The sequence below is a fragment of the Saccostrea cucullata genome, unplaced genomic scaffold (genome assembly GCF_032062105.1).
Source record: "Saccostrea cucullata isolate Sc308-1 unplaced genomic scaffold, CSIRO_AGI_Scuc_v1 ctg3496, whole genome shotgun sequence".
Classification (NCBI taxonomy): Eukaryota; Metazoa; Mollusca; class Bivalvia; order Ostreida; family Ostreidae; genus Saccostrea; species Saccostrea cuccullata.
The window spans coordinates 10,254-82,342 of NW_026925778.1; the positions used below are offsets into that span (position 1 = coordinate 10,254).

Sequence of the window (72,089 nt, forward strand, 5' to 3'; positions counted from 1 at the left end):
ATGATGGGCAAAATATTTATCAGAATCTAATTAAGTAATTTACTTCATTAATTAAATTCTGCAGTAATTTCAGACTGGTAATGAATTAAGTATACAAAATACATATATGAGGCTCATAGATCATATGGTCACCTGAAAATATGCTCAATTTGACGAATACATGTATAGTGATAATTATAGAATTATTTTGACTTTTTCCTTGGAAAGTCCAATATGAAGGAGTGTGTATTTAGAGGCAAACACCTTAGTGCGGGTAATACTGTCTCATGACAGCATCTAGTTTTTATTTAATTATAATTTGCCTAGGAATACTTTAATATACATGTGCGTCCAAAAGATTCTCAAATATCATGTCTGTTGAAGTATTTTAAAACGTTCAAATTATCTGTTCAGTTTCAAGATGCATTCGGACCTATGATATAATCACATAGGTAAGTTAGCTATTAGTTTAAAACTTATTGATCATACTTTTAAAAGATATAATACTAGAATTACATTAGGCAAATGATGTAGTCAGTCCTTACAGGGCGTAAAAAGAGTTCCTGATTCATTTGTACATGTAATCATGTTATGTCTGTTTTGTAAGTTTTTAACAATACTCGCAAACGCATTTAGCTTTCTACGTGCACGTACTATTGTAATTCTTAAAACATCAATAAAGTTGGAACCAAATTTTATGTATGGACATGTTATATTAAAATGTAATATTGCTATGTATTTTTAAAAATCTGATTTACCCTTATTTTCACTTGAGGCTTGATTAATAGATTTATAAAATTTAGATGCTCATAAGAAAAACAATAACTTTCTAAAATTGAAATAAATCCAAAAAACAAAATATAAGTAAAAAGTATAATATATATATATATAGTATATATACGTAGAAAAATAAGTTTAGAATAATCTTTTTTTTTTCGAGGTTTAAGTCATGATATGTAATGATGTGAAATGATGGTATTGTATCGCTACAAAGCTTCCTTTATACTGTAAAACGAGAATATTTGGCGCACTACTAATTTTAGCGCCTTTGGCACAAGAGCCCCTGAGCGCTAAAATTTATCGTGCGCTAAAGAATTTCTAAATATCATGTTTTGTGTGTGTTCAAAGCTTTTACATAAGTGCATGTAAACCGGAACGCGCGATTACGTAATGCCGAAGGGTCATTGGATTTTATATACACACTAGCACTGCACATGTACGGAAGACAGAAAGTTCTGCCAAATTATAATTTAATTAAACTATTGTTACCCCGGTAGTTGTTACCGGATAATTATCATTAGCACTTTCAAAGTTTGGCTTCTCGGCGTGTCAATCTATCGTCTCGAGGTAAACAATGCAATCAAGCATGGCGATTGAGCTTGCAGACAATACCTGATTAGGATTACCGTTTTATCTAAGTAATTTTCTGTCGATGCATGCAATGTTTTTATATGATTTAAATGAGTTAATATTCCATTTCTTTTAAATGAAAATAGAAATAAAATAAATTTTAACATTGTACCACGTCCATGTGATAGCGTTATACGTACCGCGGTAACGGTAACGAATGTTTACTGATATACGGGAGTACTAATATGTTTCTGTGCTTGACTAACCAAAAAGTAAAATACGGGTATCCAAAATATTACATTTATATATTTTACTGACAAATGCAAGCGCTAAAATTTATTTGCGCCAATGTACTCTCACTTGCGTTTGCGCTAAAATATGTATGCGCCAAATTTTCTCGTTTTACAGTATATGACTCTCTTTATTCATCCAATTTCAACATAACTTGATTAATGTCTATCAGTGATACCATCCATATTTAGAAAAAATATGTAGCAAAAAAAGAGAAACAAAATTTACTTTTGTAAACGCAGGAACTCTTCTGATGTTTCCACTAAACTGCAGCTGCACAACATCCCCTTCGGAAAAAGGATTCTCGTTATTTGTTTGTAATTCAATGCTTCCCTGACGAAAATCAATGTCATAAACCCCTAAAAATAAAAAAAAATCCTAAAGTTTACTCGTTCAAATAACAAGAGGCCCACGGGTCTTATAGCTCCCCTGAGCATCATGTAACAGGTTTCCAACAATTGAATTTGATTCATGTTTAAACTTGTGGTCATGACATTCACAATTGTGACAAAAATACCATTATAACTATAAACTTAGCATGCTTAGTTTGATTACTTAATACCCATAGGCAGAGTAAGGGAACAAAAAATTTATTTCAAATTATAAGTAATAATCAGCAATAACCAGGAGTGCCTCTACTCTAGAAGAACCTCTCATCCTAGCTGGGGCCACACATTTAACAATTTTGGAAAAAGCATCCTTGCTCATCATACATGTAAATGTTTGATTAATACCAAGGAGCAGCTTTCAAAGCATTAATTCATTGTCAATATGTAATTAGATCCCCCCCTCTATGGTACCCCTTAACCAGGGGCCTTGAAATTCACAATTCTAGAAAAGGCAACCTTGCTCATCATAACTGTATAGGTAGTTTATCTGCTTAATACCCAGGAGCAGATGCGAAGAAATTCAAAGAATTTATGCATTTTCACTATATAATTTATATAGCCCTGCCCTGACACCATAACCCCTGACCCTGGGCCATGAATTTCACAATTTTGAAAGAGGCACTCTTTCTCATCATATATATATATATATATATATATATATATATATATATATATATATATATATATATATATATATATATATATATATATATATATATATATATATATATATATATATATATATATATATAGTTAGTTAGTTAGTTAGTTAGTTTTTTTAGTACCCAGGAGTAGGGGAGAAGATTTTCAAAGAATCAATGCATTTTCATTTATGATTTATATAACCCTGGCCTTACACCAGAACCCCTGAATCTGGGGCCATGAAATTCACAATTTTTGAAGAAGCATCCCTCCTTCATCATAACTATGAATTAAGTTTTTTGTTTAATGACCAGTAGTAGAGAAGAAAATTTTCTACGAATTTATGCATTTTTACTATATAACCAGAACCCCCTGACCCTGGAGCCATGAAAATCACAATTTTCGGAATGGGCACCCTTCCTCATCATAATTATACATTAAGTTTGTTTGTTTAAGGTCAAGATCTAGCACAATGTAAATGAAAAATGCCTACAGATTTATCAAACTTGAGAAATAATTTTCTTTTAATGATGTTTTATAAGGTATGCTTGGTCAAATAAGGTGTCTCGGTGCATTATGTGTTGATAAACAAGATGAAAAATCATATTAATACTGTCATTTTGAATGAAAAATGAAGAAAACCAGTTATGAATATGGAACGTTTTTCAAGATCGGACAAAGGAAATGTATCCAGAATGCCTACAGTCTCTCACAAATTGGTACTCTGTATGTTTTCAGATTTTTCTTTAAAATGATATTAAATTTAATATAGGTACTGGGATTACTTTTCATATGATTTCAAATTGAATTCCATGAAAATACTAGTACTTTACTTTCTACATAATTCTATTAGAGCATGAGTGAATCAGGTGACCTAACAAGATATACAGCTCCACACATTTTTTAAACTCAGTTTTTCGCACAAATAAACGTCACATTGCTATAATTCAAAATTGAGTAACAAGGCATCAAAACATATTTAAAAGTGATTTATTACTACTTAATTTGATGTTAACCACTAACTTAGAACATTTAATTCCCACATAATAATTGGTAGGATTTTAATATGCTCTTGGATGATAAATTATGAAAGCTCACAAACGGTTTTTCATGGTTTCTCGTCAAACGCAGTCGTCTTTGTATCCGTTCTTTTTAAAGCAGTCCTTTGCCTTGCCTAGACGCAAAAACAGTACAGCTCATGTGACTTATGTATTTTCTGTGCATATGACTCTAAAGCGCAAGATGATAACAGTATTTTTCAGCTGTTCGATTGCTTTCCATGTTAAAGGGCGGCATTCTTTTAAGCTTACTTTCTGAAATTTAGCATGATAGATACATTCAACGCAAAATTTTTCAAAGTTTCAGTCTTTAAATGTAAAATTATTTTCTTTTCAATCGTAATATTTTGCTATTTTTAAAGAAAAACAATGCTTCATTATCCTATCTTTTGGCATGTTTTCTTTATACCAGATTGCCATCTTTCGGCGATCCATTTCGACAAAAACCAAGACGAATACTGATGATGTGTAAAGTACTTAGAACAATACTCATTTAAAAAAGTCAGTTTGGAAATTTCTATTTGATAGTATCAAAAACAAGCTCGATTGATTTAATTTGTAAATACCTATTGCAAAATCATATAGATAGAACATACCGGGTAATACCATTTATTAATAAAGTTCCCTTTAAAATATCGACGTTGAAACCTTACGATAATGATTCTTTAGAATATAAATCTTTGAAATTAGATATTTATTACATATAAGAATTACCCATGGTATGTCTCGTGCTGAAGTTCGATTATGTTAATAAGTTTTATAGCAAGGGTAATATGACCTTAATTTGTGCGAAAAACCATGTGAGTTTAAAAAGTGCCGTGAGCTGTACTTCAGCATGTTTAGGTGCTTAGAATAAGTTAAAATGGATATTCTTTGTGTATGTGGTCGTATAGAAAAAGTTTAATTAAGAAAAAATATTATTTAAAACTTCATTGGGAAATGAAGTGGGTCGGTCACGTAATCAAATTCGGCGAATGAAAAGCGATTACCCCTAGGATTCATCAGAGGACATTTATTCTGTTTTGAAGTGAAAATTTTGTAAAAGGCTACTGTCTTGTGACGGTCGGAAAAGGATGGATTAAAACACTGTTCGAGCCAGTTGATTTGAAATCAAATATAAAAAAATTTGATAAAAACATTAAATATACTATGTACATAAGGCACATTTATTAGGATATACATGTATACACATAGAGACACTAGCGACAACTTATACAGGTAAGTGTGCTTACTTAAACCACCTTTTCCCACACTTTCATTTTCAAAGCTTGTGAATATCCCACTTCCATTTGAAAATTGACACCGGTAGACAAAAAACAGATCTGGATCAATTGAACATCCATTCATTTTAAGAGCCATTCTCTGTAATGATTTGAAATTTTATATAGGAGCTGTGGCACGCATAGTCTCAGAATTTCTCCAAACTCTCTATGATAAAAGTCATTGATACCCTAAACTGAAATCAGGCAAAAATTGGTTGCTATGCTTTATAGTTACCATGGCAACATGTCTTAAAGTTCGAAAAATGGCATTTTTTAACATGTTTAGAGCCCCAATAGATAACATTTGCGGCAAAGCAAACAATTGGCAATGACTGTTTCCAAAAGTTGAAGGTCAGATGTCTCAAATGCATGATAAACATTTTTGGTAAATCATCTATTACATATGTTACTATGGTAACAAAATATTCCAAAGTCAAAAAAATATTCATTGAATTTTATAAAGTCATACACGTAAAAATAAAAAGCAATTATAGGATGAAATTTTACCAAATAATAGAAAAAAGAGCCTTGAAATATTAACCAAGGACAAAATATGATATTTCATTTTGGTTGGCAATGGTTGCCAAGGTTTTTATACCACAAAGAGCCTTCAAAGTAACACTCTGTATGTTTAAATCTGATCCTATCTTTTAAAAAAGCACATTTCCTCATAACTTATGATCCATTTTATAAGAAGTTTTCCCATTTGAAAAAATTCAGATTAGATTCTTTAAATAGAGCGTTGCTATGGAAACAAGCAGAAAACATATGCTTAAAAACCTGAAAAATATTTTCTTTCCTTGGATACGTACCCTCAAATGTAGATTCCCAAAACTTTTATGATTGATATTTATTAACAGCTAACTTGACTTTTAATTTTGACTATCATCCAATCTCTAAGTGGATGCAAGAAGTTGGCACACAGGGTTTAATATTGATATAAAGTTCACAAAATCGAACATTTTCCCTTCTTGGTAACCATAGCAACAGTGTTGTTTTATTCATCAAATTTTATCAATATATGATATTCAACTTCAGTTCTAACAGATAAGTACTATTCAAACTGAGTCCTTTGATTTGTTTCTTGATTAAATGGCAATTTAATTCTTAATGCTGCGAAAAATAATTCACTTTTTAGCACTGGTACTTTGTTTCCATGGTAACACTGCAAAGTAGCAATTATACCCAATTTTTCTTATGGTTTTAGTGTTGCAAGGTCCTAAGAATGCATAGTTGCCAGTCTTGAATTTTCATGTTTTTCCTCAGGACAGTAGCATAAACCCAATCTTAGTTACTGTTTTTGCATGGTTACACTGTGTTACCATGGCAACCATAAAAGTTATTTATAGAATAATATTGCTTATACTTATATGCTTAAAGTCAAACATTTTCATTGCTTTTCTTAAGGCGTTGATTGAGTTTGAGCATGTAACACCTACCATTAGTGAATACGGAGTGTTTTTCAGCATATTTCAGCATTTTAAGTGTATTCCAAATGTACCCTTGGTTACCACTTACTTAGAGATATATTCCAAACAGTTTTTTTTACAGTATAAGTGACATCAAGGTGTCATGTTTTTGTGAGAATGGTTTGTTTGTTTTTTCTAGTTTTTATTAAGCCACAGTCAAGATTTAAAGTGGCTGAAAATCTCGATTTTTCAAACTTTTCCGGCTGTTGCCATAGCAACCGAGACACATAGCAACGAAATTTTGTTTGATATTTGTTTCTGGTGTCAAGTACTAAGCATGGGTGAAGTCTCATCAAAATCGGTGACCATGCGTGGCAACGAAGTTTAAGCGCTTACAGAGAATGGCTATTAAATGTTGAAATAATTCTCAAACTGCATTCATGATGATAATTATCCGTTCGATTTTCACAAACACCGTCAGAAGTTGAATTGTTCCTTTCGATCGGATCAGTATTTAGCAGATAATATCCTGTGTTATTCAACATAACAATGTTTCTCCAGGTCGAGCTCTTTCGAATCTGGGCAAACATTACAGGAACACTGTCTCTGTGGTTAAAAAGTTTCTTGTCTATGAAGTAAGTACACGACCATCTAATAGTAACTGTAGCTTCATCTACCATGTTGCCTACGGATAAACGCCAATACGATCGCCCTGTAAAAATGTTTACACACTGATGAGTTGCCCTTATCTTCTGAAAAGCTACGATTAACGTATCAATTCCCATTCTTTATGTAATATGATTTCAAAATGCACAGTAAAATGCAAACTTTATTATCGTTCAATATATACGGTAAATGAAATGTATGTACCTACCTTGACAAGTAGACCAAAAGGAAATAATCAATATCAAAATGGTCATTGTGCAAAACACGAAGGTTAAAGAGTGAAATGGGAAGAATTTTTTTCAATATTTACACAAACTGAAAGTTATCTTCGTGATAATAACGGTTGTTTATGAGTACTAAAACACCGCGAAGCAAACCACTTCATGTGCAAATCTTTTAAAAAGTGTAAGCCAATGATAAGAAAATTGTCTTTTTTAAAGAGTTTCTTTTAAGTACTGAAAGTGATAGATAGTACAGATGCTGATCGGATAGAGACTTTGATCGTAAAGTGGAGCTGAAGAGCCCCACTCCTAGAAGTTTGGAGTGCCTGACTGAAGAGTCCGAGAACCTCTCTGACGAGTCTCCGGATAAGTGCCGTAGATTGTATTTTATAATGTACAATACATAATACTCATCTAAATATGGAACAAACAAATCAGATTTAAGTAAACAACTTATAAAATTAATAGGGACAAGTTCCTTGAAATTTATAAAATAAATTGTAATTTAAACATACACTGTAAACTTTAATAAGTTTCTTTCTATGTCCTTGTATTGTGCAAACGTTAATGTAATTGAGAAATAAAGTCTGCGTTGTTGTGAAGGTTATCTTGCATAATGCAGGACAATAAGGACTATACATATATATTAATTCTTCTTACAGTTCGAAAATAAAGCTGATTGTTTAATTCCTCTATAGAGAAACGAATTACGTTACCATGTCGCGATTTCGCCGTTCTATTTAACACCAGAGGGTCAATTAAATTGTTTCGATTTCATAAAATGAAGAAAATTTCAGCTTTCGTTGGATTAAACATATCCTTTCATAATAAAATAAACTTGTTTATGTAAACCTTAGTTTCTTAGCAAAATAAACGACAACACAGTTTTGAAAGTTCAGCAGGCTATATTAATTTATCCAATCATTATACATTTATAACAATCCCTCCAATCATGTCATACATATGATATGGCCCTGTAAAATCAGTGTACAAAACCTCAGCAATAAAAACAACAATCAAGAGTTCATATCATAATACAAAACACTAATCATAAATACTCTCTCACTGATTAATACGTATCTTAACGCATTAACTCAATATCGTAATAGTTTTAACACTCACGAATTTAATCGATAAAGTGATCTCCACCAAACCTATTTAAAAGTTTAGCGATAAAATAAAACCTTTATCTACATTCACATTTACAAATTACATTTAACAAACGACTTACGAAAATTATGGAATTTAGGCTCTTCAGAAAATATCTTGAATTTTACTATTAAAGTGCTGTGCTAAAAGAATTAGACATGACGTTTTTAACTACTGGAAATCTATAAAAGCAGAAATCACATCCTAAAACATTGCTTTTAATTCCAAGATAAAACCAAACAAAAAGTCGAACATACGATGACTGGAAATCCAAAAGTCTCAAAACTAAATTCACATTCTGCACAACCTGCCGGGACAAAAGTGACCAATACCCCAGAGAAATTCAAAATCTGTCTATGATCACCAGTCATGTGATAGGTCTACATCAATTGCTCAACGGAGTTTTGGCAGGAAAAAAATTAATTCCACAAAATTGTTAAATAAATCAACACAGACATTTTTAACAATTTTGTAATTTTATATATTTGTAAAACTTTTAAGTAACCTACCTATATTTCATAATTATAAGTGGATAAAAATAAAAAAAATAATTCTAAAGTCATATACACACAATTCTGAAATTGTAGCATGTATTGAATCATTTTTTATGAATGTAAAGTAACCAAATCAGTTGTCTATTTCATTGTTGCATCAGCTACTGTAAAACCACAGAGTGTAAAATGTTGTGGGGAGGTCCGTAGAACAGCCCAACTTAAAAAGGATATTTATCGACTCCTCTCTCAGGCAATATATATACATTGATTAGACTGCATAAGACGACACATCGATATGGTCTAAACAAGTTTTAGATTCCACAGCGAAATACGTATTTCAACTGTGCGTGCCAAAAACTCCAACATTCCTCCAATAATGAACAAGAGGCTCATGGGCCACATCGCTCACCTGAGCACTGTGGCGAAGAAAAAGTAGAAATTGGTTGAAAAGTTTAAATCCAAAAGTAGTCCCATGACCAATCATGGCTTTGCTATTCTTGAGAAGAAGATTTTTTAAAGAATTTTCCTACATATTTCTATGTAAAACTTTGGTCGGCCATTGTGATCCCGTCCTACCCCCTGGGGTCATGATTTGAACAAACTTGAATTTACACAACCTGAGGATGCTTCCATATAAATATGATCAATTATGGCTTTGCAATTTTTGAGAAGATTTTTTTTAAAAAATCCCATATATTTATATGTAAAACTTTGGCTGGCCGTTTTGGCCCCGCCCCTACCCCCGGGGGTCATGATTTGAACAAATTTGAATCTACACTACCTGAGGATGCTTCCATATAAGTTTCATTTTTCCTAGCATAGTAGTTCTTGAGAAGAAGATTTTTAAAACATGCCACCAAATTTTTATTAATTCCCAATTATCTCCCCTTAAATGAGGGCCTGGCCCTTCATTTGAACAAACTTAAATTCTCTTCACCCAAGGATGCTTTTGGGCAAGTTTGGTTGAAATTGGCCCAGCTGTTCTTGAAAAGAAGTCGAAAATGTGAAAAGTAGACAGACAGACAGACAGACGGACGGACAGACGGACTACAGACAAAATGTGATCAGAAAAGCTCACTTGAGCCTTCGGCTCAGGTGAGCTAAAAATGATACGGTTGGTCCATTTTGAAATATGCAATTTTTTGGACTTTCTCCTGTACTTATTTGCCATGAGTCTCTTTGGAGATCAGCAACTTCAATACAAGTACAGACATGTACTTGTCCAAAACGGCCAAGTTTAAGGATCTCCGTCCCTAACTGGGCCAAATTCTCTTCCCTTAAATACCCATCAAGTACTTAATACTCAGATATGAAATTAAAGCATATAAAGTTGAAAAAGAAATACCCGCGAAGAAGTTATCTAAGCAGTAGTTAATTAACAAAGGCTGCATCGAAGTCCAAGGAGAAAAGAGTTTTTATTTAAATAAAATCAAACAATAAGAATATCATGCATGACTGTATAAAATCCTAAAGAAAGTATATCTTAGTTAACGTAAAAGCAGACTACCGGTACTAATGCTGTCAACAGAAATCATGAAAACATTTGCATTGCACTCCCATCCCAGCTCCCTGCATTCCAGTATTGGATAATAATTGTTACCCATGTAGTTCGGCAAAGCCGCAATCCCATCCCGCAACAAGAAATTAATCTCCCCTCCCTACATTTTGACATCTCAAAATGTAAATATACTCTGGGGTTAATATATAGATTCTAATTTTATGAAAATATCACATATCATGACAAGTATACATGTATGAATGTTGTTAAGCCAAACTATTTGCAATAAGAAAAATTGCATCTACTTAGGGGACACAAAAAGTTTTGGTGTAAACAACATTTAAATAACATACATATTTAAGTTAACGTCTGAATTCTGTATGACAGGGAACGTTAAGTCAAACATAATTTAAATAATGAATTAAAATCGCGGAGAATATTTTTGCATTAAAGTTGATTAATTTGTTTAGTTTTGTGTGTGTGTTTAGTTTCTGTCTGTTTGTTTGATTGTTGTTTAACTTCCCTCTCCAGCATTTTTCGCTCCTATGGAAACGCCAACACTTGCCGGTGGAGAACTGCAAATTTTTTCCTTTGCTGGGCATTCAGGTCATTGAGCAGGGAGAGATCTTTCTCGGGCCCGCACCTACTGTGACACGGGACTTCGGTTTATAACCTCCATCCGAAGGACTGGTCTTCAAGTCCCACAGTGGAATCGTAAGGATTAACTCCTTGCTCTGCGACTGTGCATGGCGCAAACGCTCTAACCACTTCACCACGCGGGATTTCTGTACAGTTTATTGAGTTCTGTATAGTTTTGTTGACTTCTGAATATTTTTTTTGATTTCTGAATAGTTTTGGTGTTTCCTCTATAGTTTTGGTGATTTCTCGACGGAGACCAATTAGAACCCTTCAGTGTGACTAGTGAATTAAGTGAATGAATTTTGTGTGTGAATAAGAATAAGAAAGGAATTTCCAAAAATATTAAAGAGATTAAGGAGGCTGGGGGTCAACAAATTAACCATCAGATATAACTTTTTTTAACATTGTTTTTAATATATGATATCTTAAGCTGTAAACTATATATATCATTTGGCATAGCAAAATTTCATATTTTAATTTTAAAATGGGATCATTTTTGTATATATTTATGTGAAGCTCTTCTTCTAAAGGAGATCAAAACAGTCTGAAAATGGCCACAACACCCAGTCCCTTTAAAGTTGAACTTTTTCTAATTTTTAATAATAAAAATTTGTGTATTTTTCTAGTAAAATATCCAAATATTAAACCGATGTGTCAGACTCTATGGTATCTTTATTTCAAGCTAGTGTTTGTCACTTCTCGCTTTAAGCTCTTATATTATACAAATATGGACTCAATGAAGGTCAATATGCATTTATAATGACCCAGGATGACAGATATTGACCGAAGATACATGGAGTATATCGACCGCGGGCGCTAGCCCGAGGTCGATATACTCCATGTATCTTCGGTCAATATCTGTCATCCTGGGTCATTATAAATGCATATTGACCTACATTGAGTCCATATTTATTATATTATATAAAAAGTAATTTCACATATTTTTAGTACAATGTATATCTCCCTTATGTTTAGAGAGATAGTATTAACCATAAATAAGTTGAATGTAAATGTTTCAGAATTCATTGAAATGTTAATCAGAGGAAATTGTTTCGGTAATAAATTTAACCCATATCATAATAATAACGCAAGATATTTATCTCCGAGTAACACAGAGTACCCCCTCCCCCAGATTGAGAATCGCACTCGTTTACACATGCAAAAGAAATGCACTGACATAATATGAATACCTATGTCTTCTACGATAAGATACAATCATACATGGCATGCTTGTCTATATTTTCTTTAGTCTCCGTAATCGCGTAAACAGCGTCAAAACTCTGCTCGCCGAGTGGAAAAGTCGAAATCAACCATGAAATGGTATGTACTAAAATGGTATGTGCTAAGTATTCCCGAAAAATGTTCACAGATATCCTTGTAATTGTTTTGTATTCTCAGTCTCAAAGTTCGTCACTATAACTTTTAAATTTTCCTCACCTACAACTTGCGAACTTCCATGTTTGTCTAAAGCGAAAGTGAAAACGAGGCAGCTCGTGCGAGTCATTATTCGCTTTCAGCGGTCGTTATTAAAAAATAAATACTTCGTATTGACCAATCAGATTATCGAATTTCACAAAGTTATATAATATACACATATATTCGTATTATATATAATATATATTTGTAAATAAAATTCTTTCTGAAAGGATTTAAATCTCTAGATCCTTCAATAAGACGCATTGATTTCAAAGGGTGGATCAAATGATGTTTCCCAAATAGATATCATAATGGCCATTTTCTTTCAGAATTTTAATATTAAAAAACACAACGTAGTAAATATATTTGTTTTATTAAAAATCCTCAAAGAGCAACAACTACTGGTGAGCAAATGAATACTACTACAGCAAATGAATGAAATCGTTCGTAGACTTTGCAACATTTTATATATTGTTATTTTATGAACTATAAAACAAACAAAAAAATTAATTATTTAAAAATCTAAATTGTAAAGCTAAGCGAGATTGATGAAAACGGAAAAAAGCAGATGAATAAAAAAAAAAGAAGGCACAAAGTTCTAAACTGTCACAAACATTTTTTTATCACATCTGTTTAAATATATTTTTTGTCAACACTGTCCGCAATGTTTCTTTAAAATGTCTTTCTTTTATATTTTGGTCAAATTTAGTTCGTCATAATCCTGTTCTTTCTCTTTTACTTGCAGTTCCTCATATTTGCATCTGAAGAAAGATTTTTTTAATCATGACAAAAACTAAACAATTTTTAGTCCTATCATGTTTTGAAAATATTGTGCGTGAAATGTATAAATATTGTATTGACTTATACAAGCAATGATATCAAAACTATCTCTACATTTCCTTTATGGATGCCTTTTTGAATGTATTATACATGTGTATTTAAATTTATTTGAAAGGAAATTCTTTTTGCATACCATTATGAGATGTGAGGCTTGAATTATTTCCTCATTAATTTAAAGTGTTACTTACGATTCGTACTCAGTTTTTCCTGTCGATGCTTCTTTTGCATTTTCGTATTTCAAAACTTCATTTTCGTAAAAACCTTGTCTTTCAAAACCAACATCGATCGCTTTTTTATTATCGTTTTTTCTGGAGCATAAAAATTTGCAATATTGAAAACTAATCACTAAGATAACATTATGTAAATATACCTTTATGTTTGGAAAGAGTAACATATCATGAGTGTTAACAAATGGTTGTAATGTAAACATAATTGTAAACAACCTAAAATCTGTTTAAAATGTCACAATAATTAAATTTTACGAAAAATTAAAAAAGTCAACAAGAAGCATCTATTGAGACAGTTTCTCTACTCTTATATAAATATATATTATACTGGAGGAAAAAAAATCTCTTGACAAATAATGCACCCTTAATTTGGTCTACGATTTGTTGAAATTAAATCAAATCCCAAAGTTAATATTCAATCTCTTTCTTACGTGTTAATTCAAAAGTTCTAAATATACATGTATACGTGCATACAGCAACTATAAAGAAATACATGGAACTGACCATAATTTGATTTTGTGAAAACTTTTTTTTAACTCAACAAGGTGTTCATTATGTACTCCACACGTTATTCTTTCCTTTAAATTAAAATTTTAACAATGTTCATGGAAGTTATGTATCAATTTAACATTGGGCATACTAAACTATCGAGTGATATATCTGTTGTACTGTGTCTTGAAACAAATACCTTTGAGTAAGGAGAAAATATTTCAAACAGATATCATATGGCAGTAATAATTATCAATGAGATAATATAGCTGTCGTTTTAATTTTGAAAACATTGAAGGTATTAACAAAATACAAACCCTCTCTCCTTTGAAAGTGCTGTGGATAAAAGAGAAAAAATACCCATTTGATAGTTACTTTAACAAATTAATTTACAAAATAAAATTTTACTGGAATTGTTAATTTTTTTTCTCAAATGTTCTCATAAACAGAAAACTGTCAAACAACATTGAATTAGAAGATCTACTCTACTTAAAGTTCGTAGAACAATCCAAATTCCTTACAGTTGTTTATTTTCTTCCCTTTTCTCTGTATTTCTTCAGTTTCCTTATTTTTTCTAAAATCATGAATTATTATATATATATGTTATTTTGTCCCCATCATTTTACAATCAAACAAAAATCAATTCTTCATTTTTAAGTCAAAACTGAATAAGCTTTATCCCTTCCATGCATGAAATTTTATTCCGAAATTACTTACTGTTTTATCTTGATTATAAAACCTAAAAAAAAAATATCCACTTTTAGAATCATACCCATTAATTTTTAAAATGTTGTTAATGAACACAACTATGGTTATTGGGAACAAGAGGCCCAGGGGCCACAGCGCTCACCTGAGCACATCAGCTAGGAAAAAGCACATATCAGATCAGAACTGAAAGTTGTCTGAGGAGTGGGGGCTTGAATTTAACCCCCCCCCCCAGGTGTTCATCATTTGAACAAACTAGAATCTACACTACCTGAGGATGATTCCATATAAATATCACTAATTATAGCTTTGAAATACTTGTAAAGAAGATTTAAAAGGTTTCCCTATATATCCTTATGTAAAACTTGGGTAGGCCATTTTGACCCCACCCTAGCCCCGGGGGTCATGATTTGAACAAAATTGAATCTATACAACCTGAAAGTGATTCCACATAAGTTTTATCTTTCCTGGCCCAGTGGTTCTTGAGAAGAAGATATTAAAAGATTTTTCCTATATATTCCTATGTAAAACTTTGATCGGCCATTTTGGCCCCACCCTAGCCCCGGGGGTCATGATTTGAACAAACTTGAATTTACACTACCTGAGGATGATTCCACATGAGTTTCATCTTTCCTGGCCCAGTGGTTCTTGAGAAGAAGATTTTAAAAGATTTTTCCTATATATTCCTATGTAAAATTTGGGTTGGCCATTTTTGCCCCACCCTAGCCCCGGGGGTCATGATTTGAGCAAATTAGAATATACACTACCTGAGGATGATTCCACATGAGTTTCATCTTTCCTAGCCCAGTGGTTCTTGAGAAGAAGATTTTTAAAGATTGTTCCCATATATTCCTATGTAAAATTTGGGTCGGCCATTTTGGCCCCACTCTAGCCCCGGGGGTCATGATTTGAACAAACTTGAATCTACACTACCTGAAGATGATTCCACATGAGTTTTATTTTTCCTGGCCTAGTGGTTCCTGAGGAGAAGATTTTTTTAAAATGCCATTAATTTTTCTCTAATTCATAATTATCTCCCCTTTGAAAAGGGCATGATCCTTCATTTGAACAAACTTGAATCCCCTTCACCCAAGGATACTGTGTGCCAAGTTTGGTTGAAATTGGCCCAGTGGTTCTGGAGAAGAAGAGGAAAATGTGAAAAGTTTACGACAACAACGACGACAAAAACGACGACAACGACAGATGACCGACAAATTTTGATCATAAAAGCTCACTTGAGCCTTCGGCTCAGGTTAGCTAAAAATCATTTAAAATGTAAAAATCTGTATGAACTAATAAATATGAAACACTACCAAATAATGTAGTTTCCTCTCTCCTATATGTCGTAATCACAAACAGAACAACTAATGCCAGTAGGATACATAGCAACACTGAGAAGGCAGCCAAGGCTGTTACAGTACTGGTTATATGGTTTTCAGTTGAGGTCAGTGACAATACTGTGGTACCAGCAGTAACAGTTCTCTGGTTCTCAGTAGCAATTGGATTTTTTTCTTTAAAGAAAAATTGATTTTGATTATGATTACTATTATATAGTTATAATACCACCATAAAAATGATGTATACTTTTAGTGAAATATACGGTAATCGTCCTACATTTAGATGTTTATTTCATTTAATGCCTTTCGCGGAATGCATCTCCCTCTAACTTAAGTAAACTGCTAAATGATTGTTTGTTGTTTAACTTCAATCTAAAAATGTTTTCACTCATATGAAGACGCCACCACTTGCCAGTGGAAAGCTACAAATTTTGAGTATACAGTACTCGGCACTGTGGTCCATTGAGCAGTGAGAGATTTTTTCGTTTCAGCATCTACTACAACATGGAGCTTGGTTTATACGATCTCATCCGAAGGACATGTCTCCACGTCCTATAGTGAGATTCGAACACCGCGATGTAAGGATCAACTCCTTACTCCACGCCTCTAGTGCAGACGCTTTATCACTGTGATCCTCGGGCGACATGTCTTTTTTAAACATATATTCATATAATTTAAAGCACATGGCACGGGCATGGGAAAATAGAAAGGCAATAACAAAAAAAAAAAACACTTTGAATACTGAATGCTCATTTGATATTGAAAGTCTTCAAATAAGTTGCATAAAAAAATTATACATAAAATGAATAACCCAGGGCAATTCATGCAGGCGCAACATATATGAGGTAGAGTACTTTTTATTTAGTAATATGCTATTATTTAGTAACTAAAAATTTATAAAATGCAAACTTAGTAGAGAGAAAAAATGAAAGCCCCCCCCCCCATTGAATAACATCACATCTTTGTGTAAATCAGAGCATGAACACAGTCGTAAAATCTGCAAATTCAATCAGACAAAAAGTTGGGTATTTTCATGATTTTCTCAAATATTTATATCCTCTTCATGTACCCAGGTGACAATGATTTGAAAAGAAAATATCTACCTGTACAACATAATGGAATGCCTGCCTGCATGTAAATATTATATGAAATATAACTTTTGCATTTTAAATTTTCACATTTTACTGATGCTGTGATTAATTCAGCACATTTCCGTTTTTTCTAGATACAGTCTCATGTAGAAACTATAACAAAGGATACCTTTTGAAATTGTTCAGTCTACAGTAAATTTCACCCTCGATTGACCAGGATTTCATCTATTTTAAAAAATATATTTACAGTGCACGGCACGGCAAAATAGATTGTTTTGCAAAAATTGGTATTTTATAAACTGTATGAATAATAATCTTTTACAAGCATTTAGATAAAAAAAAAATGCTTATATATTTTAAAAATATACCTTCTTTCTTCGATATTGTCACATTAACGAAACTCAGCCCAGTTCCACATGCGTTCAAGGAAGATTTAGAAACTTCACAACGGAAATGGACTGCTCTGTCGTATTGTGTCATATGGTAGATTATCCTGCTGAATTTTACCGATTCTACAGAATCGTTTCCAAAAGCTTTTATTTCCTCTTCTTGAAGAACTATTCTGTTCCAGATGACTTGGTCATTCTTTCTGACACACCAGTTCAATACCTAATAATAAACAGAAGTCTCTGTGGAGAATGTACATGAAGCTCTACTGGTTTATACTTAATAAAACAAAAGGAAGAGAAAAGTAGCAAGTGGACTTGAAATCTTTGTAACAGCAATAAACAACATCATTAAAGTACTCTCTTTTCATGGAGAGATTGTCATCAGACTAAAACTGTAAACGGAGAAGCCTTTTAGAAGACTTTTCTACAGAAAATTCTATTTTTACTTACTGTGGCAACACTATTTATTGAAATCAAAATCGATATTACAGAATGATGAATCTTATTGTAGGCTACTTATGTGCCAAAATGTACTAAAACCATACCAAAAAGTAAGGAGTTTTAAAACTATTATATATTATAATGTATTTTACAGTAATTTCTGTTTTCCGAAACCTTGGTGGCAACTGAGCATTGTTCATCAAAATCAAAATCCAATCAATAGAATTATGTATCTTAGTGTAGTCTACTTCAGTTCAAAGTTATATTGAAATCAGACCATATATGTAGGAAGGAGAGTATCTTGAATAAATTGTATACAGACAGATATTTATGGACGACCTTACTATTGCATAAGCTCTTCTGGTCTCTGACTAATAGAGCTATAAATCAACGGCTAGGAAATATGCAATGCAATTTTCTAAAAGAATCACTCTTGTATATTTTAATTATATTAATTCATCTCAATTATTAGAATTGGATTAAGAATGTACCTTTTCAAAAGCAAAATACTTTTAACATAATATAAGGAGAAAACATAAAAGATATAAAAATTACCGCCAATTTTGGTGCAGAGAATGTAGATGCCATACAAAGTAGTTGAATTGTTTTACCACTTCCTTGCATGGTGAAATTATGTGAATTAATGATGCCATCTTTGTCGTATATTATTATTGGTGATAATCTCCATTCATTGCCTGCTTTACAAAATGATTCGCATTTCAAACTATATATGATTGTTAAAGATACTCAAGGTAAAATTAAGAGAAATTTATTAACTAAATTGAGCCTAAAAATTACAAAATATAAAATTCGACAAAATTCACAATATTATCTTTAAGATTATTACAATTTGGAATTTTTCTATGTTTAAAACTATGTATGCTGTAAATAAAATTCAAAACCTTTGGTTTCGATGCTTGTGTTTATCAAAATTTTCGGAGTATTACTATATTCCCGACATTCAGTATCGTAAATAGAGCTTTTCATATCACACATGATTTCCAGATCTGTGTCATTTTGTGTAATGTGATAAAATATTAAAGAAAATTGAGTGCATCCATCTTGGCCGCTAGGTACTAAAGTCATAATGGGAGAATCTTGTAGGCTGATGGGCTTGAATGTCCCAGATTCTTTCTTGCACCATCTGACACCCTTTATAAACGATATTCATTATAATATTATATTTCCATTTCTATTTGGTTTCTCTGTGAAATCTTTTTATAGCTATGTGAGTTAATTTTTAAATGATCCAGAGACCAAATTGTAACTTTCGTTAAGAGAAAGATCAGGAGCTAAGAAGGCCTAATATGCATGGAAATCTCGTGCGTTTCTTTAAATGTGTTTTACTTTAGCTACAGAACTGAAGCTCTCCAAAAACAATATATTGACAGACCGGAAAGCTACAGTGCCACCCATAAAAAAATATTGTATATTTATTAGATCCTGTCATCTTTGCTTAAACGCAGTAGTAACTTGATTAAGATTATAAAAAAAATATTCATTTCAAATATGAGATACTATACACAGTCCACAGGAATAAAAAATATGGTGAACACAGTCAATCAAGGATTCTTACCTATTTTAGATTGTGAATTAGCAATTAAATATTGATATTATATACATGTTTTCTTTTCTGGGCTATTCATTAATTTACACCAGTATGAGACTATTCTGGAATAAATAAGCCAAGGCAGATAATAGGAATTAATCGTGCTGTTTCACCATAAGACATATAATCCGACTTAACTCAATATGAGTTAAGTCCCGTTATGGAGACAAATAGAGATAAAAGGTTCAGGGGAGATAACTCTCACTCAAGTGCACTGACTTCATTTAGCCACATCCATTACGCATGTGCATTTGCTCTTCTTTTCCATCTTCCGTCATCCATTGAAGCTCAGCATCGAGTTTAGTCTTAACAATATTCATCTTCATCTGGTGTTCCTTTGACCGTCCAACGTCGGAAATATGAACATAATCAGGGCAAATAGATCCTGGACTAAGCGCCCATCCATATTACCCGATGTGAGAATATTATCATAGCATATCTAAAGTATCAACATCCCCAACGACGATATTAACCACGTGTGCAGCAACCATCGCAGTAGATGAACTCTTGTTTGCGAACATAACCTCAGTGTATTAATACATTGGTGAAATCGAAACCAACTTTTCGTTGTTATTAAAACCAACGTTTACAAATGGTGCCCACATACATTGGACATTACCAATATGCAGTGATCAGGTGCCTGTTGGATCCGCCACGACATAGATCGGTGTCACATATCATCGGGTTCGGACTGCAAAATATTCCATCCATCATGGCTTCCCTGTAAACATGTGTCGGCATTGACATCACTTCGATCATCAGCACCATTGTTTGTGCCTCCATGTTTTACACTGGTTGAGAAATAATTTTGAAGAAAGAGTCACAGATCAGGGAGTGTGAGAGTTGAGGGTAAGCTATGACTGATTGAGAAGGGAACCATCCATATATCAGGTTCATATACCATAGATTTGGTAAGATTTGTGTTTAGTGAAGTTTGTGTATATTGTGATGTCAAAAATACCTGGACGGTAGATTTCCCGCTAACTTTGCATATACACTGAAGTTAATGTAAGTTATATATGGTATAAAAATGAAAAGTTTCGCTATATTGTAGTTTTCACACAATAAAACTATAGTCGGCCCCCTTAAATCAGCCTAAAATTGTAGGCCACACAACAGATTTAACATAAAATAGATAAACGAATAAATAAATTTCAAGGATTCCTTAGCGTGTTAGAAACTACCTAAACACTAACAAACTTGTCAGGAAATAGAAATTTCAATTAATTCAGGTTAAAATTGAAGGCCCAACCACTAATTTAACATTTCTTGTTCTAGTTAAAAATTCCACAAGCCAAGTTGAAGTTCAAGTTCAATTTATTCACTCAAACCGTATAAATGGTACATGAGATTCAGCAATATATGTACAATATATACAAATTTAAAAATAATATACAAGATACACGTGATATGGCGGAAATACATTCGTATGAAGTAACAAAAATAATTATGCCAAAACATATTCATCCCAGAGCACATTTGTAAAGAGTTAAAATTGGTTTGGCCAATTATTGTCAATTTCAAAAAGCCCACCTTTCAAATGCAGTATTGCTCAATGCCGTGGCATATGTCATTCAATTTTCATTAAACAGTAAAGTTTTATCAGGAAGTGTGGCATATAGCTGAAGATTTCACAATGAAGCTTTAGCCCATAATTTAAAAAATATGTTAATAATATAATAATAAATAAATAGACAATTAAACATATAATTAAAAAAAAAAATAATAAAAAAAAAATAAATAAATAAATATAAATAAATAAATAGACAGACAAATAAATATAATTAAGTTAATTGATTGATAAAAAAAATGCAAAAGCATAATTATACATAATTAAGCATAATTCCACATTTTGTCAAACCAAGAAACATCTTCATTATTTAAAATACTTCACAGCTACTTGTCAATTAGACCCAACATTCCACGTTCAGCTTTTTGCTTAATTTGGCGAGAAGCCTTCTCGTCATTCCATTACTTAAATGCTACAGAAATTTATTTCATTTCTTGGCTTTGACACTAAATCATTTAAGGGTAATACATTAGAATTGGGGGTGCTACACACTTGAATTTATCAGGCTTGTCTGAAGATTATATAAAGATTAAAGGGAGATGGAAGTCCATGCTGATGCATTTCAGACTTACATTCAATTTTAGTCAGTTAGACACTTGACAACACCTTTTTCCTGTTTTTTAATTTATATTAAGTTTACAGGCACTTAATCATGGTATGGTTTATTGGAAGTCCATGCATTTCAGACTTACATTCAATTTTAGTCAGTCTGACACTTGACAACACTTTTTACTGTTTTTAAAGTTATCTTAAGATTGCAGGCACTTCTGTCATGGTATGGATTATTGGATCATCTTAAATAGTATTATGCAAAAAACCACACATTCATCAATTTAGATAATGCGAATTGGACTTGGAACAATACAACATCCATATCAGATGGTTTGGTCAACAAGGAATGACCTGGAAAAAGGTCCAACCATTCAAATATTCAAAATCTAGCGTCCTAATACAACAACCCTCATGTCATAATGATTCATTGTGGTTAATAGTTTTGGTTCCATGTCCCTTTGCCATCTACAAAAGTTTATGAAATTGACTGTCTTGTTTTCAATTATGTTTAATACCAAGGTTAAAATTTATTGGGTCACAAATACTGCCAAGAAATTATTTCAGGCCCATGTCGCCACACAAGGCTTGCATTAGGATAAATAGCTCATTATACTGGATCATTACCACAAGGGGTGGGGGTATATTCACTACCCCAATATTCAACAGGGCTCATCAAAATTGTATCCAGAGGGTGTTCACCTTTCCCATATAGCACATCCTACCATTATCCTCTATACCATTCAGTGTGACATAATCAAAATAATTTGTAAAATTTGCAGTGCTACCTACCATTTCCACTTAGTTATTGATCATTACATATATTATTGATCTTTGCAACTATTGATCTATTGAACCATTGAACAGTTATTGATCATTACATATATTATTGATCTTTGCAACTATTGTTCTATTGAACTATTGAACAGTTATTGATCATTACATATATTATTGATCTTTGCAACTATTGATCTATTGAAAAGTTATCGATCATTACATATATTATTGATCTTCATATAAAATTTCCCTAGTTCTACGGTATACTGCATATATATTAAGCAGTAATTAATTTTGCATAACTATAATTAATAGCAGTTTTGTCATGGCATGGGCAAAATTGCCGCATGTGGCGGATGTCTTCACATGCCACGCTTTATTAGCTCCCATGTGAAGACATATGGCCGAATTTTGCTAGAAGCTCGCTGCTGATCCTGTTATCTTCCAGGGCCAGTGGCCAATAATTGAGCTTCCGTCATTGTGCCATTGCTATTGATTCTACGTCATATACTATTGATAAAGTCGACGTAGACCATTGTCTTTGTAATACATTGCTACCTGCTCATTGCAATTCATTTATCATTGAATATCATTGTATATCATTGAAAGTCATTGCATATTATTGCATAACATTGCATATCAATGCATATCATTGAATATCATTGTACCCATTGTGTATTAATTATTCAATATACACCTTTGTGTACATCATTGAATTGATACTTTATGTACATCATTGTAGAGATGCCTTGTGTACATCATTGTATACATTTTATTGATGATTGATTTGACTATTGATTGTATTGATGATTGATTTTGACTATTGATTGTATTGATGATTGATTATGACTATTGACTGTATTGATGATTGATTTGACTATTCATCAATAAAGTCATGACAAAAACTGCCAATCATTCTTTATCTATTTTGTCGACATAATTCGGGGTACTACTTTTCAAGTACAAAATATGTTTCAAAACTCTTAGAGATGAGTACGTTCAAAAATATCTAGGTTTTCAAAACTTCAGATTCCACAGCCATAGAGTAACACTGGTGAAACCATTTTATCGAACAAATCAAGTTAAAGCTGACATGAATTCTTAAAAACGCAACATTTTCATCTATGTACGACTTGTTTCATACCAACTATAGCCGTATTCCGCCATATTTCTTTCAGATACATTGTCTCTTTGTAACGTCGATATATACCCCAATGCGGTCGTTACACTTGAATGATTTTTTGGCTTGGGTATCGACTTGTGCACATCTCCGATGGTAAAGAACATGAGAACACATTAGGTGATCAAGACATTTCAAAACCACAACAAACAACATAATAATCATATTTCTGAATAATTATTGATTTGAATCAAAAGGAAAAAATGCAAGTTTGGAAGAGAAATTTAGACGCATGTGTACGTATTTTACAGTGCGCAAATTTATGCAGAATAAACTTGAAATAAAAAGCAGTAAAATCTGCAAACATATTTTGAAATTATATCATTTGAATGGAACAAAACAACCTACGTCTTTGATTTGCAGGTCCTAAAGATGCAATTGATGCATATTGAGAAAACGCCTCGAACGCTGTAAACATACCCATACCTGGAAATAAGGTTACTGCATCGGTTCGAAGATATGCTCAAGTCAAGTGATATACACCTTTATTCCCATTTATTGAAATATGCAACACAAAAAAGAAATAAACTCCATAAAAGCTCAATAGTAAACACACTGTCATTACTCCGTACAGTCGATACACTTAGTCCGTGCTGATCACATTTTGGTCAGGGAAAATATCACAAGTGGAAAGAGAAGTTATTTGGTATTTGCGCGGCTGAAAAGGGAGGGGGGGGTTAAAGTATTATAACTGCTGTTCATAAGCTATAATTGTGAATTGTCTATCTACATGTAGTTCTAATATACATTCTATACAAATTCATGTGTATAGTCTGCAGTTGGTTTGCATGGGAAAATTCATTTGTCAATTATAACTGATTGTTTTAGTACTAATCTCCAATCTAAACCAAGTAATTTTTATGTGTACATCTATACGTTCTTTAACACACACACACACGGAGAAAAGCCATCCCCTGTTCAGATTCACATTTAGGCATTTGATTTTTTTAGGCGCGGGGGGGGGGGGCACGCAAAAATAATTGACATGACCGTTATTTAAATATTCTTGGAACACAGACATTTCTGCCGAATTCAATTTTGAATTTTTTTTAATGGGTCACTCCGACCACAAAGTATGTGCATTTTGAGGAATGTAACTGTATTATGTTGTTACAGAGAGTCTTTCGAGATTTCAGTACTCCTGCTTGATAGTCTAGCTATTTTTTTGTATAAAAATAATTTCTTCAGAAGTATTTGAGAGATAATTTTAAGAGCTAGGGTAGGGATACTTGACACTGGTTGAATACGGATAATTTTTATTTACTCTTTTGTATTTTGAACTCTCTCTCTCTCTCTTTCCCTCTCCTATCCGTTAGGGCAATAATAGGTTTAAGATCCTATGCACTTTGTGCTGTACCATTTATTAAGCCTTAGAACTGATCAAGAATTTTTCTCAGGCGGGATGTCGAAACTTCATAAATTGAATAATAATTTTAATTTGGACAAGAAATTAACCCACACGCCCAAATTGAAATAGAAACTAGAGGTATTGTGAGCAATGAGCTCACTAAATGATACCCCGCCTCCCATATGATTATAATGGCAAAGTCCATATTTTGCTGTTGTCGCTAAACCCAAAATATGTGTCAAATCAAAAAGCAGGCACGTAGCACCGTAATTTAAAGTGTTAGCCAGGCAGAGAATTTTATTTTTTTTCATTACCTGAAAAAGTGGATAAGCAAAAAAACAAAACAAAACCACACCTTCAATTAACATTTCCTATAGTGTAAGTTAGGTCGCAGAAACCTAACACCCCTGAAAAGTAATATGTATTAAACCTAAGATTCTGTGAAAGTTTCATTAAAATTCACCAAGAGGTACAAGATGATTTGCAGATAAGAGATTGGTACCCCAACGCGTATGAGACAGACGCCCGGACAGACGGACGGACATAACGGTTACTATATACCCTCCCACTTTTCAAGCGGGGGATATAATAAACGTGAAATATACATCACAGGAATGGGAACATTGGGAACTTTCACAAATACATTCTCAAACGTACGTGTCGAACCTGGACCTGGACAACAGACAAAAAAAGAGAATTTGTAAAAAGCTAATCGTAGGTAGATTGTGGAATTCTCATGGGGAGTTTGCTCTCTCTTCCTATATGCTTTTTCTAATAATCATTAATTATTTATGTCTAGAAATTTAATTCACATTAAATTTTATTTTCATTATCATTGCACCACAGAATCAAACTCATTTATTATACCCCTCGCAATAAGTTGCGTGAGGTATAATGTTTTTCACCCGTCAGTCAGTCTTTTTTTCGTTTTTGATTAGCGCAACTTCTCATAAACCACTGCACAGAGTTTTGTCAAACTTTGCAGATATTTATAGGAGACAATGTGTGTGTAGATTTGCAAATCACCGGAAAATTCCGAATGCTTAATTTTTTCGGGAATTTCTGCACTTTTACATTTAGATTTTGGCCATATCTTGAATATAGAGATGAGCAATTTGTCAGCGCAATTCCTCATAAATCGCTGCACACAATTTCGTCAAACTTTGCAGATATTTAGGACACAATGTGTATAGATGAGCATATTTCATGTAATGGAAATTACGATTCCTTTATTTTTTTCTGGGAATTTCAGCACTTTGACTTTTGGGGGAGCGTGAGGTATGTGAACTTGCTCACTTTTTTTCTTTCATTGTGCATAAAATTATAAATAACTTTAAATCAAATTATATTAGGTCTAATAAAGCCTATACACAGTATTTATTTGATAATAATTAATCTGTTTCAGACGTTTTTCATAAATTATTTTTATGAGAGTGTTAATAAGCATGTTTTATTACCCCCCCCCCCCATCATAGGAAAATGTCTTCAAAAGTTGCGAATGATTCGTAATCATGCATGCTTTATTATAAATTTAATGGAGTTAAACCATGTGTAATTATAATTTTTATTTACTACATTTACAAACAAGAGCAATCTTTATTTTTGAAAAAAAAAATTCAATCAACCCCAATGAGCTTTCAACCTTTGATATTTTCCCATACCAAATAAAATGATCGGCATGTGCCACGTGTATCCAAGCATCTTTTACTTTTGAGTTAGCAATGGATTACATGACTTCTGAGATGCTTTTTTAGTATAGGATAATTCTTTCGACATGTGCACATCCCTGTAACGATAGCAGTATTCAGGTAAATGTTTTATCACTGCATTTGACGCGTTTTCTCGACCTGCACGGATTTTTGCTGTACATAAATGTATTCCGTGTTAATGTACTTTTTATATTGCAGCAAATGCATTCAAAAATAATTTAATTCTTTAAAGTTCTATTTTTTGTTGAATTTTTACTTTTCAAACATGTATTGGTCGTTTATGGACTTTTAAAAACTATACTATCGGAGATGTGTACATGTCGACAGCCAGACTAAAAAATCACTCAAGTGAAACAATTCGTCAAGGCTATATATAGCAGGTGCAGGTGGCCAAAAATCTTCGATCAAATATGGCGGAATCGAACAAATATGTCGGACAAGGGCGTACAGGAATGTAATAAGTCGTACAAAGATGAAAACTGATGCCTTTTTAAGAGTTCATGTCAGCTTTAACATGCGACAGGAATTATCGAAGTTCAATTGTCTAATTTTTCTGAGACCACTTTGCATTGCTTTTGGGGCTTTTTCACAAAGATGTTTCAGGTCAGCTTTATGTTTTCTAATACTGTTGTCAATAACGTTTTTGTTTTCTTCTGGCTTTTACAAGTTATGCATTCTTTTTTCTTCTACTATTTTCAAGAACGGGTTCATTCTGTAGAGATTAAACAATTTATGTGAGCAAGCTTAAAAAGCCATGTATGGAGATATACGAAAAATAAGACAATTTTTACCAGTTGATTGTTAGCTTGATTTGTTCGATAAAGATGTCACTCTGTTATTTTTGTATGGATGTGAGATATGGGGTTTTGAGAACATTGATATAATTGACGAAATAAGCAGGTCCAGTACAATCTCTTGATTTAGCTATATAGCTTTAAAAAGCTATATAGCTGTATTAAGCTATTCAAAATAGCTTTATTTAGCTATTTATATAAAGTTTTTCACAAAAAAGTTTTTTGCTGAAAATAAACAAGAAGTCCCATGTATTTGACTCTCCATATTTGTACTATGGGCTATCAAAACAACAACCAAAATCAAAGATAATTCTGACTTTGCAGCTTTTGAATACTTTTAAGCAAAAAGAGAATTTCTATTGTTAGACTAACTGTCCACTACCTTGGGTGCCTTGAGGCAAGGATATGTATGATTGCTTCTCATTGTGCTGAACTGTTACCAATCAATTATTTTGTTTAACATAATTGGTCTCCATTATAATATCATTGCAGAAGTAACTGTATTAATTGCTTTATATAGCCCCAAAACTTGTAGAACTTTGAGTACAAAGTCTCTCAAGGAGACGTAATTTTATGAGTGATTTTTACATGCATTGCTTTAAGAAGAGTTCAAAGTTGTATATCACCACTGCACCAAGGTGCGCTTTTATGTACATACTGAGAAAATTACACTTTTAAGAAAAAAATGGAGTAAAATAGCTAAATTAAGCTATACTGAATAGCTTAATAAAGCTATACAGCTATTTAAAACTATATAGCTAAATCAAGAGATTGTACTGGACCTGATAAGTTCATCTTAAATTTTTTTAATTCATTTTTAATTTAAAAAGTAGTCCTCGTGGATATATAGTCTATGGCGAAACGGGTCGCTTCACTTTGTATATAACGGTTTATGTACATGTAAGAATGCTATCCTTTTGGGCACAATTATTGGTAAGCCCTGAAAATAAGATTGTTTATGTTCCATATAAACATTTATTTAAACAGTTTGGTTCAGGAAGTCATTAGAACCCTTGGATTTAATGCATAAAGAATATACTTGATAGTTAAGGCTTCTCAATTATATGGAATGAACGAGGATTTTTAAATATTAAATGGCTAAAAGCTGTAAAGTTGAACAACGTCTTAAAGATCAGTATATACAGAAGTGGCGAAGTAATATGCGCGTTTCGTTTAAAGGTCTAATGTATAGTATCTTCAAAACAGAATTTTGATTTGAAAAATATTTAGACTAACTACCTATAAAATATAGAACAATTTTAATTGAATTAAGAACAGCAGATTATCGTCTCCCAGTAGAGACTCGGAAATGGTTTGGAATTCTCAAACATGATAGATTATGTATTCTGTGTAATAATGAACAAATTTCTGATGAATATCACTACATTTTAGTATGTCATTTTTTTTTCAGAATGCAGAAAAATTATCTACCTAGTAAATACTGTAATAGACCTTTTTTCAAACTGTCAAAATACCATCTGCTTTCTCGAAAGTATTAATTAAACTATGCAGTTATATAAACAGAGTATACGAAAAAGTCTGTCCTCCATAACTTTTTTTTGTTACCTCATAATATGAATGTATTTCACGTGTGTCTTGTACATTGTTTTTTGTATATATTGTACAAACATTGTAAAACCTCATGTACTATTTATTGGTTTGAGTGAATGAATTGAACTTGAACTTCTAGCTGTTGTGCACTCCAATATTAAAAAGTTCAGAACATCATTTTCTTTGACGCTAATTATGATACTTTTGCTTATTTAAAATTACAAAGTGAACTGATCTCAATAGACTGTTACAGTACTGGATATTTGGTGTTCAGTTGAGGTCAGTGACAATACTGTGGTACCAGCAGTAATAGATTTCTGGTTCTCAGTAGCAGGTGGAGTTTTTTCTTTAAAGAAAAAATGATTGTGATAATGATTACTATTATATCATTATATATAATACCACTATAAAAAATGATTGCTTTTAGCGAAATATACTGTAATCGTCCTACAATTAGATGTTTATTTCATTTAATGCCTTTCGCGAAAAGCATCTTCCTCTAACTCAAGTAAACTGCTAAATGATTGTTTGTTTGTTTTTTGTTTAACTTCAATCTAAAACTGTTTTCACTCATATGAAGACGCCACTGCTTGCCAGTGGAAAGCTACAATTTTTGAGTATACAGTACTTGGCACTGGGGTCCATTGAGCAGTGAAAGATTTTTTCGTTCCAGCATCTACTACAACATGGAGCTTGGTTTATACGATCTCATCCGAAGGACATGTCTCCACGTCCTATAGTGAGATTCGAACACCGCGATGTAAGATCAACTCCTTACTCCACGCCTCTAGTGCAGACGCTTTATCACTGTGTTCCTCCGTCGACATGTCTTTTTTTAACATATATTCATATAATTTAAAGCACATGGCACGGGCATGGGAAAATAGAAAGGCAATAACAAAAAAAAAACACTTTGAATACTGAATGCTCATTTGATATTGAAAGTCTTCAAATAAGTCGCATAAAAAATTATACATAAAATGAATAACTAAGCGCAACACGGCAGCCTCAACATATATGAGGTAGAGTACTTTTTATTTAGTAATATACTATTATATAGTAACTAATATTTATAAAATGCAAACTTAGTAGAGAGGAAAAATAAAAGCCCCCCCCCCCCCCGCCATTGAATAACATCACATCTTTGTGTAAATCAGAGCATGAACACATCGTAAAATCTGCAAATTCAATCAGACAAAAAGTTGGGTATTTTCATGATTTTCTCAAATATTTATATCCTCTTCATGTACCAAGGTGACAATGATGTGAAGAGAAAATATCGACCTGTACAACATAATGGAATGCCTGCATGTAAATTTTATATGAAATATAAATTTTGCATTTTAAATTTTCAAATTTTACTGATGCTGTGATTAATTCAGCACATTTCCGTTTTTTCTAGATACAGTCTCATGTAGAAACCATAACAAAGGATCCCTTTTGAGATTGTTCAGTCTACAGTAAATTTCACCCTCGATTGACCAGGATTTCATCTAGTTTTAAAAATACATTTACAGTGCACGGCACGGCAAAATAGATTGTTTTGCGAAAATTGGTATTTTATAAACTGTATGAATAATAATCTTTTACAAGCATTTAAGTAAAAAAAAAACGCTTATAGATTTTTAAAATATACCTTTTTTCTTCGATATTGTCACATTAACGAAACTCAGCCCAGATCCACATGCGTTCAAGGAAGATTTAGAAACTTCACAACGGAAATGGACTGCTCTGTCATATTGTTTTATATGGTAGATTATCCTGCTGAATTTTACTGATTCTCCGGAATTGTTTCCAGAAGCTTTTATTTCCTCTTCTTGAAGAACTATTTTGTTCCAGATGACTTGGTCATTCTTTCTGACACACCAGTTCAATACCTAATAATAAACAGAAGTCTCTGTCGAGAATGTACATGAAGCTCTACTGGTTTGTACTTAATAAAACAAAAGGAAGAGAAAAGTAGCAAGTGGACTTGAAATCTTTGTAACAGCAATAAACAACATCAGTAAAGTACTCCCTTTTCATGGAGAGATTGTCATCAGACTAAAACTGTAAACGGAGAAGCCTTTAAGAAGACTTTTACAGAAAATTCTATTTTTAGTAACTGTGGCAACACTATTTATTGAAATCAAAGTTGATATTACAGAATGATGAATCTTATTGTAGGCTACTTATGTGCCAAAATAAACTAAAATCATACCAAAAAGTAAGGAGTTTTAAAACTATTATATATTATAATGTATTTTACAGGAATTTCTGTTTTCCGAAACCTTGGTGACAACTGAGCATTGTTCATCAAAATCAAAATCCAATCAATAGAATTATGTATCTTTGTGTAGTCTACTTCAGTTCAAAGTTATATTGAAATCAGACCATATATGTAGGAAGGAGAGTATCTTGAATAAATTGTATACAGACAGATATTCATGGACGACCTTACTATTGCATAAGCTCTTCTGGTCTCTGACCAATAGAGCTATAAATCAACGGCTATGAAATATGCAATGCAATTTTCTTAAAGAATCACTCGTGTATATTTTTATTATATTAATTCATCTCAATTATTGGAATTAGATTAAGAATGTACCTTTTCAAAAGCAAAATACTTGTAACATAAAATAAGGAGAAAAATATAAAAGACATAAGAATTACCGCCAATTTTGTTGCAGAGAATGTAGATGCCATACAAAGTAGTTGAATTGTTTTACCACTTCCTTGCATGGTGAAATTATGTGAATTGATGATGCCATCTTTGTCGTATATTATTATTGGTGATAATCTCCATTCATTGCCTGATTTACAAAATGTTTCGCATTTCAAACTATATATGATTGTTAAAGATACTCAAGGTAAAATTAAGAGAAATTTATTAACTAAATTGAGCCTAAAAATTACAAAATATAAAATTCGACAAAATTCACAATATTATATTTAAGATTATTACAATTTGGAATTTTTCTATGTTTAAAACTATGTATGCTGTAAATAAAATTCAAAACCTTTGGTTTCGATGCTTGTGTTTATCAAAATTTTCGGAGTATTACTATATTCCCGACATTCAGTATCGTAAATAGAGCTTTTCATATCACACATGATTTCCAGATCTGTGTCATTTTGTGTAATGTGATAAAATATTAAAGAAAATTGAGTGCATCCATCTTGGCCGCTAGGTACTAAAGTCATAATGGGAGAATCTTGTAGGCTGATGGGCTTGAATGTCCCAGATTCTTTCTTGCACCATCTGACACCCTTTATAAACGATATTCATTATAATATTATATTTCCATTTCTATTTGGTTTCTCTGTGAAATCTTTTTATAGCTATGTGAGTTAATTTTTAAATGATCCAGAGACCAAATTGTAACTTTCGTTAAAAGAAAGATCAGGAGCTAAGAAGGCCTAATATGCATGTAAATTTCATGTTTTTGTCTAAATGTGTTTTACTTTAGCTACAGAACTGAAGCTCTCTGAAAACAATATATTGACAGACCGGAAAGCTACAGTGCCACCCATAAAAAAATATTGTATATTTATTAGATCCTGTCATCTTTGCTTAAACGCAGTAGTAACTTGATTAAGATTATAACAAAATTATTCATTCCAAATATGAGATACTATACACAGTCCACAGGAATCAAAAATATGGTGAACACAGTCAATCCAGGATTCTTACCTATTTCAGATTGTGAATTAGCAATTAAATATTGATATTATATACATGAAGTTTTCTTTTCAGGGCTATTCATTAATTTACACCAGTATGAGACTATTCTGGAATAAATAAGCCAAGGCAGATAATAGGAATTAATCGTACTGTTTCACCATAAGCCATATAATTCGGGGTACTACTTTTCAAGTACAAAATATGTTTCAAAACTTTTAGAGATGAGTACGTTCAAAAATATCTAGGTTTTCAAAACTTCAGATTTCACAGTCATAGATAACACCGGTGAAACCATTTTATCGAACAAATCAAGTTAACATGCGATAGGAAGTTCAATTGTCTAATTTTTCTGAGACCACTTTGCATTGCTTTTGGGGCTTTTTCACAAAGATGTTTCAGGTCAGCTTTATGTTTTCTAATACTATTGTCAATAACGTTTTTGTTTTCTTCTGGCTTTTACAAGTTATGCATTCTTTTAGCCGAGTGAAATTTTCTTCTACTATTTTCAAGAACGGGTTCATTCTGTAGAGCTTAAAACATTTGTGTGAGCAAGCTTAAAAAGCCATGTATGCAGGTATACGAAAAATAAGACATTTTTTACCAGTTGATTGTTAGCTTGATTTGTTCGATGAAGATGTCACTCCGTTACTTTTGTATGGATGTGAGATATGGGGTTTTGAGAACAATGATATAATGGAACGAAATAAGTTCATCTTAAATTTTTAAAATTCATTTTTAATTTAAAAAGTAGTCCTCGTGGATATATAGTTTATGGCGAAACGGGTCGCTTCACTTTGTATATAACGGTTTATGTACATGTAAGAATGCTATCCCTTTGGGCACAATTATTGGTAAGCCCTGAAAATAAGATTGTTTATGTTCCATATAAACATTTATTTAAACAGTTTGATTCAGGAGGTCATTAGAACCCTTGGATTTAATGCATTAAGAATATACTTGATAGTTAAGGCTTCTCAATTATATGGAATGAATGAGCATTTTTAAATATTAAATGGCTAAAAGCTGTAAAGTTGAACAACGTCTTAAAGATCAGTATATACAGAAGTGGCGAAGTAATATGCGCGTTTCGTTTAAAGATCTAATGTATAGTATCTTCAAAACAGAATTTTGATTTGAAAAATATTTAGACTAACTACCTATAAAATATAGAACAATTTTAATTGAATTAAGAACAGCAGATTATCGTCTCCAAGTAGAGACTCGGAAATGGTTTGGAATTCCCAAACATGATAGACTATGTATTCTGTGTAATAATGAACAAATTTCTGATGAATATCACAACATTTTAGTATGTCATTTTTTTCAGAATGCAGAAAAATTACCTACCTAGTAAATACTGTGATAGACCTTTTTTCAAACTTTCAAAATGCCATCTGCTTACTCGAAAGTATTAATCAAACTATGCAGTTATATAAACAGAGTATATGAAAAAGTCTGTCCTCCATAACTTTTTTTGTTACTTCATAATATGAATGTATTTCACGTGTGTCTTGTACATTGTTTTTTTGTATATATTGTACAAACATTGTAGAACCTCATGTACTATTTATTGGTTTGAGTGAATAAATTGAACTTGAACTTCTAGCTGTTGTGCACTCCAATATTAAAAAGTTCAGAACATCATTTTCTTTGACACTAATTATGATACTTTTGCTTATTTAAAATTACAAAGTGAACTGATCTCAATAATCAGTTGCTTCATCAAATAGCTTATCAATTTATGTTTTTATTTAAAAATCAATTGAACGTTATTTGTTTCTATAACATCAAATCTCTTTATTATAAACAATGTATTATTAAGTAATTAAAGACTCTGTTTTTTTATGATAATTTAAAATTAAAAAGATTTAATAAAGAGTTAATTAATAACATCAAATCTCTTTATCCTAAACAATGTATTATTAAGTAAAGACTCTATTTTTTATGATGATTAAAAATTAAAAAGATTTAATAATTCAAACTGATAAATAAATAAATGAATTCAATAAGACAGAACTATAAAAATTATATTTTGAATGAAATAAAAATATCTTTAAAAAAACAATATCTCTAAATTAAAATAAAATGAAATGAATTTTTCTGATATATCAAATATTGCTTATTCAGGTAAACATATCAGGTAAGTTTACCTGTATCCCTTTGAGGCCCCTTAATTGAGTGAGATAATTACTTGTTTTTGCGATTAGCCTTTCGGGGAACACATCCACGAGATTTACACGCATATTAAGCTCCCTTAGCTTCTGACCTATCGTTTTGCGAAATTTACATTCTGGTAGAATGATCAATATATCATGTAAATTTGCTTTCAACGAGTTTTCAGAGAAAAAAACCAACAGAGACGGAAATATTTATTTATATTTTAAAATACATATACGATGTAATGATTTTAAGTTATTATGTCTATTGATGTATTTTAAAACATCCTAATTGTCTGTTCAATTTCAAGATGCAATGTTTAAGACCTATGATCACACAATTGTCAGCTATTATTTAAACTGTATATTTAAACTTGAGGCACTCTAAGCAATCAGCTCACTAAATGAAACCCTGCCTGCCATATGTTTAATAGCAAAGTTCCTGTTTTGCTCTGAATGAAATTTAATGAGATCTATAGAGAATATTTGTCACAAAGTCCAGTTGTACACCTTTTAAAGTATTTTACTTTTAGATTGAACACATATTTGAGGGTAATTATCTCTTATCCACAACTCCTCCTATACCACTGAATGAAATTTAAGGAAAAGATATTTTCACATATATTTTGTTATTACATATTTTAATGCAGTCGTGTAGCTTTTGTTTCACTTTTTATCTGACACTTATTTCGGGTTTCCCTTCTCAAACAAACCACGCATTTTGCCATTATAATTACATGAGAGGCGGGGGTATCATTTAGCGAACTCAGTGCTCACAGTATCTCTAATTTTTATGATTTACCCTTATTCTCATCGGAGCTTTGATCAATACATTACGGAAATTTCCCTTCTCAAACAAACCACGCATTTTGCCATTATAATTACATGAGAGGCGGGGGTATCATTTAGCGAACTCAGTGCTCACAGTATCTCTAATTTTTATGATTTACCCTTATTCTCATCGGAGCTTTGATCAATACATTACGGAAATGTAATTGCACATAGGGAAAACAACAATTTTCTAAAATTGAAATAAACCCAAAAACGAAATATAAGTAAAAGGCATAAAATATATATACATTTCCGCGATTTTGAATAATGATATGTAATTATAATATTGTGTCGCTACAAATCATGCCTTATGACTCTCTATATTAACAGATTAATTGTATGTTTATGTAAACACCCATAATTTTTTTAAGATTAAGGAGGAAAAGAAGAAAGATTAGATTTTACTTTCGTTAACGCAGAAATACGTCTGATGTTTCCACTAAACTGCAACTGCACAACATCCCCTTCAGAAAATGGATTTTCGTGATTTGTTTGTAATTGTATGCTTCCCTGTCCAAATTCAAGGAAATAAAACCCTAAAAATAAAACAAGAGGTCCATGGGCCACATCGCTCACATTCATGAGCACTAAAAAGGAAAAGAAATACCAGAAATAATACTCGAAGTGAATGGAAAGCCAACGGATTCAAAATTCCAACTTTGTAATTCTTAAAATGTACACTTGTAAATCTGAACTTGTAAATTGTAAATCTTAATTTCATAATTTGTCAAATGGTCTTTCACAATTTGTTAATTGTAAATTATCCAACATAAATTGAAAAGTGCAAGTTTTGCCGATGCTCTCGTGTAATTGGTAGACTTACGATTTGTCAACTTGTGAAATGTACTTTCATGATTTGTAAATTATGCAAGGTTGCATATTAAGACGAAAGAGGGCGCTATATGGGGCAAGTCATTTCGCTCCAAAGATAAAAAGATCATTAACCAACTGAGTTTTGTGGTATGCATGCATATCATGCCTTCAAGTGGTATCTTAAGCTGTTTACAAATAAGATTTAAGTTTAACACAGAAAAGATCAGGGATCTAAACACACAATACTTTTTTCGTATAGACTGGTACATAAGGCTGGTGCGGATCTCGGGAATTTTTTCCAAAGGGGGACGAGGTGCACCTGTCAAATTATTCCAAACCAAAAATTCTTCGACAAGCAAAAAAAAAATAATAATAATATTAACCTATTTCGTGTTGGTGGTTGTGGTTTGTGTGTGTGTGTGTGTGTGGGGGGGGGGGGGGGTCCAAAGTCATTTCTATGTGCTTCAGTATATACATTTAATAACTGTACATTTGGGGGGTGGGGATCCGGATTCCAACCCCCCCCCCCCCCCCCCCGGAGAGGTGCCGCGGGAATAGACCCCGACAGCTTTTTTTCAGTATTATAAAGAAGCGTAAAGACTTGGCACGTTGTACAACGTATTGGAGAGGGGCTCCCCCTTCCCGTTTTTTCTCGAACATGTTTAACTATGAATCGAATTGTCTTGTGAAAAAGAAAGAACCATATACCATACCCATCCCCAGGGTTTTCAGATAAAAGTGTCAATTATTTTTCGGCGCCCCTTTCAAAAACGTTGCTACATGCATGATGACTAGATTTTTCACGTGTTCTGTTTTTGTGGCAGAAGGCAAGGAAGCCTTTTTTCTGAACTTCATTTTGTTTCATAGGGATGCATAAAATAAACTATATGTAATCCAACTGAGATGCTTGATACCTTCTGGGTTGTCTTCGGCTCTATAAAATCACCTGATTAATGTATACAAACTGATCAGTGAGTGGTGCAAAGAGAAGGACCCTCCCTTCCTAGTAGTATGTTACTCTTAAATCTGACGAAACATTATAAAATATATTAATGATTATTTATAAACACAAAATTAGTCATCTGTTTGGAAGAAAAAGAAAAACTACGTACTTAATATATGATCACTTCAAATAAATTTTAATTTAAATTTTCCGTATATACAAACTAATGTGTACTTTACAAAGACATGAATGGGTCTAGCTGTCAATACATGTATATTTTCAAAATGAGGAGAAAGCTTCATGTCCACTAAAAAAATTAATCCACAGGCCAAAAAAAATCGTGTGTGTGTGCGGGGGGGGGGGGGGGGGTGGACAATTCTTGTTGATAAGCTGTTTCAAATATTTATATGACTCTTCTACTTATTAACGAGAGGTCCATAACTCCTGAAAGGGGGGTCTGAGGTTATTTCTTGATTGATTTACTATATAAAGTTCATTAATGAAAATCTGAGGGGGTCGATCCTGGCCTCTATATCCCGGCCCCAACCCCCTCCTACTGAATCTGCCAGTAACACTACAGAAAAGGCTTTTAAAAAAATAATTTTACACTCGAAAAATATTCAGGATTGTTGGGAGTTTTTACTAGAGCATAGCCCTGTTAATACATTTTTATTTACAAACAGTCTTAAAGACACATAAAACTAGTTTATAAACATTTCATCAGCCTTTCTTGATATTTTTGCCAGGTAGGACGCATTCATCATCATCGTCATCCTTTACACCCTGTGGTTGCAGGGCAGCAACAAACTTCTTCCACTCTTGTCTATCCTGGGCCAGTCGCGTCAATAATCCTCAGGTATGGTGCATTGCTGGACGGATTGGTGATTAGTGATTAAATTGTTAAGCAACGAATAAACCTGCCACCCCTATAGCGCCCCCTTTCGTCTAAATAATGAAACCTTGCATAATTGACAAATCACGAAAGTATAATTTACATTTCACAAGTTGACAAATCGTAAGTCTGCGAATTACACGAACGCATCGGCAAAACTTGCATTTACATTTTTACACTTGTCAAATTACGCATGGATAGTTACAACTAACAAATTGTGAAAAAAAAACAATTTACAGATTATGAAATTAAGATTTACAATTTACAAATTCAGATTTACATGTGTACATTTTAAGAATTACAGAGTTGGAATTTTGAACCCGTTGGCTTTCCATAGAAGTGAGCGACAAAAATCGGCAGCGTTTTAAAACCGAAGATTTTTACAACGCTTGGATGTGTAACCCTCTGCTTTATTATTACGAATTTTTTTTCAAGCAGAAAGCTACAGTTCTGCAGCTAGGCCCCACCCTACCCCCAGGTTTCATGATTTGAACTCAAATCTACACGTTATGAAGATGCTTCCAAAAAAATATTACCAATCAAGGCTTTGCTATTATTGAGAAGATTTTTTAATGAGTTCTCCTCATGCGCAGATCTAGAGGGGGGATTGGGGGGGTCCCCGATCAGGACCCCCCTGGAATTTACTAGGTTAAAAAATGTATATACTAAAACAAGAAAAAAGTTACCATGGACCCCCTATGGAAAATTGGAAACGCAGACCCCCCCCCCCCTGGTAAACACAAATATGTGTGAAATGGGTATGAAAAGTTAAAGATTTGAAGCAATAGAAGTCACCACTACCACCCCCCACCTACCCACCCACCCCCACCCCCCGAAATAGGTTTTTGACGTTTGGGCGAGTTTTATTATCATTTTTTTTTTGCTTGTCAAGAAATTCTGGGATTGGATTTTTTTTTACTGAGGTGGACCCCCCCTGGAAAAAATTTCTGGATCCGCGCCTGCTCCTATATATTTACTTGATCGGATATTGTGGCCCCGCCCTACCCTTGGAGGTCATGATTTGAGCAAACATGAATCTACACTACCTGAGGATGTTTTCTCATAAGTTTCATCTTTCCTGGCACAGTGGTTCTTGAGAAGATGATTTTTAAAGATGCCACTAAATTTTCACTATTTCTGAATTATCTCTTCTTGAATGAGGATGTGGCCCTTCATTTGAACAAACTAAAATACCCTTCACCAAAGGATGCTTTGTGGCAAGTTTGGTTGAAATTCGCCTGGTGGTTCTTAAGAATAAGTAAAAATGTGAAAGGATTACAGGCGGACAGACAGACGGATGACGGACAAAATGTGATCAGAAAAGCTCATTTGAGCTTTCAGCTCAGGTGAGCTAAAAATAATATATTTTATCAAGTTTACGCCTTTAAATACAAAGATATACTTCAGCATGTTCAGTTACATATCTGGATCTAAAACGGACATTTTTTGGTAACTGTGTTAGTATAAAAGAAATAAATACTAGTTTCAAAATGTCAATTCAGAAAAAAGAACAGGTTTGAAGGCTTTAATGGGAAAGTGACGAGATCAAATTCGGAGAATGAAAAGTGGTTAGGCTTCGAATTCATCGGAGTATTCCGTTTCGAAGGGAATGTTTTTCAAAAGCAAGCTAGGCTACTGTTTTGTTATCTCATTTATATCAAGCAGTCTTGGAATTCTTGTATTTGTGAGAATTGACATTTGATGCTGCAGAGGTACATGTACAAAAACACGCCCGAAAGGATGTATTCGCTTTAACAAAAGAATTGACCTATAGGAGAGAACAATTTCCAGCAAAAAACGACATTTAAAAATCAATCTTTATTTGTTGTTTTCTACCGTATATATGTCTAAATTTTTCAAATTTGTATTTGATACCTGAAATTTATTATTTACAACTTTAAATAAACCTCCAAAGTTGACCGAAACACCAGTTTGTCCATAAAAGCATTGATTTTTGCATGAATTTTGGCCTTGAAGTCCTTCAGGGCAGGCCTGCCTTTAAATAAAATTGTGATATTTTGATAGGTTAGGATGTAAGGAATAAATTAAGAAAAGATTTTTTTAGGGGCACCCCTGCCCTGGGGTCGAAATTCACAAAAAAACCTATAAAAATAAGGAAACCTGATTTTCATCACCTGCTTGAAATTTATCCACTCCTTGTTATAGTCAGACTAGCTCAAATGATACTAGTGCTAATTGTAACGGGGACCGTTACAGATGTTCCCCAAACGCTCCCCAACTCCCTTTGGGTGCCATATTCCCTGGGAGCTTCATTAAATAAGACAAACTCGATGCATTTGAAACTTTAACAACGTTTATTAAGAAGTGTACAAAGTTCATTCAAATTTTAGCATTGCACGCGTGCGCATGTGAATGAATGTGCGTTATTACCATAACATCTTGTCTACACAATCTATATATTTTAATATACTAAACATTAAAGTATTTAATCCAAAAGTTTTAAAAAGATACGCTAATTCAAGTGTTTTTTTTATTTTGCTCATTTCACGTGCACATACGTGCTCGCACATGCATGCATGAGCATGGTGACCATACCTTCTTCTAGATGTCCGTTACATCTATCTTTGTTCTAAATCCCACCCCGTTTGGTTGAAAACCAAGGGAGTTATAGCTGTTTAAAGTTTCAGCCAATCAGATTGCAGCGCAAGTACATGCACGTGTATGCATGTGCATGGTGACCATATTTTCTTGTAGTAGTCAAGTATATCTATCTATGTTTCAAATCCCATCCTGTTTGGTTGAAAATCAAGGGAGTTATAGCTATTTAAAGTTTAAGCCAATCAGATTGCAGCGCACGTGCATGCACGTGTTTTCATGATAATTGCTATACATCATTTTGTAGGATATCCTAATGCATGGCTATTTTCAAAATTTCAAAGGATTTCGTCAAAAAATAAGAAAGATATTGAGACTTTAGTTTTAGCCAATCAGAGCAAAGTGCACGTGCATGCGCGTAAGATCTTGCTATTTTGACCATTTCATATTGTCTATGCTACTAATATATCCTTATATTATAAGTTTCAAAGCATTTCATCAAAAATTGAAAAAGTTACGCCTATATCAATTAAATCGATCATTTCACATGTTGCACGTGCACGCTCTTGCAAGCACGTGCGCGCAAAATGACCTTCATTCCGCAAATCTACATAACATGTCTACTGACCCTAAAAACATTTCACCTTGGTCGGATGTATAGTTTGCGAGATCATTCCCGGACAAAAAAGTACCCAGGAAGAAGAAGAAGAAGAAAAATAATAATAATAAGAAACAGAGTAAAAACAATATGTTCCCCAACTTCGTTTGGGGAACATAATAAGCGCTGACTTTTGCACCTTGGATACTTTCTTTTTAAAGTCGGGGGTTCGAATCCACCTGGTACAACACTTATAAAATTTTAAATTTCGCCTTTTCAAAGACTATTTAGATTTTTTATATAGATATGAGTATTTTCCCTTCAATTACCTATCCTTTATGCATGCCCATTCTTAATATATAAGAAACATTAAAAGAGATCTCAAATCGTAACAATCCAATGCAGAGTTCTCAGTCAGGCGGAACGAACCTCAGTATAAGCACACTTTCTTCGAGGACAAGAATAACTCACTCCGTGTTCCTCAATAAAGGTATTCTTGCAAGCATTGAGCTGCGATGAATTTCAATTGTATATATTCCTTATAATTAAATCACATGATTTTGGCTACATATTTCAGTAAATGCACTCCCTTGGATTTCATTTAGGCCTATATTTGCACACATTAATGGCATGTTTTATTATATCCACGGATAAATGGCCTAGACATGTAAACAGAATTTCAGAGACAGTAGACACTACCTTTATGAACCATGAGAAGTAAAGACAAATATCAGTTAGGACATATGGAGATTACAAACTCAGAAAATCAATGAAAGGGTTCCTCCTACCTCTACTAACTGAAATAAAAATTCAGGAAAAACAAATTATTATATGTATTTAGCCTAATGTCATTAATCGGAACGGAAATCGACAAGCTTTTTGTAGAGAAAAAAACCAAGCCCGGTCCTATAGGTCAGATCCCTATTTATAATGAAGTGATCCTTTGATGATAAAATTCATAGGAATTTCGGTAGGAAATGATTGGATTAAAACACTTATGAGCCAGTCAATTTGAAATCAAATATTATACATTTAATGACTGAGTTCGAGAGCAACGTTAACATGCGTTTTGTCGGACCAAGAACCAAACCGTCTGCCTGAGGCCGTTAGACATGTTTGTTTGAGAGTTAACAAAACGCATTTTGCCCGAGAACGTAGTCAATAAATGTTTTGTTATACCTTTCCGTATGATTTTTTTGTACTGTCGTCAGTGATGTTACCTCGGGTCCGTCACTTTTAATAAACACCAGCGATTGAAAATGAGATTAAGCTCCGCCCATTCTATGACATCTCATCCAGCGTTTAAATATCTTTTTTTTTTATGCTTGCTCAGCAAAATATTAGAAATTTTAGCCTTTTTCGTACGGATTTTTTTGTAAAGGAACAATTTTTAAAGGTATAACAAAAAAATGGACGAAAACATTAAATCTACAATTCAATTTAGGTATATATGATTTTTGTAGACATAGAGACACTAGCGACAAATTATACAATTAAGACAAAAGGAAGTATGCTTACCGAAATCACGTTTTATAACTGTATCTTTTTCTTGGCTGGTGAGTATCCCACTTCCATTTGAAAATTGACACCGGAAGACGGAATACAGATCTGGATCAATTGAACATCCACGTATTGTAAATAGTGAAATAATTCTCATATTGCAATAATAATAAGCCCCGCCCGACTGAATTTCACAGCCTCCGTCAGAAATAGAATAGTTCCCTTCGATTGAATCAGTATTTAGCATATAATATCCCGTTTTATTCAACATGGCCATGTTTCTCCAAATAGAGCTCTTGTTATGTCGAATCTGGGCATACATTACTGGAACAATGTCTATGTAGTTAACAAGTTCTTTCTTCATGAAGCAATAACACCTCAACTTGATAGAGTTTTTACCAACATAAGCTTCATCTACGAGAACATCCCAATGCGAAAACGCGTCCCAACGCCCTGTAAAAATAATGATTACACTATGATGAATTCATTCCTATCTATTAAAAAAGCTACAACTAGTGCTAATTGTAACGGGGACCGTTACAGTTGTTCCCCAAACGCTCCCCAACTTCCTTTTGGTGCCATATCCCCTGTAGGCTTCATTAAATAAGACAAACTCTATGCATTTGAGACTTTAACAACGTTTACACAGAAGTGTACCAAGTTCATTCAAATTTTAGCATTGCACATGTGCGCGTGTGAATGCATGTGCGTAATGACCATATCACATTGTCTACAGAATGTATATATTTTAATATACTAAATATTAAAGTATTTAATCCAAAAGTATTAAAAAATACGCCCATTCAAGTCTATTTTTTATTTTACTCATTTCACGTGCACGCACGGGCATACATGAGCATGGTGACTATACTTATTGTAGAAGTCCATTACATCTATCTATATTCTAAATCCCACCCCGTTTGGATGAAAACCAAGGGAGTTATAGCTGTTTAAGCACGTGTATGCATGTGCATGGTGACCATACCTTCTTGTAGAGGTCCATTATATCTATCTATGTTCCAAATCCCATCCTGTTTGGTTGAAAATCAAGGGAGTTATAGCTATTTAAATTTTAAGCCGATCAGATTGCAGCGCACGTGCATGCACGTGTTTTCATGATAATTGCTATATATCATGTTGTAGGATATCCTAATGTATGGCTATGTTCAAAATTTCAAGGGATTTCGTCAAATAACAAGAAAGATATAGAGACTTCAGTTTCAGCCAATCATAGCAAAGTGCACGTGTATGCGCGTGAGATCTTGCAATTTTGACCATGTCATATTGTCTATGCTACTAACATATCTTTATTTTATGAGTTTCAAAGCATTTCATCAAAAATGTAAAAAGTTACGCCAATTTAATGTTAATTGTTATTTATCATATTGTAGGACATCCAAAAGTATGCCAGTGTTTTAAATTTCGTAGCTTTTCTTCAAAAAACAGAAAAGATATTGCGATTTTTGTTTCAGTCAATCAGAGCGGAGCACACGTGCATGAATGTGCATGACGACCAAATCATCTTGTAGGATTTCATTATGTCTGTCTATGTTCTAATTCCCATCCTGTTTGGTTGAAAAACAAGGAAGTTATAGCCATGTTAAGTTTAAGCCAATCAGATTGCAGCGTACGTGCATGCGCATGTAGGACATCCTAGTGCATGACTATGTTTAAAATTTCAAAGCATTTCGTCAAAAATCAAAAAAAAAATTTGCGATTTTTGTTTCAGCCAATCACAGCAAAGCACACGTGCACGCACTTGCATGCATGTGCATGACGGCATACTTCCCTGTAAGAGTCCGTTATGTGTGTCTATGTTCTAAATCCCATACTGTTTGGTTGAAAAACAAGGGAGTTATAGCCATTTAAAGTTTAAGCCAATCAGATTGCTTTTGATCAAGAAATGTAAAAGTTTTAGCTATATTAAGTATATCAGTCAATTCACTCATTTCACGCGCACGCACGTGCATGCGTATGCGCGCAAAATGACCTTCGTTCCGCACACCTACACAACACATCTCTTAACCCTAAAATGGTTTTAGCTAAGTTGGGTGAACAGTTTCTGAGAACACTCGCGGACAAAAAAGTCCGGAGAAGAAATAAGAAGAAAAAAGAATAATAGTAAGAAACTAGATGAGATCTCGTTGCGAGCAACGAGTAGGTCTTCCGTTCGATTTTTGATAAGGTTATAAAACAACTTTAAATGAAAAAAAATGTTCTGATCAATTATTCAAAATACGTGAGAACACATTTAAGAGTGAAATCTATCGATTTCAAACAACTTCCGGTCTTTATAATTCACTTCCGGTGTGACCGGAAGTACTTAAAATGACCTATAACTCCTTTCTGAGTGTGAAGGAATCATCCCTGATAATTTCGAGGAAAAATACTCACTTTTTGGACTACTTCCGGTTTCGAAAAAATAACTTCCGGTGGACATAATATTACATGAGACACTCTATGTGCCTTCATAAGAAACATTTAAAAAAGAAAAAAATAAAATTTTGCATATTTTTAAACTACTTCCGGTGGACGACGGACGCAACGGCAACAAAAACTATATATCCTTCTCAAATCTAGGAGTCACAATCTATCATCCCTGAAAGTTTCAGGACCCAATCTCTAACCGTTTTCGAGAACACTCTCGGACAAAATGACACTTTAAAAACAGAAAAATGGCCATATCTCGCGACCGGAAGTGACGACGGCAAAATAAAAAAAAAACCGCATGAAGTTCAAATAGTTTCCCATCATTGCTGAAAGTTTCATGAAAAACTGTCGAGGCGTTCTCGAGAAATCGTCTGCACCAAATCGGTAAGAAAAAAAAGAATTAATAATAACTAGAAAAGAACCTCGTTGCGAGCAACGAGAGGTCTTCCGTCCGATTCTGAAAGAAAAACGTAAAATCGAAATGAAAAAGTGATAAAAAAATTTCGGACATATGCGGGATGGAACCCGGGTCGCCAGCGTGAAAATCCAACGCGCTAACCATTACGCCATTGGGGACAACCACTTCAAATTTTTCAATGCGAATATCTCGAGGTAGACATTTTCGATTCTAAATCAAATTACATATTTATCATTTTCAAATATGTTTCTATTATTCTTATTAAGATCAATGAAAAATATCAAAAAACAAAAAAGTTAAAAAAAATTGCCCTTTTTCAATCACTTCCTGTGACGACTGGAAGTGGCGACGACACACGAAATGTTCTTTTCACACATCTACAAACCAGCCTCTATCATATCTGAAAGTTTGAGAATCCTACGTTTTATAGTTTCTGAGAACATTCACGGAATAGATTTTTAGTGGAAAAAATGAAAATTTGCAATAATTTCTGACCGGAAGTGAATTTTCCAAATTTCTTTTCATATTTCAAAATGGCATGGTACAACACTTCATTCCTGAAAATTTGGCTGAAAATGATTGAGTAGTTTTTGAGATATCGCGATTTGAAAAGGTCAGAAAAATAAAAATGAAAAATAATAATAATAATAATAATAATAATAATAATAATAATAATAATAACTAGATGCGATCTCGTTGCAAGCAACGAGTAGGTCTTCCGTCCGATATCTGATGGAATAAGACCCGTGTTGGGATAATTCCACTGATAGGAGAAAAAATGTAAAAAAGGCACAAGAATTCTTCTAAATATGTTTAGAAATACAAAAAAATGTAGGATCTATCAATTCCAATCAACTTCCGGTTCTACTTCTTCACTTCCGGTGCGACCGTATGTGCTCAAAACTACTTTCAACTCTACATCAAGCATGCAGTAATCATCCCTGAAAGTTTCGATGGAAAATACTCATTTTTAGACAACTTCCGGTTTGAACGAACCGTACTTCCGTTGGAAATATTAAGATGCTACGCATTCTCTAAATCTCTATAATGATCAATTACATTCATTAGAAAATGAAAAAAAATCGCTATACATGTACATGTATTTAAATTACATGTACTTCCGGTTTACAACGGAAGTGTCGACGGAAAAAATGAACAAATTAAAAGTAACTAAAGGGCTAACCCCATTTCCTTCATATCAAATGAAAGGTCTAACTATATTGCACATTTTTATGCGCCTGGATCGATAGATCCGAGGCGTATATTGTTTTTGTCCTGTCTGTCTGTCTGTCTGTCTGTCTGTTTGTTTGTTTGTTTGTTTGTTTGTTTGTCCCCAAACTTTAACCTTTGCCATAGCTTTCGAACCATGAAGGTAGAAACTTCATATTTGGTATGCATACTTCACTAATTAGGTGCTTTCAAATGACACCAATATTAATGACCTTGTGACCTTGAATGTGACCTATATGCTAAAAATAGCTTTTCTGTCTGCAAACTTTAAACTTCGCCATAACTTTTGAACCATGAAAGATAGAGATTTCATATTTAGTTTGCATACTACACTAATAAAGTTCTTTCAAATGACACCAAGGTCGATGAACTGGTGACCTTGACTGTGACCTATATGCTAAAAATAGCTTTTTCGTACTTTTCACCATAACTTTTGAACCATAAAAGATAGAGACTTCATATTTTGTGTGCATACCCCACTAATCAAGGTCTTTCAAATGTTACCAAGGTCAATGACCTTGTGCCCTTGACTGATACCTATGCTAGTATGCTAGAAATAGCTTTTTCAATTTTTGTTGCCACCGAGCGCATGGTGTTTCACAAACACATCTTGTTTATTATATATGTCTTAACAAAATATTAACCAGTAAAAAGATATAAAAGAAAACGTATCAATTTTTGCGAGATGCGTATGAGCCTATTTTTGAGCCCAAGCGAGCGTCGATGCCTTTTTACCTGGAAAGCTCTATATGCAAAATGTCACATCTACTATCCTTCCTCTATCTTCACTGAAAATCTCAAGTCGATATCTTCAGTCGTTTAGGAGGAGATCTCTGGACAAGCCGACCCTCTAAAAATCATAAAATCGTCCATATCTCACGACCGGAAGTGACGTCATCAACGACGAAAATTTACGACAAGGTTCAGATAAATATCTATCAGACCTGAAAGTTTGGTGAAAATCGGGAGAGCCGTTTCCGAGAAATCGCGTGCACAAAATCGGTAAGAAAAATAATAATAGGGAAAAAGAAACCGAACGAAAACAATAAGGTCTTCCGTTGGAGACGGAAGACCTTAATAATAATAAGAAGAAACAGTAGAATCACTATAAGGTCTTCCGTGAAGACGGAAGACCTTAATAACAGTGGTAAAGAAACAACAGAATCAGTAGAAGGTCTTCCGTTGAAGACCTTAACAGAGTAAAAACAATATGTTCCCAAACTCCGTTTGGGGAACATAATAATAATAAGAAACAGAGTAAAAACAATATGTTCCCCAACTTCGTTTGGGGAACATAATTAACATTATCACTTTCTATTCTTTATGTAGTATTAAAAATGTTTAGTAAAATGTAAACTTTATTATCAAACAATGCATATAGCTAAAAAAAAATATGTACCTACCTTGACAAGCAGAACAAAAGAAAATGATCAATATCAAAATAACCATTGTGCAAAACAGGAAGACTGAAGTGTCTCTGTAGTCTTGAAAGAGGAAGAAATGTTTTTGTGATATTTACATAAGCTTTCGTTTATCTTCTTTTTTCATGATAACAAGAATTGTTTATCAGTACTTTAAGGCCGGTAAAGAAACTACCTGTATGTACAAATCTCTTGCCCTCTTTCTATCGCCCTTATACTTGTAGTAAAATTTACCTCCACGTATTGTTCCAGGTGAATACAAGGATTTATTTAATCTACATTGATCTAAAAATAGATCGGGAAATTCCAAATTGATACAGTTAACTCTTTTCATGTGAACAAAACATAAGCGAATATATATTTTCGGGTGAGGGTGGTTAGAGGGGATGCAGGGACCCCCTCCAACGCTTTTACCGAATAACTTTTTTAAAAACTTTTTTCAGCTGTCAGTTTTCCCTGATAATTAACTCCTTCCTTTCCAAATCTTTCCTATAAAAAAGACTGACGTTATATCTTTTTCATGGCAACTAAAATAGATCAAAACATTCCAAATTGATACGACTGGTAAAGTTTATTTACATTTAAATTCTGCTACTGTCTTGTATTTAGCTAGGACTTAATTAAATACAAACAAGTAATGAGCTGTATCATTTTATCAGTGAATGATATAATAAAACATTTATTGCTGTTTTTTTCGGTCAATACAATGATTTAGCAACCTAATTTTCGAAGTACAATATTCAAGGAGTCCGAAGGGCAAGGTGAATATTGTACTCCTCAGATTGGCTTAACCATTGTATTGACCTAAAAAAAACAACCCAGCAATAATTGTATATTGTCTACTTTCATAAATTAGTTTTCTTGTTCACATTCACAAAATTCAAATAATAAAGTATAATTAATGTTTTAATTATGAAATTATACCCACAGTAATATAAAATAGAGAAGGTACTATTTACACTGGACTCCTTAGATATCAGGCCTTTAATATCATATACCTACGTACTGTATGTCGCCAAGATATGTCATGATATCTTGTTTTGAGATATATTTAATTGCCTTAGCATCCCATTTTAGTAGTAGTAGTTTCTACGTACAACTGAATCATAACAAATAGTGAGAATTAATGTAGGTTTATTATTTATATTCACATTGTAGAAAAAAAAATTACAATGTTGCCATCACTAAACTTTTGTCCTACTTTGGTTTCAAACTCCGTCCAGGCAGAGCTAAATCTCTATTCCTTCAAATTGTTAACAAAAATATTTAAATATAGTATTTTTTCACTGTTCATTACATATTGGCAAGTCGATAACTTTTGTATTAATGTTTCCCCAGATTAAGTTGGGGCACACTACATTTTTTGGTTTGTTCTAGGCTAAAATAAGTTGATGGTTTGGTTTTGGTTTCTTACATTATCATACCCCTGTATAGTTTGTTTGTTTGTTTACATTTCCCCAGATTTGATTATCTTATCACTATATCATTAGGTTTATAATATAATGTTATTACACCCTAAATAGTTGGGGATTTTTTAGATTTTTAGATCTTTGTATATGTTTTGATGACTATACTACCCTTTATAGTAGGGTGTTGCATGGGCAGCGGAAAAGGTAAAAAAAAAAAAAGACGTTTATTAACATTTTGTGTCCCAATGTGACTAAGAATGATTTTTTTGTGGTTGCCGTGGGCATGTCTTTTAGCTTTGAATAAAACTTAAATATATCTATTATTTTGTCCTGTATGAACATAAATATAAATATAAGTATCTTTAAACTTTACTTATGTCTGTCGTGAGTTTTGTTTAAACCATGTTGATTAATATGAACTATATAATTTAAATACTGTTTACAGGGTTATTTTCGCCCTTTTACACTTGCTTACAATTTTGCCCCGTTTTTAATTCGCCCATTCGTAGTCCTGTTTAATAAGAATTTATGATGTGGTCTTTGAATTCGCCCGTTTTAAATTCGCCCCCTTGTGACAAGGGCGAAAGGGGCGAAAATTAAACGGGACGAAAATATCCCTATATACAATTATGAATGTATAATTAAGTCCACCATCGTGTGGAGGTTACTCTTAATACATTTTTTTATAATCTGCTCGATGTTATTAATAATCAAATAAGTATGATCATGCTTGTACATAGATACTGTTTTGAACAACCTGTGTTTGATCTGAAGAATTGGGCGTTAATGAAAACCTAACAACAAAACTATCGTGATGAACGTGATAATTTCATCTTTTCAAGCGTCAACTTTTCTTGCTTGTATAAGTAAGCAATATACCCTTATCATCAGTGGATGAAGTTTGTCTCTCGTTTAACTACGATATGCAAGAAAATACTCTATGCCCAAACAATTGCTAAAATGGGGCAAGGTAATGACAAATAAATTGATTAAATAAGGATATCAAGTCTTGTCTCAGTCATGATTTTGCAACAGCAATTTACGCATCGCACTGGTTACCGCGATTTTTCTGATTGTTCGATCATGACAAGGAGCAGATGGCGAGTGTGACAGATCGACATGGAATGCTAACTTCCCCCTGGCACCTAACCCTACCTTTGATGTTTTTAATTGTGCTTATTTATCTGCTCCATATTCGTATTGTTGCAATTGAATTTTGAACTTAATTACGGGATTTTTTTTTTTTGTTTATCTCTATATTCATTGAATTTGTTTCAAGGGTTTAGACGGAGCTGCGTTAACAAAATGGGTATTACAATTCCTTATCGAGTAAAATGGTAAAGACCATATTTTGCTATGTTTTTGTTATGGGAAACCTCAAGCATTTGTCCTCTGAAAACGTAAAACAGAGTACTAGTATAACAATGACACTGTATGACAAAGATCCTTTTAATTATATTTTAATCAGTATTATCGGTTATAGGTAGAGATTGTATCCGAAATATGATAGAAAGAATGGTAGTGTTCCTCTTTTACTTTCGGAAACCAAACTTACGTAAAACTGACATTGTGTGACTGATCGAATAGTAAAAGGAAATGCACAAAATCACTATACGCATAGAAATTGCAATTTGTATTGCATGAAAAATTACGGTTATTGGAAGGCTACCTCAAGTTTGACGTAAAGACGTACGTTCTATACATTCTCATCAATGTTATCCCCAGAGTTCAAGAGAATGTATAATAACAAAAATTCAGAGTTTGCAAATTAGATTACGGTAAAGTTTACGATTGCAAAATGGTGCATATCTTCTAAGGACCATCCTATGTCGTCATCATATCAATGTCTGCAAACATTCGAAGATTTTTTTTATGGTCAAAGATTGTGATGTCAAAGATGTAAGGTTTAATTTAGCATTTCTGTTTTAAGTAAAAGACATAATAAGTAATTCAAACATCTTTTTTTGTTGTACTATTCTTGTATCTACAAAATGAAAATGACAAGGTTTTTTTTTCTCAAAATTTTACAAACATTGTTTGATCGAATTTTATTTTATTTCTTCTATTATTCCTCCACCATGAGTCCTAAAACGAAAATAAAGCAAAAAATTGTGATACAAAAGATAAATTTTCAGAATATCAAATTTTTAATTGAAAGATAAGCAGACCAGACTAGATAATAAACCATATAAATGTTATGTAACCATGATTTTTTAAGAAATAACAATGACACAAAGTTAATAAACTTTAGACAAATAATAAAGTTCATATTACTGCAAAACGTGATTATATGGAAAATTCTTTTGTATCATAAGTCAAGTATAAGATTATCAGTTTTACACTACTCACATTTACTGGCGGCATAGTTTATTAGTACAGGTGTACCCTGAGGGACATTCGCTACAAGTAGAACCCGCAACATAAGGCCGATCTCCATTCATGTTCCCACTGTTGATAAAAAAGGCATAGCAATTACAAGGATCATTGTTTTTTACCTCAAAAACAACACCAAAACTCACAAACAAAACAAGAGGCTAATGGGCCACATCGCTCACCTGAGAAGCTTTGACCATCTGTTCTTTACCAGATTTCCCCCTTGTAATACATTATGTATCCCCACCCTACCCCACTGATCATAATTACGACATTTTGAAATCAACTACCCCAGGATCCTTCCATGTGCAAATAAGTTTCAGCTTTTCTGGCCCAGTGGTTCTTGAGAAGAAGGTTTTCAAAGATTTTTCCTATATATTTTTATGTAAAACTTTGATCCCCCCATTGTGGCTCCACCCTTCCCCTGGGGGTCATGATTTGAACAATTTAAAATCTACATTACCCAAGAATGCTTCCACATAAGTTTCAACTTTTCTGGCCCGGTGGTTCTTGAGAAGAAGATTTTCAAAGATTTTTCCAATATATTTCTATGTAAAACTTTGATTACCAATTGTGGCCCCACCCTTCCCCCGGGGGTCATGATTTAATTTAGAATCTACACTATACCAGGATGCTTCCACATAAGTTTCAGCTTTTCTGGCCCAGTGGTTCTTGAGAAGAAGATTTTTCTTATATATTTCTATGTAAAACTTTGATTCCCCATTGTGGCCTCGCTCTTTCCCCGGGGGTCATGATTTGAACAATTTAAAATCTACACTACCCAAGAATGCTTCCACATAAGTTTCAACTTTTCTGGCCCAGTGGTTCTTGAGAAGAAGATTTTCCAAGATTTTTCCTATATATTTCTATGTAAAACTTTGATTCCCCATTGTGGCCCCACCCTTCCCCCGGGGGTCATGATTTTTACAATTTAGAATCTACACTATCCCAGCATGCTTCCACACAAGTTTCAGCTTTTCTGGCCCAGTAGTTCTTGAGAAGAAGATTTTCTAAGATTTTTCCTATATATTTCTATGTAAAATTTTGATTCCCCATTGTGGCCCCGCCCTTCCCCCGGGGGTCATGATTTGAACAATTTAATATCTACACTACCCTAGGATGCTTTCACATAAGTTTCAGCTTTTCTTGCCCACTGGTTCTTGAGAAGAAGATTTTCTAAGATTTTTCCTATATATTTCTATGTAAAACTTTGATTCCCCATTGTGGCCCCGCCCTTCCCCCGGGGGTCATGATTTGAACAATTTAATATCTACACTACCCTAGGATGCTTTCACATAAGTTTCAGCTTTCCAGTAGTTCTTGAGAAGAAGATTTTCCAAGATTTTTCCATTATATTTCAATGTAAAACTTTGATTCCCCATTGTGGCCCCGCCCTTCCCCCGGGGGTCATGATTTGAACAATTTAATATCTACACTACCCTAGGATGCTTTCACATAAGTTTCAGCTTTTCTGGCCCAGTGGTTCTTGAGAAGAAGATTTTTTAATGACCCCACCCTATTTTTGTCTTTTCTTGATTATCTCCCCTTGCGAGGGGATATGTCCCTTCATTTTAACAATTTAAATTCCTCTTCACCCAAGGATGCTTTGTACCAAGTTTGGTCAAAATTAGCCCAGTGGTTCTTGAGAAGAAGTAGAAAATGTGAAAAGTTTACAGACGGACAGACAGACAGACAGACGGACGGACGGACGGACGGACGACGGACAAAATGTGATCAGAGAAGCTCACTTGAGCCTTCGGCTCAGGTGAGCTAAAAAGCTAAAAATTAAGCAAAGAAATGCAAAAATAACAATTTAAGGAAGGAAAACAATACCCAGACGAACAAACAAAAGAAGACAATCGAGAAAAATAAATAAACCAAAACATTGACAGCAAACGGTTGAATGATATATTTAAATAATAAAATGCTTTCTTTGATTGTTAGTACGAAAATTAATGTCGCAACTATTGCAGAGAAAATATGTATTTTTTTCTGCCATTGCTGCGACGTTAATTCCCGTACTAACAATAAAAAAAGCATGTTATTCTTTATATTTACATCTTTATTAAAAATCATTCAAAGTCAAATTAAATTTGTTAACTTTTGTTTTTAAAATGAATATGTCTTTGTATGTAGAACTGATCGAACAGCCAATATTGAAGAAAACTACACACATGCCTTGCTCAGTGTTGTTCATGCACTGATTAATGGCAATGGTCTTCGTAAGAAATAAAGAGGGAGGGGGGATATTCAGTGGTTGTAAATATACATGTATGAAGCGACACTCAGATTATCAACCTTTTTAAAAGATGTCGATAGCTACTCGTCTTAATTTAGGTATATTATCGCTAACATTACACTGTAACACATACAGATGGTAAATTGATTCATTTGGTTTCTCTTTTTTTCATCAATTTACTCTACTTATATTGAATACATTTTCACCATCCATACACAATTATACTGATAATTATTTATACCGTTCGCCGTAATTGCAGACGTAGTAGTAGGCAGAGTCCGACTTTCCCACCAGAGGGTTACACAAGGTTACAGCACATCCCACGTATTCTGTCTCCGCCCACGCTACCTACAAAAGTCAAGAAGTATTTTCTATAAATTCATAACAAACTAAAGGAAACAAATTATTTCTCACTTTTTCCCTAAAAATTATGTCATCTTACCTGAGTGTAATGACCGCAATCCACATTAAGAACACACGTATTGGCATAGAAGTCGTAATCATGCATTTCGTCATCCCAGCTAGTAACAACTTCAAAAGGAGTGTTTTCCTCTGCATAAGAAATATTTAATATATATTGAAATATTTATCAAAATTAATGTGCATATTCATTTAATGGATGTTAATATATAAGACTTCAGCCTTTGAAGTTTTGAATTTGAAATTAATGTAATTAGATGCAAGCATTTTTTAAAATAATGCTTTCTTGTTTAGTTTAAAATATGAAACAAAATTAAAGAATAATTAAAATTCTTGAAGATTCCATACTAGTATCAAAACGTAGATTTTCTCCCACTCTTTTAAAACTTGGTGCCTCGATATATTTATTTGGATTATGTCCATACACGCACTTCCTGGAATAGTTCAGAGCCACCGATGCCAACTCTGCACTCCATTTCTATTCAAGGTACACGTACATTGAAAAGTTTAAAACGAAGTTTGACAGAGACAAAAACTACATGTACCGGTATCTTGGTCTTTGGCTTATAAAATTTATAAAAAAAAAAATTTAAGTTTGAGGTTTAAATTTACTTTTTTTTCTTTTTTGAACAGTGTTGAACGCACGTCGTCTCAGTTTGAATGAAAAAAAAATTGTTTATTAGTGAACAAGAATTATGGATATGTAAAAATGTGCATTTTAAGAGAGAAAAAAAAACGCAAAAAATGTTAATCATAAATTTTGCTTACCAGTTCTCTCATGTTCGACGCCGTTGGCACCACAATCCGTCGCTTAGCGTTATGGGCCTTTTATACAAGAAAATGACAGAACAAACCATGATGAAAGTTAACATATTTGAACGTAGATCTAGATATTCAAAATGTCATTCAAATCGAATAAAATTTTCTCTAAATCAACGAGAAAATCTCTTTTAATGAAAAAGCTAACTATATCAGTAAAAGATGTATCTCTCTTAATCTGTGAAAGATATACTAGTAGTATACATGTATGAGTAGCTTTAAAGTAATTTGAGCTGCATTTTTGAAAATTTTTTTTTGCTGTTAAAATGTGTTATGATGATAAATTTGTATGAAACCTTTATGATCACTTGGACTAAAATTAAGCAGAAGAAAGACTTCTATATACAATCCAATAGTGTGTACACAGTTTTATATAAGTTATCATTATATTGTACCTGTCAGGATGACAACAATGTAATTTTAATTCAATCAAAGCTTATAGATAGTTCTTCCATCGCAAATATGAACAATTTTTACAGAAATCAATTAACACTTTTTCTTCTGTCAATGAAAAAGTTATTTACAATTTTGCAACAAAAAATTCCGACACCAAAAGTTGCAGTCCATATTGCTTTAAAATAAGAGGGTATCTTTAAATGTCAATGAAGGTTTGAAGTTACATATGTATATATCTATACTTACATCTAGGAAATCTTGTTCAAACTGCGTCAGGGCGGTTATCAGAACCCCATAGGACACTGCAAACACAATAATAGAACAACAAACGTTTGTCATTTTGCTTCTCAACCGTATTACTTTTGGTGTAAAAATGTCTCAAGATCATTTGCTACGCATTATATATATATATATATATATATATATATATATATATATATATATATATATATATATATATATATATATATATATATATATATGAATCAACTTAATTGATTTTTGATTGATAAAATAATTTGCATTGATATTTTGTTCACATTATATAGCTCTTTAAGAGAGACAGATTGATAAAAACAATCAATTTGCGATATAAAATTGATTACATTTTGCTCAAACAGGATATTTTTGCAGAATGAACAATCCCTTCCAATATCATTATTTCTTTAATCAGACTGAAAAGTGCATTTTTTTAATATACATAGTATACTTGTGCATCCTTTTCTTAATTTCTCCTGCCGTGATGAAGTTGTGTGATAAAATCTTTTATACGAAGAAGCAAATCAATTTAATACTGTTTTTCTTTTTTACAAAAACTATGTATTCTCCATTTTGAACAAAAGTGCATTTTTATATAATAATATTTGAAGGCAGATACAAAATATTGATGTTGTTCATTCAGTTTCATAAAGTACATTGTAGTACTCAGCTGATTACAAGACTGAAATGTTCATTTTATTGCATACTGAATAAGTAATAGAATACTAGTAATTTTCTTTTTGTAAGATCTCTCATGATGTGATACTTACATTTATTTGAAATAGTTTATCCGTCTGTGAAAGCTGTAAAGGGCTGTGCAATGCTCCTAGTGTGTTGATTTAAGCTAAAGCTTGTCACATCTTGCTTTTAGCTCCAACTGCTGGCTAACTGCTGGCTAGCAGAAATGCTAAAAGAGATACCATATATGATTTCTTTCTGCAAAAATAGCCTCTCCACAAGTCATTTGCCATACCTTATCGTTGAGGCAGAGCAGACGAAAACTGGCCATATTTCGACCCCAATATTAAATTACTTCTCAGGGGCGCATGGAGAGATGAGACTCTAGAGTCTTGGCCAGTAGCTCATCTAACAGAAGAACTCTGATCACAAACTTGGTTAGTAAGGACAGTTATATTGGTCCTGCAGACATAAACATGGTGGTTGGCCATGTGGCTAATCACCTTATTAAAAAAAATAACAATCAACGCTACTTTAGGAAAGATATTAAGACAAGCGAGATTCCTAAGTCGATTCATTGGGAAACAGACGTTGTGATTGTAATTAGACAAAAGGACCTAAATAGACTGAAAGGAACGCAGATGCCATCCATAACAACACCAAAAACATTAACAAGAAAGGATGATGAAATGTAAGAATATTGTTTCAAGTTGGAAAAGAGGTAAAAATATAAGATATGGTTCAATCTAGATTAACCTTTGTCATAATGAGTGAAATGCTTTGCCAAACTAAAGATATCCTCATGGAAAACTACCCAGCACTCTGGAGCTAAATAAATAGCATAGAGGGGTAGTGTTAAGCGTTTATACTCTACAGGATACGTCGTCTAAGACAGACTGAGTGAAATCATGGTAGACGTTTTCTCTCTCCTTCTGCTAGAATGACTATAATAGAATTGACGTAGATCAAGGAGATGAGGACACCTTCTTAGAACATAGAGAGTTCTTCTTAGAACATAGAGAGTTATTTATAACCTACAGAGAAAGATTTGTGAAGTGCCAAAACATAACAAGTTGGTAAGTAATATGCGATGTCTTTGCAAAAGTTTGGGAAAACCAAATGAAGGCTTTGCACGAGTCAAGGGAGGAAAGGGAGAAAGCACCATGAATGAGAAAAGATGAGATTAGCAGAAATGTGTCCTAAACAAGTTGGTGAATGCATGATAGATATGCTGTATGTGATGTCAGCAAATGCTGATCAGATCAACATTTTACGATAACGAAAATAAGGCTGAAACTCTGCAAAAACGCGAAACCATGAGCAAATAACGAGAAGAATTATGATGTCATAAGACTGAAGATCTCACAGTATGCAGAGGGTTCTAATCTAAAGTAAGAAACAGGTTTAAGCAATCGTCAGTCGAGGGAACACATTTAGTGAAAATTTTAAGTAGACCCCCGTGAAACAAAATCAGAAAAATAACTAAAGGAGATATTGGGAGCTATGGAGAAAAAGGATAAAGAAAGAGAAAGGAGGATGGAGTGAAGCAGGGACGTGTCCGGATTTCTATTTATTATTGAAGTAGACTGGATAATGAGATGTGCTAAACACTGAAAAAAAGAGACATACGCTGGAAATAATTATCCTTCTCAGAAGATCTGTACTATGTCGACAACCTTGATGTTCATCCGGAACACATCCGGGCCTTTCACAGAAAAACACGTGTTTCTGTGAAAGGCCCGAGGTGTTCTGGATGCCTTGATATCCTGCAGACTGAGCGTAATATGTCGTAAATGATCATTTATTTTCATTTTAGACGAAAAAAGTTTTATAGTGTATCGAAAATAATTAGATTTTTTTTAGAAGGTCTTCTTTAATAGGCAACATATGATATTTATAAGAATGAGAAAACCATTACAAAGCATGTGATCCTCATCACTCAAAAGAAGATACTAATTGACATTTAAAGGCAAGGAATGATCCTAATTCATAAAAGACAATTATTGTCATTTTTATGATTGTAAATTGTTATTTCTTTCGTAATATAAGGAATATTAGCAACATAGTTGATTCGAATTGTACTGCTGAAATATTGTCGACTCGGCTTTCATAAAAAATATCAATTATGCATTTGTATTATTCTGGTTTCCAAGCTTTATTTCTCCATGTGTGTTATTAACGGAAGTGAGAGAACTCCAAGGTCGAAAAACAAACTCTGCATTTGCAGTACACGAATGCATGTTTTGTGGATTTATAAAATTTACTTTTGAAATCCCCTGCATAGGTGCTTGCAAAAAATAACTTGGAATTAATCCACATAGAGAATTAAAACTAACAAATCATAACAATTAAGGTAAGCTTTTATCAACATTCTACAAACCATATGCGATCTTTTTGTTCTCGAAAAGAATTTATTTTGTATATTTTGAAATAATATGACCGCTTGTTCTCACGACAGAACAATTTTACAAAAAAAGGGATTCTGTCTTTTTAGCCATAACGTGTGTTTCACAATTATGACAATTTATATGACGTTAAATCTTTCGATGTGGGAATACAATATCAACTCTTTCTCTGGTGTAAAACGTGTTTTGAGCATTAATCTGGATGATGATCTGATTACTAAATACTAAGTTTAATATTTCAAAATTCGTTTCTCCTCAATAGTCAATGAAAACATTTATAAGCAGAGAGAGAGAGAGAGGTGGGAGCGATTATTTTTAATTGTAATGAGTTACACATAGCAAATTCAGTTTGTCCACAATGATTAATTAAACCTCGTTGAATGGTATGGGTATTTTTATTGTGAGAAACATGCTGTAAAACATAGGATGATTAATACATAGAGAAAAATACATACCCTTTTCCATATCACATCCTATATCAGCTTGAGACACCAATATCAGCCAGAGGGCCGAAGGCCCGAGGGCTGATATTGGTCGAGGGCTGATAAAGGATGTGATGTGGAAAAGGGTATGTATTAATATGTTTATTACATATTTAGTAATAAAATACAGCATGCATTAAGATGAGAAGAAAGTAAGTAAAAAATCATGCATGGACTTCTTACATACATGTACATGGTCTATTGTCTCATACGACTTGGGTTTGTTTCTACTTCTATTTCAATGCACCCGATCCGTAATTTGAAAATAATCTATTACATGTATTAAATTTTGTAAATTAAGATTAACCTTATTTTCAAAAAGTTAAAATTAAGAGAATATGAACCCACCAAAAATTGCGTATGATCACAAGTACTGTTTTTGTGGTTGAATTTACTAAGGGTGTGATATTGACGTCACAAAAGCCGTATCAGCCCTGCAGGGCTGATATGGATTTTCAGGGCTGATATAGGTTATCAGCACCGCAAATCCATATCAGCCCTGCAGGGCTGATACGGCTATTGTGACGTCAGCCATATCACATATGCAAAAAAACCTGTATTTATTACTAAGTGTGTAATAAAATTTTATAAGAATTACCTCTTCTAAATAACAATTTTAAGTCAATGATAAAAAAAAGTAAATTGATAATTACCTACATATACGAGGGTTGTTCGAAAAGTTCGTGGACTATTGTCATATCTTTTTTATTTAACGTCATATGCTATCCAAATTTGGTAGAAATATTTTAACAATAAATCCAAGTGATTTTTAAAATTTCAAATAAATTGTATTATCATTATTTAGTTCAAACCTCAAAATTCAGTAATTCACAAACAACACATCACAAAGGTATGATGATGTCTGTAGTCATATTCTCTGTAAAATGAAAAAAAAATCCCAACTTTTAAGTTAAGAACTCTTACATTGAGTTGTATTCCAAATAAAGGCTTAATATTTTGCTTCGTTGAAGAAAAATCGATTTGAGATAATAAGTAGTCCTCATTGAAAGCGACAAAAATGATGAAGATGTTGAACGTCACAGCGCAGCAGATAACGATGCAATTTTGTGTTATACTCGGGAAAAATCAGAAATAAACTTTTAAAATGTTAAAGGAATCAACCATTATGTGACAAGTAGGTTGTCCATGTGTTTTCAAATAGTGCAGTCGGTATTTGCTTGACAGAGAATCGGTATCAGACGAAGAAGGGGTTTATCTGGTAAAATATGACCAAAAACTTTAAAAATTTGGAAAAACATACATGTAGGTGCTTCAGAGTTGCAGCTCTTGTAAAAGCAGAGTTGAGTGGTAATTGAAATTAAAACATTAACAAAGGAAATTATACAACGAGAACAATTGTTAGAAAAATAAATAAAATTTATTATTAAACTTCACTATGTGAAATGTATAGGGATAGTATTTGAAAGAAATTCTTGACGCTATGTTTTTGACGTTACATAACCGTTAAGTATGCTCAGCGGTTACAAAATATATTGATTTTAAAATGAAGACAAGTAAATTGATTTCTATTAATTCAAATGAAACAAAACTCTACACAACAACAAAACAAATATGTTCACACATGAAAGTGGGCTTATTTTAGATTTTATGAAAGTAGTATAACGAAGATTGACATCGTCCAGGAACTTTTCGAAAAACCCTCGTATTGGTAAATTATTTTATTTATTTTATTCTACATGTACTTGCCTCTGGAGAACTTGAAGCATCCATCAGAACAGAGGCCTCAACAAAGATGGCCGGTGAGTATATTTTGTTAAGTAGATAATGCCTTCAATATCAGTGAAAGCATTGATAGAAAAATTGTTTTCAAAATAACACTATAGAATTATGTATGTACATCGATTATCCGCCATTAGCATCGTTTGACTTCAATATTTGAATCACCACAGAGTCTTACATATATCTTTTCACTTTTGTAAAAAATCACAAAAGACATTACAATTAATGGCCACCTCGCAACAAAACTTTATGATTAACGTGGTGATTTCAACTTACAGGTATCTATCGTCAACTTCTTTTTTTCATTATCACCTGCGTTTGGAATTTTTCTCCCTCTTGATTTTATACAAAATCTAGCACTGCTTTCGAGCAATTTCTAAAACAAGGCATTCCAAGCTTTTTACTATTATGTTGATTATGCAAGGAAATCAACAATCCACTTAAAAGTCGGTCAAGAATTAATTCTATGTTTCTCCAATGACCGTATATTAAGCAAATACAATTTGTTGTGAAGTCAAATGTTGAATGAGGTTTTCATACAAATTGTTTCGAACTGAATTGTGTAAGGAATTTTCCATTTCCCATGACACCTAGTATATACGGCGGATGAAACCGGGCGTCAGGGGATGATGGCTCCTCCGTGGCAACTGATCCCAATTCTGTTGTTGTATAAGAGGTTCATGTTGGTTTCAATTGACCTTCGACTTGATTACTGTTCGTATTTTTCTTCCTTTATTTACAATAAAAAATTAAGATGTTTTGTAAAGACAGTCAAGAGAACTACATACCAGTTATTCAGTGTCTCTTAACGTCTCATTGTAGGAGTGAAGTTCAAATTTTTGAATACTTTCTAAGTAGACAAACTCCATATTATTTATCTCATCGCGACACAGGTCAAATTAGTAATTCATAAATTTCATAATACACTATATAATCATAATAATGTCTGTATATACATTTACTGTACAATGGAGCAAAAATGAAAATCTAAACTTTTAAATTGAGAACTGTTACATTGATTAATTCCAAGTTATGGTTTAATATTTTGCTTCGTTGAAAAGAAATCCATTTGAAAAGAGAGGTAGTTTATTGTTTATTAATTATTGAATTGATCTGCAAATAACAACATTTTTATAAATCAAAATTGAAACACATTTCAATTTTGATCTGTTTGCCTTCTACAAAATTTGAATACAGCATGAATATTTTGATTTAAGCTTATGATGTTTCATGATCCCGGGGCCAGCTTTTTCGCCTCAAAGTGAGAAAAATGAATTTTAGATACTTTTAGCAATAATATATTTAACCTTTCATGTTGGCTTTTTGGGGTCTTTGAATAACAATATCTTTATAATTCTAGTTATTTTTGTCTCATTCTAATTTATCTATATGCATCGTTTAAAAAAGTAACACATTTTCACCATATTATCAATAGAGCCCCCCCCCCCAAGATCCCCTGTCCATGGGATCAAAAGTTTTAATTTTTTTTTTAAGAAGCACCCCTAACTGTTCATCATAACTATGCCGTTTGTTTACCTGTTCATCACTAATAGTCATACAAGATTTTTAAAAAAAGAATCAATTGCAATGTACTTGTATTTTCACTAAATTATGATTAGAGTTCCACCAACTGCACATCTGACCCATGTAGGGGCACTGAAACTGACAATTCTGGAAGAAACACTCTTGCTCATCATATCTACATTTAGTTTCTTTGTTTTTAACCAGCGTAGAAAAGAATACTTTCAAAGAAATTATGCTTTTTACTCCGGCATATAATCAAAAGTGCCTCTTCTGTTTTTCATTAGAGCCTCGGGCCATCCATTTCCCAATTTTGGAAAAGGTATATTCTTGTTTATGATAATCATGCACTTAGTTTATTAACATTATACCCAGGTAGAGAAAAGAATAATTAAGGTAGTCCGATCCTCAGGTCTATAAAATTAGCAGTCAAGTTATCAAAAATACTCATAAAAGTATCTCTGAATCCACAAAGTTATATAAATTTATCCACAGTATTTCTTTAAATTTAAAGATTAAAGTTAATCATATTATATAGGAAAAAATTGTCAAATCTCCGATGTTTTTGCAGAAAAATCAGCAATGCATTTTCTAATTGCAAATTGATCAACAAATATATTTTAGGTTAAAAAACGATAGGTATCCAGGCATTCAGAGAAATTGACATGATTTTTATACTTATTTGGAATTTTTTGTCCTCTATTTCCGTCATGTATTCTTTAATGCTTTTGCTATCTTTGCAAGACACCACAAATCACTTCTTATTTCATATCATGCTAATAAGCATTGGTATTTAAGGCTGGATTCAAGAAAATCTTATTTCTCTAAAACTGTATTAATTTTCTTTTTATAGGGTACAAATGTCAACTTTTATAAGATCTTTTCTAAGATTTCCAAAAACCTTGAATCTTATAAAGATGAGTAAAATGAAAATTGTTGCATGTAAAAAATTTCATTTTCAAGCTTCATTTTGATGCATTTCAAATTAAATTTAAATTTTTGGAGTTATCCTTCCTGACTGAGGATCGGATATCCTTAAAAAAAATTAATTGACTTTTACCTTATCAATAGAGCCCTATCCTAACACCAGAAACTCTTCTCTTGGGGCCATGAAATTCACAATCTTGGAAGAAGCAGCCTTGTTCACAATAACTACAGTAACTATAGTACCTACCAACAGTTTGACTGCTTGATGTTCAGGAGTGAGGAAGATGTTTAAAAATAATACTGATTTTGATGGTTTTAACCCCACCCCTCAGGCTCCGGGGGAGGGGGCAGGGTCAATGAAATTTACGATTTTGTTCCCCTTTATCAACTGATGCTATACGCCAAAATTAGTTGAATTGGTTAAGAGCTTTAAAGAAGCTGAAAATGTTCAAATGTTTATGAATGACTCAGGACTCATGACAAATGAAGAACTATCGACAAAAAATGGAGAGCATTAGGTCATCAGTGTGACTCAGGTAACATATAAAAAGGGGCAAGCAGCTTCAGAATGAAAATTTACACAGAATTGTAGGGGCCCCTTACAACCCCCCCCCCCTTGCGCACAGCATGTCTGGTATTTCTGCAGTACAACTTTCTAATTCTCTGTTTTTGTTCAAATGGAAATTTGATACATCCCTTAAACCTTTCTTTTTCATTAATATCATTACCATGAAAATTTTGCTTTTCTTTTAGTCAATTTTAAACTATCGGTGTTTATAAATCCACTTGAAGACATTTGATAGGACGAAGATTAACAAAGTCCACTAAGGTTATAGTGTACTAATTCTAGAATTAATCCTTCATGTCAACGACAATGATTTAGCACTTTTTTCCCAATAACTAGCGTTGCTTACTCTGCGGGAGCAAGGTAATGGATGTCATCTTCATTCCCTTACATTTCCTATTAAGGTTCAACACCGCAGTGTCAATTCCTATAAAATTTCGCTTTCTACTAAGGTTCAACACCCCATTGTCCATTAATTCTATACATTTTTGCTTTCTAATGATCATAATGATGTTTTAAAACATTTCTCAGTTATACTTATAGATGATCTAGAAATTATTGACATTGTAATATTTTCATTATTTTATACTTATAAAACAGCTCCTTTTTAAAAAAGATTGAGAGAGAGAGAGAGAGAGAGATTCATATATAAATGATATACAATTTTTTGTGTGTGTTTGGAAGACAAGTGTGATATTGCAGTGCACCTAAAGAGGTTTGTCCCGTACATATACATGTATGCTCTATTGATACATGCAGATTTAATGGAAAGCTAGGCCGGAATTAAAAATATCTTTGTTTCCCCTAACCCGACCCTAAATTCTCAAGTCGGGTCGGTAGGTAGGTAAACAATTTTTTTTTCTGACAGCAGCTTTGAAAATACATTCTAAAATTTAATGGAAAATTACCTTTATAAATAAGAAAAGTACAAAAGAAAGCGATGTGTGAACAAAATGCTAAGTATCGTACATATGCCGTTTAAAAGCAAAATTCATGATTAATTAACTCACAACTTTATTTAGTTGAACTTGTGAAATATCTCACGCCATTACATCTATATATATTGAATAAAATAGACAAGATTCTCAAATACGCAAAGACCAGACATACAATTATATTTTTTCAAATCTTCCATCAGCCTTCAGAGCTTATAGACGATCAATGTACTTTTTTGAGGGCCATGAGACTTGCAGTGGTTCTGGAAGCATTTTGCTTTGGAGTTAAGAAGTACACTGTAAGTGGCTATAATTTTAAATCGCAGGTTCAAATCCCAATGAGTAACGTTGAAAACAGTCCTTCAAAGGGGACCATAAAAAACATGTCCAGTGTCGCAGAAGATGCTGGCTCAAAAAAGATCCCCCACTGCTTAATGGCAAAAAAAGTGCTGAGTACGTCTAAAGTTGGAGCAATGGGGAAATGTTTAAATGTCGTCCTAACAAATCTCGAAGGGATTAAATGTAAACAAACAAGCAATCTTCAAGGGCCTAAAGAGAAATACACTGAACGTCTCAGGAAGCTGAACCATGATTTAAAAAGTATTTGGAAAGAGTATGTTAACGATATTTAAATGAACCAAACCGAAACTACAAATAATAAAAATGCTATATACAATGTCTTAGTCACGAAATTTAACCACTAAATAAAGGCATGAAGAAAGGACATCTGAATTATATTTATCAGGATGACTATGCAGACATATTTACAACAAGTCTTATGATTCCATAATGGCATATAGTAAACATAGGAACATAGATGAATTGGTTATTAGATCAAAACTCAAATTAAATAAAATGCAGTGACATTGAATGATGTATTCACTAGGTGGGCCCCTCATATACTCAAGAGGCGGGCCTTACCATGTATTACGCGTACGTACCTTAAATTCAAAGACAGTTTTGTTTGCTTGTTGTTTAACGTCCCTTTCGAAAATTTATTCACTCACATGGAGATGCCAAGACACCTCTGAAACAATCTAAATTAGTTATTGTAAATTTTATTGACGAATGTTGCAAGGGTGAAGAATTTCAATTACCTAAAAGCATAAGATTGAGACGTCGCCATTGCTTTATGAAGAGCTAATGCCCTGTAATCACATCTGGATGCCATTTTGATTCCCACAAATGCTTGAAAATCACAGTAGAAAAATGTCGGCCGTTCTGATAAAAACTGATTTTGAAGATATTGTTTTTTATAAAACTTGGTTAACAATAGAAAAATTATTTGAATCATCTTATTTAAAAAATCTTTTTAGTCGGCGCGATATAATTGGCTTTGTCGGGGTTAGGGGAAACAAAAGTATTTTCTTATTTTGGCCCTACCCATTTATTTTTCTTTCTGTTGACTGCTGATGTTAAAAATTATAAGAGACGGAATACTCCAAGTTTTCTAAGTATTGTTGGTTTTACAATTCTTTGATGCCAATAAACATCTGTAGTATTTTTTTTACAAAAGCAATCATTTTGAATAATAGCAATCAACCGGAATTACACTTGTAAAACGGTAAGTCAAACAAAATAAGAAAGAAGCAAGTGGGTATTGTCATTTGACATTAAAAAAAAAGAATGTTTTCAAGCTACATGTATATATTTTATTCCTAAAATATTTGAAAAAAAATACATTGTAATCCTCTACCATTATACTCATCTCAAAGACGTTGGGAGGGCAGCTCTTATGTAATACCGTCGGTGTCCCAGGTTAAGGTTTTTGGTGCGGACCTTTATGCCCTGCAATGATCACGCATGCATGGAAGATGCTTCTAGTATGTGTTTCATTGTATCAGTCAAGGTTTCAGATGCTGCAATATCAGAGAGGGAATGACAGGTTCACATTTTTGGAGCAGGCTAACATTTTAGGTGCAGATTAGAGTTTTTGGTGAAGGTCCCATTTCGAGGTAACTATAAGCCCTATGTTATCCAAAGGATGTATTCACTATGACAAAAGAATTGACCTATAGGAGAGAACAATTTCCCGGAAAAAGTGACATTTAAATATCTATCTTAATTTGTTGTTTTCTACCATACATATGTCTAAATTTTTCAAATTTATATTTTATACCTAAAATTTATTATTTTCAACAATACAATAAACCTCCAAAGTTGGCCAAAACGTACACCATTTTGTCCGTTAAAGCGTTGATTTTAGCATGAATTTTGACACAGAAGTCCTTCAGGGCAGGCCTGCCCCTAAATAAAATTGTGATATTTTGATAGGTTAGGATATAAGGAATAATTTAAGATAGGATTTTTTTAGGGGCACCCCTGCCCTAGGGTCGAAATTTACAAAAAACCTACAAAAAATAAGGAAACCTGATTTTGATAATCAGCTACAAATTTATACCTTCCATTCTTATAATCAGACTAGGCTCAGTTGATATATGCGCTAGTTTTACACCGTGGAAACTTTCTTTTTAAAGTCGGGGGATCGAATCCACCTGGTACCACAATTTTAAAGTTTTATTATCCCTCCATATTTATACCCTTCTTTGATTTCTTTAGGCTAAGTTAAAGCACACATATCTGTGACATGTTTGTGAAGGGAAACAAAATTTTAACAGTCACGCAAATGGCTTTGATGACAACCGGACTGTATCTTTCTCTTCTGCAAACTTTTTTGATCAGTTTGCAAAGATATCTGGTGATATGCAAGGGAAAATGGAATTTAATCATTTTTCGCCAAAACCGGAAGTACTTTGTGTGTTTTGGTGGTTGGCTCATGGTAGTGATCGTAAATTTGATTCGTTTTTCTCATTTCGCCGCCTTCTAGAGATTTTGATCTAAGACGAGATCGCTTCCTGTCATATGTTTATCATGGGCATTACCTAGCCCACATAATTCATAGGAGGATTTTAACACTGTCTCTCTTATCCTTAACCATAATCCTCTATCTGAAAACTGTTAGGCACGTTCTCAAATATCACAAGAGAGTACATGTAGCTCCAGTAAATGTACCCAATATCTCTTCACGTGTAAAGACGATGAACATTCACTTTTGTGTGTGAAATGGCTCAGACACCGTCCTGTTCTCATACCGGAGACAGGAATAAAAAAAAAAAAAAAAAAATCTTATTCTCTGAAAAGCGCTGAACATACTTGCAAAGAAGATTAAATTAAAAAAATATAAAGCAGGAAGACAATTTCAACGATTTATGTTAAGGAGAGTAAAGGAAACCCCAAATATGAAAGCAACCAACATGTACAGTCTACATTTAAACGGAAAAAAATTGTCAGCACTTTATATTTGGTCGGTCTTTTGATCGTCTTCCTTCTTTTGTTTACAGGACCTTTTATTATGACATTTTGGATAGACAATCTTTCTTCTAGATTCATGGGTATTGTGTTTTGTCTATATATTTTAAATTCAGTTTTAAATCCATTCATTTATGTGTGGAAGCTAGTTAATGTTCCGAGATGTCTTAAGAAATTGTGTTGTTTTTCTTTTTGATCAGCTCCTAAAGATGATAGATTATTGTTCAAATAAAATGTTGTATTAAAATCAATTACTAGTATATATTTCCAAAATAAATCTCGTTTATAATTAATTTGCTTACATTATACCACGGTATCTTGCGTATGGAAATTTCCACAAAAAAAGTCAAACATGTATATCCCATTAAGAGATTATACATGTAGGAGAATTATCGCAAGACAATATGTGGAAACAAGAAGTCCGACATTTTTTAAGAATATGGAGGAAAGAAAATCGGTTGCATTTTTATTTCAACATGAATATCATATCCTTTTTTTCGTTTGAACATAATACCTGTCCGAGGACATTGAACTGAGAACAATAATTATTTGTTTGTAATGCAAAACATTTCATTTTTAGGCAACATGGATATCGTAAAAGACACGGAATTCCAAACAAATGAAAGTTTAAACTATACCATTCAAAGTCCAAAACTAGAGAAATCACTGCCACCACTTTTTATCTCAGTAATATCGATTGGCATTTTGGCAATGTTCAGTAATGGCCGAGCGTTTATTCTTTTTGTTAAAAAAAAACGATGAGAAAGAATCCGTATTATTTCCTTGTGTTTATGCTGTCTGTAAGCGATTCAACAGGTTGGTCTTGGAGTCCTTTGTATTATCCCTCCATATTTATACCCTTCTTTAGAGGGAAACAAAATTTTAACAGGTAGCTAGAACAATTTTAAGTTCGCTGAGATGTACTAGTAATTAACGTTTTCGTAATTAGGACACATTTGACAGAATATTGAAATAAGAATAACAAGAGGCCCATGGGCCACATCGCTCACCCGAGCATTGTGGCAAGGAAAGAGTAGTAATTGGTTTACTATTGAAAAGTTTAAATCCAAAAGTTTGGCCCCGTCCTACCCCGGGGGTCATGATTTGAACAAACTTGAATCTACACTACCTGAGGATGCATCCGTATAAATATGAGCAATTATGGCTCTGCTATTCTTGAGAAGAAGATTTTTAAAGAGTTTTCCTATATACTTCTATATAAAACTTTTGTCGGCCATTGTGGCCCCGCCCTACCAACGGGGGTCATGAGTTTAACAAATTTGAATCTACACTACCTGGGGATGCTTCCATATAAATATGAGCAATTATGGCTCTGCTGTTCTTGAGAAGAAGATTTTTAAAGAATTTTCCTATATATTTCTATATAAAACTTTGGTCAGCCATTGTGGCCCCCCCCCCCTACCCCCGGGGGTCATGATTTGAACAAACTTGAATCTACCCTACCTGGGGATGCTTCCACATAAATATGAGCAATTATAGCTTTGCTGTTCTTGAGAAGAAGACTTCTAAAGAATTTTCCTATATATTTCTATATAAAACTTTGGTCGGCCATTGTGGCCCCGCCCTACCCCCGGGGGTCACGATTTGAACAAACTTGAATCTACACTACCTGGGGATGCTTCCATATAAATATGAGCAATTATGGCTCTGCTGTTCTTGAGAAGAAGACTTCTAAAGAATTTTCCTTCATATTTCTATATAAAACTTTGGTCGGCCATTGTGGCCCCGCCCTACCCCCGGGGGTCACGATTTGAACAAACTTGAATCTACACTACCTAAGAATGCTTCCATATAAATATGAGCAATTATGGCTCTGCTGTTCTTGAGAAGAAGATTTTTAAAGAATCTTCCTATATATTTCTATGTAAAACTTTGGTCGGCCATTGTGGCCCCACCCTACCCCCGGGGGACATGATTTGAACAAACTTAAATCTACACTACCTGAGGATGTTTCCCCATAAGTTTCATCTTTCCTGGCACAGTGGTTCTTGAGGAGAAGATTTTTAAAACATACCACCAATTTTTCACTAATTCTCAATTATCTCCCCTTGAATGAGGGCGTGGCCCTTTATTTGAACAAACTTGAATTCCCTTCACCCAAGGATGCTTTGTGGCAAGTTTGGTCGAAATTGGCCCAGCGGTTCTTGAGAAGAAGTCGAAAATGTGAAAAGTTTACAGACAGACAGACAGACAGACGGACGCCGGACAAAATGTGATCAGAAAAGCTCACTTGAGCCTTCGGCTCAGGTGAGCTAAAAATAAATCAAAATTTACTATCATATGGAGCAAAATTAAACACTATTATAAATCATTTTGAAGATGTGTCAATGTACACATAAACTTGCAAAACGTATATGATTCAAAATTGAATAGATGTGAATAATTTGCCGTTTTCATAATACATTTGTTTTTGTCTTCAATTGATTAAAAGCTAAAAATGCTCTGCATGTCGATGTCTTTTATTATTTTACTTTTACACGCATATACCCAATCAGCAAGTCTTCAGTGCTCAAGTACACGTACGGTAAACCGTTGTGATTTCATATGTTCTATGTAGATGCGCATCAGATTTCCTATTATGTGTAATTAAAAGAATAAATATTGACTTACAGCCTTAAGTGCTTTCCCTATTTGCAACATGTTTAGATGTATGGTCCGTGATAGCTGCAGATCTGTAGCTCTCCGAAAAAAAATATATACATATTCATTGATAGACCGGAGAGCTACAGTGCCACCCATTGAAAAAACTGTATATTTATTGCGCACAAAAAAGTGCGCTCGGTTCTCGATTTATTTCTCTATGTTTTTCAAACTGTAATCTCAAAATATTACTAACCGTGTGTTCCTAACATATCCTTTCGCTTTTTCCACAACCAAACATTCCTCATAATTGTTGGTAATAGTCCTCCTCACCTTGATATTGTAATCATCGAACATTTCGCTTATTTATACTGCCATATTGGTTTCAAAGATAATTCGGTCTAATAATATTCGTTCGGATGTCAACTTAACGAGAGTTCTTGATAGAAGATAAAGAATTTTTTGAAATCTTTCCTTATTTGCAATTGAGG

General features: G+C 33.2%; 4 protein-coding genes across 5 annotated transcripts in view; all 4 read right to left on the minus strand.

Annotated features, from left to right (window-relative positions):
• Positions 1–7,423, minus strand: part of LOC134269802 (uncharacterized) — a 16,242-nt gene extending 8,819 nt beyond the window's left edge. The window contains exons 1-4 of the mRNA XM_062752010.1: positions 7,255–7,423; positions 6,789–7,092; positions 4,942–5,057; positions 1,849–1,979 (exon numbers count right to left, since the gene is read on the minus strand). Of these exons, the coding sequence (XP_062607994.1) occupies positions 1,849–1,979; positions 4,942–5,057; positions 6,789–7,092; positions 7,255–7,300 (597 nt within the window). The 5' untranslated portion in view covers positions 7,301–7,423. The remainder of the gene's footprint in view (positions 1–1,848; positions 1,980–4,941; positions 5,058–6,788; positions 7,093–7,254) is intronic.
• Positions 7,424–12,850: 5,427 nt separating this feature from the next.
• LOC134269799 (uncharacterized) lies at positions 12,851–19,150 on the minus strand. 2 transcript variants are annotated; one of them, XM_062752007.1, is made up of 9 exons: positions 18,885–19,150; positions 18,538–18,677; positions 17,521–17,761; positions 16,038–16,235; positions 14,737–14,758; positions 14,541–14,593; positions 14,337–14,355; positions 13,492–13,611; positions 12,851–13,224 (listed from the first exon to the last, which is right to left on the minus strand). In XM_062752007.1, the coding sequence occupies exons 1-9, from the start codon at positions 19,066–19,068 to the stop codon at positions 13,152–13,154; spliced, it is 1,050 nt and encodes a 349-aa protein (XP_062607991.1). In that variant the 5' UTR covers positions 19,069–19,150; the 3' UTR covers positions 12,851–13,151. The 2 variants fall into 2 exon arrangements, with proteins under 2 accessions (XP_062607991.1, XP_062607990.1); XM_062752006.1 differs by having other exon boundaries at positions 18,538–18,680.
• A 10,155-nt stretch (positions 19,151–29,305) lies between these two features.
• On the minus strand, positions 29,306–43,478 carry LOC134269801 (uncharacterized). Its single transcript, XM_062752009.1, has 6 exons — positions 43,041–43,478; positions 36,126–36,256; positions 32,069–32,318; positions 31,722–31,861; positions 30,706–30,946; positions 29,306–29,415 (listed from the first exon to the last, which is right to left on the minus strand). Exons 1-6 carry the CDS (start codon positions 43,384–43,386, stop codon positions 29,306–29,308), a joined length of 1,218 nt encoding a protein of 405 aa, XP_062607993.1. The 5' UTR covers positions 43,387–43,478.
• An 8,803-nt stretch (positions 43,479–52,281) lies between these two features.
• LOC134269800 (peptidase inhibitor 16-like) lies at positions 52,282–56,542 on the minus strand. Its single transcript, XM_062752008.1, has 6 exons — positions 56,424–56,542; positions 55,731–55,787; positions 55,311–55,440; positions 54,985–55,094; positions 54,784–54,890; positions 52,282–52,378 (listed from the first exon to the last, which is right to left on the minus strand). Exons 1-6 carry the CDS (start codon positions 56,514–56,516, stop codon positions 52,282–52,284), a joined length of 594 nt encoding a protein of 197 aa, XP_062607992.1. The 5' UTR covers positions 56,517–56,542.
• Positions 56,543–72,089: the final 15,547 nt, after the last annotated feature.

Bases quoted from the DNA above. Each gene is read 5' to 3' on its own strand.
- LOC134269799 (XM_062752006.1), bottom strand. From the start codon at position 19,068: ATGACTTTAGTACCTAGCGGCCAAGATGGATGCACTCAATTTTCTTTA. The intron at 17,762-18,537 runs GTAATTTTTATA...GTTTATTATTAG, and splicing joins TCTCTGCACCAAAATTGGCG to GTATTGAACTGGTGTGTCAG. The intron at 16,236-17,520 runs GTATATTTTTAA...TTTTCTTTAAAG, and splicing joins GACAATATCGAAGAAAGAAG to AAAAAAATCCAATTGCTACT.
- LOC134269801 (XM_062752009.1), bottom strand. From the start codon at position 43,386: ATGAAGAAAGAACTTGTTAACTACATAGACATTGTTCCAGTAATGTAT. The intron at 36,257-43,040 runs GTAAGCATACTT...TTTTATTTTTAG, and splicing joins AGTTATAAAACGTGATTTCG to GGTTTTATTTCCTTGAATTT. The intron at 29,416-30,705 runs GTATATTTTAAA...TTTTCTTTAAAG, and splicing joins GACAATATCGAAGAAAAAAG to AAAAAACTCCACCTGCTACT.
- LOC134269800 (XM_062752008.1), bottom strand. From the start codon at position 56,516: ATGACAAACGTTTGTTGTTCTATTATTGTGTTTGCAGTGTCCTATGGG. The intron at 55,788-56,423 runs GTAAGTATAGAT...CTTGTATAAAAG, and splicing joins TTGAACAAGATTTCCTAGAT to GCCCATAACGCTAAGCGACG. The intron at 54,891-54,984 runs GTAAGATGACAT...TGACTTTTGTAG, and splicing joins ATTGCGGTCATTACACTCAG to GTAGCGTGGGCGGAGACAGA.